At 40.4% G+C, this 66287-nt stretch overlaps 2 protein-coding genes and 1 long non-coding RNA gene across 6 annotated transcripts in view; 1 reads left to right on the top strand and 2 right to left on the bottom strand.

The window, feature by feature from the left end:
* Positions 1 to 5587: 5587 nt before the first annotated feature.
* CTR9 (CTR9 homolog, Paf1/RNA polymerase II complex component) lies at positions 5588 to 34721 on the bottom strand. Its single transcript, XM_044426133.1, has 25 exons — positions 34549 to 34721; positions 33304 to 33402; positions 32418 to 32657; positions 30581 to 30698; positions 29249 to 29338; positions 27770 to 27918; positions 26677 to 26784; positions 26023 to 26130; positions 25666 to 25902; positions 24123 to 24212; positions 23891 to 24019; positions 23598 to 23781; positions 20916 to 21004; positions 20007 to 20192; positions 17018 to 17105; positions 16764 to 16912; positions 13753 to 13869; positions 13488 to 13633; positions 12229 to 12300; positions 11570 to 11705; positions 10197 to 10340; positions 9073 to 9227; positions 8416 to 8512; positions 7718 to 7830; positions 5588 to 6776 (listed from the first exon to the last, which is right to left on the bottom strand). The coding sequence occupies exons 1-25, from the start codon at positions 34591 to 34593 to the stop codon at positions 6356 to 6358; spliced, it is 3510 nt and encodes a 1169-aa protein (XP_044282068.1). The 5' UTR covers positions 34594 to 34721; the 3' UTR covers positions 5588 to 6355.
* A 1412-nt stretch (positions 34722 to 36133) lies between these two features.
* On the bottom strand, positions 36134 to 37569 carry LOC123021411. Its single transcript, XR_006414307.1, has 2 exons — positions 37113 to 37569; positions 36134 to 36328 (listed from the first exon to the last, which is right to left on the bottom strand). It is a non-coding gene; the product is annotated as an uncharacterized LOC123021411 (long non-coding RNA).
* Positions 37570 to 60714: 23145 nt separating this feature from the next.
* The window catches only part of IRAG1 (inositol 1,4,5-triphosphate receptor associated 1), a 93822-nt gene continuing 88249 nt past the window's right edge, over positions 60715 to 66287 (top strand). For 2 of the 4 annotated variants that reach the window (XM_044426136.1, XM_044426135.1), the window contains exons 1-2: positions 60718 to 60737; positions 62301 to 62362. In XM_044426136.1, the coding sequence (XP_044282071.1) occupies positions 62339 to 62362 (24 nt within the window). In that variant the 5' untranslated portion in view covers positions 60718 to 60737; positions 62301 to 62338. Of the gene's footprint in view, positions 60738 to 62300; positions 62363 to 66287 lie in introns of all 4 variants that reach the window. The other 2 variants (XM_044426137.1, XM_044426134.1) reach the window with 2 other exon arrangements.

The raw sequence follows: 66287 nt of genomic DNA, 5'->3' as shown, positions 1-66287 counted from the left end.
GAGCCATTAAGGGTGTCTTGCCCCAAGGCCTGGAAAATTGAGAGCCAGCACCAGACCTTAGCTACTTTTGGTGACCCATATCCTGGAAACACAAACATGCAGAATGAGGTCTACATAAATCAACCATGTGCCAATACACAAGCTATCTGATCCTTATCCACAGTTCTGCTTTGTATGATTTCCACATGGTCTACGCTTATGAAGTCATCCAAAGATGGAGGGGAGAGCATTCTAGGCACAATAGGTTCACACAAAAAATCTTCCAGCCCACTCCCCTGCTCTCTCACACCTGCCTCTTTCTGAGGTCAGAAACTTGACTTGAAGGATGGGGGTTCTGGTGGATGGGGAAAGAAAGGGACTAGAGTGGTCAAGATGTGGCTTATCCCAAGCCTCTTGCAGTCTCTGTAAGATAGGCCAAAAAACACGTCTAACAAAATGTGCAGGGTGGAATGGGGAGGTGCTACTCTTCCAGTCCTGCACTGGGTGATTGGACATCTGCAGCTTCTGATCACTGAGGGCACCATCAACAGGACTGCACCCTAACATTTCACAGATGGGAAGACATAAGGCCTTCTAAACTCAAGGCCTTCTTTTGTCTGTATTCTTATAGTCCTGCAGACATTTTTTCAGTAATACGTTAAATTATGACAGGAAATGTATTGAATGGATCTCCTGAAATATAAGAGAATATCACAAGTGCACTTGCACAATGTAAGAAAAGTTAAGCAAAACATTTCTCATGAGATAAGAGAGATTATTATGAAAGGACCCTGAACAATCCAAGAATGAATCAACAAAAGGAGTTGACTTTTCTTGGAGTATTATTTATTTGCATTACAACAGAACAAAAGACAACCTATTACTAGACAATATACAAAGAGACAGAGTAATAGAAAAAGTCTGCCTCAAAGAAATGCAAGGCAAAGGAAGAAAATAGAAAGCTGAAATCTATTATACAGCTAGGATGGAAATTCTGTTCTCTTAGATCTGTCCTCTTGCCAGCATCCCTGCACACTTATAAAACCTAAAATTATTATTTATAAAAGACAAAGCTGCATTTTAAACACTTAGAAGCATGATGCTAGGATAAGTTTAAAAAGTGTGTTCTCAAGAATGAATGGTATTTTTACATCATCTCATTCAATTAAAGAAAGACAAGAGTTGGAAAGGCATATTTAGGCCATTGAATCCAACCCATTGCTCAGTGCAGGAATTCATTTTAAGCATTCCTGACAGATGGATGTCCAGTCTCTGCTTGAAAGTCTCCAGGGATGGAGAGTCCCCCACTTTCCTATGCAGCTGGTTCCATTGCTTGACTGCTCTGACCACTCTGAAGTTTTTCCTGGTGTTCACCTAAGCCCATTTGTTCATGTCCGTCATTCTTGGATCACAGAGAACAGCTTGTAGCCTCTTCCTTGTGACAAGGCTGTAGATATTTACAAAATGCTATCATAACCCTTCAGTTTTGAGACATGTCACCTAGCACAAATAGCTACACTGACCTTCCTTTTCCTCACAAGTTCTCCTTGCAGACGGTTGATATGGGCAACAGAGCCTCCTTGTATCACAGCGCTGGTTGGGCGAATCCGACATACAGGCCTCACTCCACAGTAGAGATTGGCATGATCCCCAAGAGAAATGGGAGGTTTTCCTGTGAGTCCATCAGGACTTGGTTTACTGCTAGAGAAGGATGCTGCTCCATTGGAATTGCTGCTACTGACAATGGAAATGCCTTTGACACCTGCTGCATTCTCCAGCAGAGATGGCCTTGTGGATTGATTGGTTCTCTGTGCGTCTCTCTGTGATGTCTTCTGTGGCATATTTGAGAAATGGTTCCTGAAAATCGATCTGCTGAAAGTCCAGAATCCAGCTGAACAGGAATTACCTTTTGCTTACCCAGGAAGACACATCCCTTTTTAATAGTTGGGAGACAATGACAATTGGAACAATAGTGTAAAAAACTCAAGAACTAAAGGACGCATCAGGCATCAATTATTAAACTGTTACTGGAGACCAGAGTTGAAAGGAACAGTAACAGAAGCTGCAGACCAGGGATGGGGAAAAGGCAAATGAAGGTTTTTGCTCAGAGGTGCCAGATGGCATAAGCAGAAAGAACTGGTGCTTTGAGCTTTTGGGTATACTCCTGTGTGCGGCTGGGTGGGGAATATTGAGCGCCAAATAACTTTTTTCTACATAGACTTGCTTAGGATTGCTTTCTCATTTGATTGGTTAATAGTAGGGTCCAATTTTCATCACTAGAGCTAGATGTGAAAGTTCAGTTTTGTGAGCCTATTTTGGTTCTGAAGTGCCACTGTAATTAAAAAAAGATGACCATTTTTAAAGGATAAATAGCTTTTATTGAATTGTAAGTTATCTTTCAGTACCCCCCAAAAAGGGCAATTATATATTGATTTTTTGGTCATTTTGACTAATCAGCTAAAATCCTTTAAATGAGTGGAGAGCCCTTAAAAAAACCGAAAATAACCATAATCACTATTTTTACAATGTTTTCACCCAATATCTACTGTCTTTGATAACTTGCTATGTTTAGCACCTTAAAAAGCCAGCACAGTTCATATGGTTGAAGAATACTTAATCTAGCAATTATTCTCTTTACTTCTCCTGGCTTAGCAATGGCCTCTTAGCAGGAACTCATACTTGCCTATATTTCAGATGGGAGCCTCAACAGAAGAGAAATCAACAAGAAGATCATAATCAAGATATTAGGCAATCCAACACTTTAAAAACATATTTCTTTAGCAAGGATTGCATATTGGTAATTAGCATCACGAGTTGGTATATTTCAGTGTGAACAAATGGGGAAAGTAGCAATTCAGCCTTTTAGGAATGAAACTCCTTCAGAAAAATGTCACTCTCACCCCAAGTGCACACCCTTTTCATTTTAAAACCAGGATAAAGAATGTGCAGCCCTCCAGATGTTGCTGGACTGCAGTTCCCAGCATCCCCCACAGCATGGCCAATGACCAGAGAGATGAGGGGTGTAGTTCAACAACATGAGCACCACCGTCTGTTGATAACTAGCATTCAGTTCTATAGTAATGAATTTTGGGAAAGTTGCAGTGCAAGCCAAATGGAGCCATGGCACAGTGGCAGGCCACCTGTTTGGCATGCATGCATGAAGGGTTCCAGCCCAAGTAGGAAAAGAGCCTGCCTCAGACCTTGGAGAGCTGCTGCCCATTAGAATCAACAATACCGAACTTGATGCACCAAGGGTCTCACTTGGTATTCGGCAGCTTCTTCTGTTCATAACCTGTCCGTCTTTTTCAGAGGTGCATCCAATGTGTGCTTCTGAAAGATGGCCTCCATTCCTTCCTGGTCACAAGCCATATTCCTAAGGATATAGTAAATCTATGCCTGCAATTTGAATATACCACTATTATATTTGAATCTATATTCAGTAGTATAGATTGTATTTGAATATATAAGCTATACTACTGAAATTTGCAAGTAGGGACCCACCTGATTGATTATGTCCCTAAAAACCCAAATGCCTACACCTAGTTAAGCTAGCATGCTGGGAAGCTAGACTCAAACCTCCTGCCCAACGTAACAAGTTAAAGGGATTTATCTTGGGGTAGAGAGAAGTCATGACCTCACCCCCATCTGCAATACTAAATCCCATGTTCAGGTCTGTCTTAGTGAGAAGTTGCTGCCAATATCTAACCAGAGAAAGGCTCCTGACTTTCCTAGAGCTACATGTAAATTACCAAGATCCATGCTTTACCCCAAAGCATTAATGCTCTTTTGTACAGATCTTAAATTCACTATTGACTATCCAGTATATTACAGTCTGCCGTTCCTTTTACTCATAAGCTTTACACAATAGTCATCCATTGTTTAGCAGGACAATGCAGCATGAAATGACACCACCTTCAAGAATGTCTTCCCCTTAGCAAATTAGCCTTACAGAAGATCAGACTAATTACATAAACATGTCCAAACTGGCTACACCATGTCGGGCAGCTACCAAAACATGCCAGTTCAGGGAGACTGGGGATAAAATCACAGTTGCTTCTAATGGAGCATTTATCAGTCTTTCCCTTGCCTGATTCCTTTACTCAGATCAGGTCTATGTTGCTATCACAGAACTGAATAATCATTTCATGAATCACAGAAGCAGAGTCAGATATTTAAAAACAGATTAGCTTTCCCACGGAAGTGTTATGCAAATTTTAGCACCTCCTTTGCAGTTAAGTGACTTAGAATATGTAGGTGGGGAGGTGGTGTGAGGTAACACCACAGTTCTTTTGAACAAATTGTGTTTTGTGTGGGTCAGTAGGACCACACATACACTCTACACACCCTCACATTAAATAACAGGTGCTAACATATATTTATTAAAGCTTATAGATGATTACTTTAGGAAAGATTCAACAGGAATTGCAAACTTAATGGAAGAAGAAATTCAGTTTCTTTAGTAAATCCAAACTTGTTCCCATGAGCAGGCTGAGAGAATTTTTTTCTTCTAAAACATTGATACTACCCACATTTGTGAGAATGCAAAATTTCTCATTGGTGTACTAAGCCCAATGCATAATATATTGGTTCAGTAAAGTTGTATAAACCATCTATGCAAGTAAGTCCAATTGAACTCAGTGGAACTTTGTTCTGAGTAGACATGCACGGGGGAGCATTACAAGTGTGGGGATTTAAAATACACCAAGTGACTGTTTCAATCTTAAAATTTAAACAGTTTTGCTAAAAGATTATAGTAACAATAGTACCTCAGAGGCTATTCAGTTACTTGGATTTTGGAGAAAATGAAAACACAGAGTTTCTTGAAATAGGTGGCCAATATACAATACATTATTAAACAGTAGCAAAGGAACTTCAGAAACAAATGAACATTGCTTTCTTTAGAGAGCCAATATGGTATATTGGTTCCAATGTTTGACTGGGTCTAGGGAGGCCCAGATTCCATTCTCCCTCAGCCATGAAGTGCAGTGGGTGACTTTGGGCCAGTCACTGACACTAAGACTAACCTATTTCATAGAACTGCTATTGAGTATAAAATGAAGAGGAGGCAGCCACCTCAAGGAAAACACACAATATGGATATAACAGACCAATGATGCCTATCAGGATGGGGACATACGATGGTAAAAGGGAGCAAGCTTTTCTCTCCTGCTTTGTCCACATACATGGTTCTCCATATAACTCACAGACTGAACAAAAAGTTTCTTCATCATTACTGCCATGACCCATAATTACAGGTTAAAAATGCAAGCTCCTAAACCTGATGACAGCTAGATTGGGACACTACTGTTCCTGCCAGAATTGCCCAATCTCAATAGGCCATCTGATTTGCACACTGAGGTATAGAAACATACCCTCAAGGCTTTTTTTCAAGTCTGTAGAAGTTTGCAGAGAACTTGAAATCAAACGTGGCAGATACAGAGTATGTTAAGCTCAGCAATTCAAGATTACTGGAATATGACCTTGTAACAAAGCAGTATTAAGGCTGCAATCCTAAACACACTTACCTGGAGCAAGTGCCATTAAACTCAATGGATTACCATGTAAAGGAGTACATGTAAAAGTTGTAGTAAAACAGAAAATTCTCAGCATATGGTAGCAACAGCTTTTATTCAATGCCATAGGCAGATCTTTCCACACCAAGAAAGGTTCTAATTTAAAAAAAATTATGCCAAGTCATAAATCTGCCATTTCTCTACATTCTTGCAGCATTATTTGCTATGTTTGCTTTCAATTTTAGGAATTTCTCTACAGTGCATATGTATTTTAACAGAACATAAAAATATATTTTATAAGAGCTACATAGCCAGGATAGCTTTGTAAACCCAAACATTTTTATGCCATTTGAGAAATTCTTGGAGTTCTACCAATATTCCTTTCCATATATATATATGTATGTGTGTGTGTGTGTGTGTGTGTCTGTGTATGTATGTATTAAAAACAAATACAACACACTAGGCAAGACAGCATGGGCTACACTCTTCCACCCAGTTAAATGTGCTTAAGTACTGTTTCAGGGAGTCTTAAGCAGGCATTACTGGATGCGGGATTACCAACTTATGTCACCTGGACAAAGCTTCATAAACTCCTATACAGCATTCTTGATCTCTCATGTACAGAGTTTATGTAAACATTGTATTCTAGAGGAGCACAGGGATCTAGGAAGTATATATTTCAGTAGAAAAATGTTATAGGAAATGTTTCAACTTTAATACTTTTTCCAAAAACATAGTTGTACAGTTTTTAAATCATGTTTTCAAATATAAAAGATGGATGCCTGTATCTTCCACTCACTCGCTCACAAGCCAAAATCTATTTACAAAGCAGTTTATATATAAAAAACAGGCAGTCACTGAAATCTAATCACTGTCATCTGATCCACCATAGGAGCCTCGTTCAGATCCCTCATTGTTGGATGCCTCTGGTTCAGACTCGTTACCTGAGCCCTGATTATCAGATACTCTGTCTGAATCAGCACTGCGTGAAGCTGGGCGGGATTCGTTCTCAGAACCACCCGAGTGGCTTCTCCCTGACTGCACAGACTGGCTTCTCCCTGACCGCACTGACTCGTTGTCAGACACTTCAGAATCGGACCGTCTCCTCTTCCTTGCTGATCCATCACTGTCTGAGTCCTCCTCTGAAGGGCGGGCGCTGGATCGCCTAGGACTGCCCCCCTCACTACCAGACTTGTTACTGTTATCAGAATCACTGTCTGACAGGATGCGCTTGTTGCGAGGGGCCTCTGCATCATCTGAATCACTGTTGCTGTTCCTGATGTTTCTGTTCAGGAATAGAACACAACAATTGAAACATCCCCACTGGTAAACATTAAACATTAACAGAAGGGACTTGTGCATTAAAAATGCCCCTGAAAGTCTGTGCTGTGGTAACAGGAACCTGTACCGAGAAAAGCTTAATTGTGCAACATGCAAAGGTTGCTTCTATATGTTTTGCATAATATATTTTTTCTATTATGCAAGGTTTATGACAGTCCTGCCAATTACAAATAACAAGGTGTTGAAAGTGTACCCCGCGAAAACCTTGCTGAGCCATTTTCTATAGTTCCCAAGATGTTACATGCAACCACCACCCGCCTTCTAGTGTATCTTTGCAAACATGCTAAACGTTCCCATTTTAAAAGAAAAGCTGAGAAATATGCAGAAAGCAGGATTGTGCAATTTATGGGTTTTCTATGCATCATGCAAAGACTCCAGATTAAACAATTTGTGAATAGGACAATTCACAGTTGTTTCATTTGAGATGAGGCTGTACCTCATTTCCTAAGCTTTGATCTAAGTAAGGGCTCACAATAAAAATATATCAAATATATTTGATATCACCAAACCTACTCTATGTATTTTTTTGTTTTACTTCACAGCATCTATATGAAGTAAAGCAAAGAGTAAGAGATCCAGTTGGGGAACCATAAGATTTATGCACTGATGTAGAACAAATTTTCAGATCCTCTGAAAGAGTCTAAAATGTTATGTAGAGTACAAAGTGTAACTATAAACACTGCAGATGGAAATCTTTGCAAGGATATAATGTAACAAAGTAGCCTGGGATGGAGTTGGGTGCATGCCTTTATATACAGTATAGGAGGGGACTATGAGCCTATCTTTATCTTTGAACCGGATAAGGAATCCCTATTTTCTGTGCTGCCAATTCTGCTTTTCACAATAATAAATGCCACTCTTTCCAGGGTGATAAAGACTACATACCCATCATCAGCAATTTTGAGTTTCTCTTCATCAGATGAGTCATCACTTGATGAAATGATTGCTTTAGATTTAATTTTCCCCTTCATTGAAGGAGGCAGGCGTTCTGGCTTAGCCTATAAAAGGGAAAATGTGTTCTAAGGTAATAAGGTAATAAAGAAACCTGGGCTTCCAGTTATTTTATGATTAAATGTTATATATTCCTGTAGCTGTGTACATGGGAAAAGTAAAACCCAACTATTAGTGTAACTGGGGAGCTACCTCTGTATCATCGACTTCTTGTAATTAGCTTACAGAGCTAACAAGTCAAGCATGAAAAAGTAATTTCAATCAGTGAATTCAAAAAACAGATCACTTCCATAACCTCAGACAATAAAGAGAAGATGAAAAAAATTCAGCAGACAGTGGCCAAATTCAGATGTAACCACTAATTATGCTTTAGCTCGCCCTTCCCAATTTGTCCCTTCTTTCCACTTGAAGAAAAGATCTTTGAAGCTCCTGTTCATGGCTGAGAAAAATGTAGTTTCCAGTTTTACCTGAATACCGGAAACTGTTGTGTATACAAACCACAGTCAAACAAACCTGAACATTAAGCTTAGCCAATATTTCCAGTGCTTCACAGAACAGCAAATCTTGCTGTTTTCAATACAATTCCATGAAAATGAAATACTAGCAACTAAAGTGCTTAAAACAATCCATACGTTTCTTCTCTTCTCAGTCTTGGCTGGGCGGCGTTTTTTAGGTCTGGGTGTGGTCTCATTTTCATCATCATCAGTACCGTCATCTGCCTTCTGGGCCCTTGGGAGAACACAAATACAGCAGAAATCAGAATCTTCTATCACACCTGAATCAAACTACTACTTTTGAAATAATCCTACACAGTTCCTTTTCATTTTTACAGAACAATGCTAAATATTTAGAAAGTATTTCTGAAATAGACAAACTGAGTGCCATATGGTTTGTATCAGGCTATGGTAGGGACATCAATTATACATTTCTATGTGGCCTAGCTCTTTAAGATAGCTTCTAAGACTCCATTAAGATTTGCAGTAAGTATTGTACCTGCACACTCATTATCTTAATCCTGGTTTACTGGCTGAAGTAGACACTCAAACATTGTTTTTCAACTATTTAATTCAGGTATACCAGACACCATGACTGAAATTTAAGCATTTTTTATGCCGAGCACTTCCATGTGCACACATCAAGACTTCTCTGGCTATCCAGCCACCATTAAAAGCTGATTTCATGCATTTAGCTATATTTGGGAAGTGATGCATGATTTGGGCAGCAGACAGGGCTGCATGATGCATCAATGCCCACCAAAGTGGTCTAATTGCACTAGAGTAAATACTCACCTTCGCCTCTTCTTCTTTTTCTTCTCTCCGTCTTCTTCCTCACCATCTTGTTCACTGCCACTGCCCTTCCTCCTCTTCTTTTTCCTTGACACTGGGAGATCTTCATCACTGTCATCATTGACAAACTCATCAAATTCCCCAGTTTTTTTGGAACGCTGTCAGAAAATCAGAAACCACACTTCACTCATAATTCTAACTGAAAACAATCCACAAAACAAGCAAACCATTTTAGGAGCCAGATTACTTCCAATGTAGAATACATTCAACTTGCAGAAAACTTAGAGCTTTAAGAAAGTTCTACCCTGCCCTTCAGCATAAACACAGTACACACTTAAAATAAAACTGGAGCAGAGTAAGGACTAAGGCTGTGAGATAAGAGATAAACTATTCTTGACAAAGACAGTAAATGAACATGCAGAGAGGTGCTGAGACTACTAGAGCCAGATCAAAAAGCCTGGTTATGTTCACTTCCTTGCCCTGGGGAGATTGAGGGGGGGTCAACATAACCCACAGAGTAGAGGACCTCCAATAATGCCCATGAAGGTCTCCATTAGCCACATTTTAAGAGCCATTTTGTGATGGTGCACACAGCAACTTATCAAATCCACAGATGTGTCCATGGGCTGAGAAAGGGTAGGAACCCTGCTACAGTGGATGCCTCCGCACAATGAACATGGAACAGAGTATATAGAGAAACAGTTACACTTGGAGAAGACATATCAGGTGATGTAATGAAAAAAGAAAATGGAGGAATTACTAGAAAATAACCATGCATACTTAATAGATAACAGAACAGCAGAGGAAATGAAAAACATGTCAGCATTTTTTCACCTGCTGAAGTTAAAATGAAAATTCCTCCCTGCACTTAAGTTCCTAAGAAATAAGGTTCCAAGATGAACTGAGCAAAAAGCTAGTCCAAGTGCCTATTAGAGAATGGCTTATTTATTAATTAATTTTATTTAAAACATTAATATGCCATCCTTCACTATCACGTTTCAAATCTGGCCCTTCAGTGTTGAAGTATGATGCTGCTTTTCCATAGCCTTTCTATAAAAATTAGTTGGAAGTTTGGAAGAGTGCCACCACATTTGCAGACATTAAAAAAAAAAAGTATTATTCTGTACCCGACCAGCTCCACCACGTTTTTTCTCTTTTGATCCTTCAACTTCCCCAGTGAACATCAAAATATTCTTGGTCTTCTCCACATACTGGGCTCTCTGCTCCAAAAGTTTCTTTTGCTCTTCCATTTCCCTGAGGCGCTTTTCTTCCTGGAAAAATAAAGGTAACTCTGCTAGTTTGCTTGAACTTACAATACTGGATGCAGATACAAAAGCATGAATTTAGTATCAAATTCTTCCTACTACTAAATAATTTTGCTTTAAAAAGGGCTGACCCTTGTTAAAAGTTCATCTGGGCCTCCTCAGGGTGCAAAGCCTAGCAATGTATTAGCTGGCTTTGATGCTCAGCTCCAAAATCAAACTACTAATTTACTAAAAGCTTAAAATTGATGCAATTCTTCCCATTTTGCTGCAAAATCTTATCATATCCATGCAAGATACTGCCTTTATACTCGAGGTTGCACACAGCAATCAAGACTAGAAGCCACTGGTAGCCTTGTCCTCCATAAGTTTATTCAATTCCCCTTTGAAGCCATCCAAATTGGTGGCCAACTGTACTTTTTGTGGCAATGAATTCTATATTTTAACTATGCTCTCTGTGAAGAAGTAGTTCCTTTTACCTGTCCTGAATCTCCCACCAATCAGCTTGGTGGGATGAACCCAGGTTCTAGTATTGTGGGAAAGGGAGAAAAATGTTTCCCACTCTACTTTCTCACACCCTGCATAATTCTGTACACTTCTATCATGCCTTTCTTCTGAAGCTAAACAATCTCAGCTGTTACAACCATTACTCATAGGATAGTCACTCCTTGAACATTTTGGTTGCCCTTCTCTGCACTTTTTCCAATTCAATACTGTCTTGTCCTGTGTACTGCACTGAGTGTTACATGTATGACTGTCTCCCAGATGAACAGAAGTTGTAGGTGTGTGCTCAGTGTATTGAGCTTCTGGCTCTCAGAGAACGAGTTTGTTCCCTTGGAGCGAAGGTTGCTGACCTGCAGGAGCAAAATGAGGCTGAGAGGTTAGCTGACGGGGCCTTCAGGGACCAAAGAGTGGAAACCCAATTTCTGGGTGACAGCTCCTCTGGTGTCATGGAAAACAGGGTCTTGGAGAAGAAGAGCATCAGTTCGAGGAAGGCAGAACAGATCTCTTAGAAGAAAGCTACTCCTTGGAAGCACTGATGATAAGCCTCCAGAGACAGATGGTTTGTGGTAGTGAGACATTCAACAAATACATAGCTTGGTTTTCACACTAATAGGGACACCACTGAAGCCTTATCCTTGATTTATATGCTGTGTTTTCTGTAGTTTAATGGCTATTATGTCAGCCACCTGAAGTAATCATAGTTCTGCTACAGTAGCAGAAGAAATGAAAAGTACCTGTTCTTTGAGTAACTTCTGGCGCAGCAGTTCCTTTTCTTGCTCTTGTTTGGCTCGCAGCTCCCGCTCTTCTTCATCCTGCTTGCGAGCCCGAGCCACGTGATACTGAGCTTGACTCAGCAGATCAGAGCATTGCCTAATGGGTTGGAGTTAAACAAAATGCAGAAGCAGAACATTGGGGGGAAACTGCTCCATGTCACTGGCCAAGAGAAAGTTTCTCTTATGCTTGGAAAACTGCCAACCTGTAGTAATTACTTCCCAGGAGTAATTACTACAGGTTGAATATCAAGACCATAATAGGCTTAAATTTAAAAAAAAAAATGCAGTTGGGGACTCGATTGTCACTTTCCCTGGAGTTACCCCTATTCAAATATCAAGGCTCCAATCCAGAGATTTGCATGCCATGGAGGGAACCCACATGCCGTTGCACATCCTTATCTCCAAGTCCATCAACAGATGGTTGGCCGCCATCATGGGAAGACAGCCTTGAATTCAACGCCCCCAACCAAAAAAGTTGGGATTTCAGCCACACCCATGTGTAGTTTGCCTACAACACTACTAAAGTAGCCCAAATCCTGTCACCTGTATATTATACGAAAGAAGCAAATGCATTCTGATTCTCGTAGGCACTAGTCATGTAGGGTGCATGCAATTCTTACCTGGCTTCAGTTGCAGCAAGTGCCAAATCAAATCTCATTTTATCTCCCACTTTACTCAAGTAACTGAAGTATCTGGATGGAAAGCAGAAAGCCCAAGATTAAGTTTTAAACAATTCAGATGTACCCTATCTTTTTCCATATATGTACTTAAGAAAATAAAAACAAGGTGCTATTAAAAGAAGAGGCTATTAAAAAGTACCATCCTAATCTCAATTCCATCTATAACTCACATATTGAAAGATACACATCCTCAGTTTTCACTCAAAGGAAAAGTGTCCCTGAAGTACATTGGTTTCAATTAATTTTTCATTATACATTCAACAGACAATTTTCTCTGGTTTTTAATGGACTGGGACTGCATGATGCACCCTGTTTTGCAGAAGACTGAATCATCTTGTAGCTGGCTCAGGAGAGGCCTTAAGAGATGTTGTCAAACCTGCTGAACAACTGTTTAATGAAAATCTCAAGCAATGAAACTATTGGAAGAGGAGGAAGATATCTGGCACTGGTGATCACGCTCACACCCGTAAATATTATAAAAAGCACTGAGGTACTATGAGAAGATGACATATAGAGAGAGACATTAAGTAAAAATAGACGCTTGCATCTTTTAAGGAAGCTTTCAGTGTAGAAGCAATATGGGTTATCAATTCTGAAGCCACAATTTGCTTCTTCTTGGACTAGCCTCTCTTCTAGAAATATTTTTTTCCATTGTGCAGAGGCAGACAGTTACCCTTAAAGACTAGAGGAGCTGGATAGCACTCCACAAACTGATCTTTCACTTCCGAGCTCCTAGGACTTTTAGGCTCTGTGGGAATGTTCATGACTGCAGCTTTTTTGCACTTAACCTGAATAACAGACCAATCAATTGCAGCTCTGGAGGATGAGAGCAACTAAAGGAAGCTATTAAAGCAAAAAGGCACACTCCTTTTCAACTTCCGGTAAGTATTACTTGATTCATTAATTTGCAGGGGAGGAGATAATTCTTTCTTTGTACTCCATTTCACACAACCCATTGGCAGAAGGATCTAAAAGCTATTGGCTTGTGGGAGTTACTTTTAGTCCAGAATGAAATGGATAGTTTCACATTCAAATGTTATTTAAAAGGCAGCGTTTGGGAGGTCTGAGAAGACTAGCCAACAGCAAGCACATCTATAAAGACGTACAAAAAATAAACTCTAAGGAACATAATCTTCCCAATACAACAATGCACAGTTCATGTACTCTACATGAATTAAACACAAAGTACATTTACTTGCCTGTGAGCTAGCTCCAGTTCTTTCACAGCATTTAGTACTTCTTTCAGATTACTTTTCTCATCTTTCAGAACAGAGGTAGCCAACCTCTGCAGCACCAGGGCAACATTGAACATTAGGACTGTATCACTGGGTGCCACATGTCTAGCCTGAGGATTCAAATTGAGCTTTAAATTAAATAGATATAAACCAGCCCCAGCTCTAAAATGCACAGGCGGAGGAGACAATAAATCCCCCGCACTAATAAACATAAAAAGCCAGTTTTTACCTTCAGCAGTGTCTGCTTACACTCCTGTAATTTGCCGCATTTGAAGAGAGCTCGGGCCAAATACAACAGTACCTCTGTGTTCTGGTGTTTATAGAATTTTCTAAGGCAATTTTCATACTGTAAGGTGGAAAAATTAAAAAAACAAACCAAAGTGTTTTGAAGTTGTTCAGAACTACTGTTTGGCTAAAAGTTAATGTTGCTTTATATTGGAAGCTGAGTTTAACAGTTTCAAAGAATCCCCACATTGCAATCCTGAGCAGGTTCACTCCTAAGGAAGTCCTTCTAACGTCAGTAGAACATGGGAAACAACCAAATGCAATGCTAGTCCAGCCTTGCAAACAAGCGCACAAATGAGACCCCTGCAGAATCCCCCCACCCCGAGCTGCTAAGGAACCAGTGTCCTGGAAAGGCTCCTCCTCTTCTACCAGCACTGAAAACACTATTAAATGCTTAGCGGACTAATCAAAAACTGCCTTCTTTCAGGCAGACTGCTGAAAGGCAATAAAACAAAGGGGAAGGCTTCCCTGCTTTCACAGCCAAGGCAGAAACACAACTGGACTGACAAAAGAGTGACAGGCCCCTTCTCCTTTACTTCCCTGGATTTAATTTCTGCTTATGTATGGCTGCCAGGAAAGCAATTAAGTACAAGACTGTGCTAAAGATGTCACATGCAGTTGTTTGAACCTTTTTCAACTTTGAAAGAGGAAAGATTTCTAAGAAAGCCTTTCCTCCCATGCTGCAATCCTAATGAACACCCCATCTATACTACCTGCTACTTAGCACAGCAAGGAAGCTCCCATTGCCACCAATAACTAATGAGCAATAAGCCATTAGGATGCCTAATTAGGAGTTTTGCAACTCTTCATTATACTGGAGAGCCAGACTCTTTATTATATGCAATAAGCAGGAGAATCTTCTGCATGTCTAGAAAATTTAAATACATTGTGCAATTTGAAACTCCTACTTCTTCCACAATGAAAGAAATTGAAAAGGGGTTGCTATACAAGTTTCAGAACAGAAGACAATATCCATGAGATGTAGGGCTGAAAAGCAACAGATGTACCCAATGTTTTGTGAATACTGGAAAGCAGTACTATTAATGGTTTACATTAAAATCAATTATTTTTGTTCCTTGTCATGAACAGATTAGGATGTAACTATTCCATCATTTCAATTACTGCTGAATTGTTAAATAAGTGACTTGCACCAAAACACAGTGTATCCTCCTTCCCCAAAAGAGTTTTCCAGTTCAGGGTTTCAGAGAGCCATTGCCTCCAAGCAGGAAATTCATTCCTCTCCTGTACCCTCACTCATTTTTTCTATCTCCAACATTGTATGGCTATTAAGCATGCTTAGTCCTTCTTTGGGCGAAGGTTTTGCTTTGGCCTCTATAAGTTATTTTTAAGGAGAGATTCGATGAACTTTTTAAAACTTTAAGGCTCCCTGTACCTTCCTCTACACTCCTCTTATTCCTCATAAAATGTCAACAGCCAAGTTCACTATTAGAAGGAGCAATATATTGTTTTATATGTGATGCATTCTAGACAGTGGCTTTTAAATGTTCTATCTTCAGGGAATCCTTTTCATTCCACATGAGGAACTCCTGTATATTTGTCATGGAAACTGCACGCAGGGGTGCTGCACAACCTACAGTCCAGACCTTTTGGACCTCACTGCTGCACCATGTAAAGTGGGAGTGTGGCAGACACTCTCTTGCAGCTGGACACCTCCAAGGAAGGTTGGGAGTTGTGGACAGACAGGAAAGCTATTATTCCTCCTCTTCTCAGTGATACTATTATAAGGAACTCAATGGTCCACTAGAAAACAGTCTGAAAGAACAATTTTATAGTATATGAAGAAAAGACATTAGAGATCCTTTTATCTAGTAAAAGGAAACTCTGACTCTGTACCTATTACAGCATGCTTTTTCCATCTATGCAGATTTTTGAAAGATTATAATACCAACTGACAGATGATGCCCATAATTCAATTCAGTAATAATACCAACTGACAGATGATGCCCATAATTCAATTCAGTAACACTTAAAACAGACATCATTAAAAAGTAGATCCAACACAGAGACAATTCTGAACATTGGTGGTACTGCACTCTTATTCTCTCTTCAGAAAGACCGAACTGGGTTATTTTTAACAACTTTTTGTCCAAATTTAAATAACTGCATGGAACTTGTAGTTCATTGTTGTTTCAAGAATGAAATATAATGTGTGTGTCTATATATTTAAACATCAAATTTCAAACTTCCAATTCAGACTTAATATTAGGGTTTTGTTTGCCCACTGTGTAATTGTGGCATTTTCTACACCAGGTTCTGGTGTGTTTATCAGGCTTCTTTGGGGAAATGTGTTGAATCCTTGCTTGTTTTCACCTGTAAGTTCCTGCTAAAACCTGGGGGAAAGGATAAAAAGAGCATGTTAAAAGGAAGTATACTGCTTCTAGCGAAGCTCCACCATGCTCATGTATTCTATTTTCAAACACTTTTAACTAAAATACCTGCAGTATTATATTCAGCACTGAAAAGCACCTCTAAGAAGTGGTCAAAATATTATTTTTGTAAGACTGAACAAGCTTTATTTAGGAGGTTTAGCCTGTGAGTTTGCCATGTAAATAAGAAACATATTAATTTCTTAGCTGTTTTTAAAAATGTTCTCTCTCTCCTGCTCCTTCCAGCAATTCTTTTATTAGAGAACTGTTTCCCCAATGCCCCATATGTGTATCTGACTTTTATAGGCTGTTATGAAATAAGATCTTGTTGAAATTGAGGCATTTCATGGCAGCTCTGAAAAAAAGTTCTTTGATTTTAGTAACTGCTACCTTCAGCAAGAATGCACTGCTTTTTCTTCCCAAATTGTAGATATTTCATAAAGTACTATCATAGTAAAAATAATAATAAAAACCCTTTCCTTTTTTATGGAAAAGCCTCTTGGCTTTACAGTTTTACTCTGGATTTTACAGGACAGCTGCCCTGAGTCATTCTATTTTTAAGGGTTACCATCTGTACTGCACTGATGTACTGCTTCTGCTCCACATAAATGTGTGCCAGATTGAGCCACACATCGCTGATATCTGCTGTTGCCTCTCTCACTTGAGCAAAAACGTCACGAGCCTCACGGAAATATCCTTTGTGTGCCAGTACAGCTCCTAAAAAGGAAAAGATGAAGGAGGACTTTCAGATGTACGCCCTACTTCAAAAACTGCACAGTGCTAGGAAGGCATCTGGACAAGAAATAGAAATCCAGTATTTACCAATGCCATTTGCTGCATACAAGTTCTTTGGGTCATTCCTGAGCACTTGCTTGTAAATGGCTAGTGCACGATCCTGGTGGCGTTTTTCCTAAAAACAAAAAAAACAAACAAAAAAAAACACTTATGAAAATGGGTATTTGCACGCTTTTAATCTAATTATGCTCTATTGTATTTCAATGTATTTTATTGTGTTGTAAGCCGCCCCGAGGCTTCGGCAAGGGGCGGCATAGAAATGTTATAATCATCATCATCATCATCATCATCATCAAATCAGATCTTTTTCTTCTTTTCCAAACACTTAAAAAGTGAGACAAATAAATTAAAAGAAGAAAAAAACACTACATCAATGCAATAGACCTAACAAAATAAAAGCCTAACACCCTCAGAAATAGGAGTTTGATCAAAAATGTATTCCAACCCTTGTGAAAAGGGAGCAAAGTTCTTCTAACTTCACTCAGGAAGGAGATTACAGTTTTAGAGCAGGCAAAGTACGAATTTTGTTGCCTCCTACTACTGTTCAATAGCCTGATGGGGGATTTGAGAGAGAGAGGATGAATTACTTCTTCACACTGTGCAGTTAAACTATGGAATTCTATACCACAAGATGTAGCAATGGTCACTTAATCAGGTGCCTTTAAAAGGGGGGGGGGAGGAAAAATGAATGAAGATGGCTGCTAATGGCTACTTAGCTTAATAGCTGTATAGTACCACTAATAGCAGAGGCAGCATGTCTGTGCATACCAGATGGGAAACACACATGTGAGAGCACCACTGCACTCATGTCCTGCTTGCAGGTCTTTCCAAGGTGGCTGGTTACCCACCACATGAAAAGAATGCAAGACTAGGCAGGCCTTTGGTTTGAGCCAGCAAGGCTCTTCATCTTCTCCTGTTCTTAAACTGTCAGCAAGGCAGGACAGATACTACAGCCTGCTGGTTACACCCTAGTTGGTGAGTAGGCTCATTTGGTCCAGGTATACAAAAGCATTGGTGCACAAAGGAAAACTAGATGCCCCACAATAGAGTGGGCAACTCGAACAGTGCTCAGGAATAGTCTTGCAAAGGAAGAAATTTAGATTATGAAGCACATAATCTCTACGTATATATCATGTCTATATATTCATGCCCAGAGTATGAGAAACAAACAGCACCAATGTGAACTCTTAATGCAGGAGGAGGAATATGATCTGATAGGTGTAACAGACACTTGGTGGAATGACTCTCACGACTAGAATTCAACAACTGGAAGATATAATTTGTTCAAGAACAGAAAGAACAGAAAGGGAGGTGGAGTTGCTCTATTTGTTAAAGATACATATCTCTGCACAAAAAACAGGAGGATGAGCTTAGTAACCCCACTGAGGGCATCTGAATTAAAATAAATGGGGTCAAGAATAAAAAGGACATGATGTTCAAAGTCTATTACAGCTCACTCAGTTCAGAAGATGAGGATGACACTTTTGAAAAGCAAATTTGCCAGTGTTTCAAGGAGCCATGATGTATCAGCAATGCAGGACTTGTATTTCTCTGATACCTGTTGAGACCAAATCCTGCCAAATATGGCCCCACAAGAAATTCCTGATTTGGGTTACTGATACATTCCTTCTACAGGAGGAAGGAACTAGAGGATCAGCTATCCTTGACTTGATTCTACCTAACAGGGAAGACCTAAAGGAGAAAGTAGCAGTTACGGGAATCTTGGTAATAAGTAATTGTGTGATACTTTATTTTAAAGAAAGCATAAGCCAAATACATTCCCTGCATTTTAGGAAAGCCAAGTTTAATAAACTCAAACTAATGGTAAGGAAGATCCCATGGCAAGCAGCTCTAATAAGAAAAGACTTCCACGATGGGTAGGAAGTTTTTAAGAAAGGAAATTCTAAAAGCACAATTACAAACAATTCTGACCAGAAAAAAAGGATGGAAAACAACAGACGGCAGACAGACAGCAATGTGGCTTCACAAAAAGCTTAGAGATGACCTGAAAACAAAAGGGATGCACTGGAAGGGAGGCTAGCTACAAAGGAAAAGTATAGGCAAGTGGCTGAGAGTTGGATGGCATCAGGAAGCCTCATGCTAAGAATACACTGAGGTTAGCAAGGGATGCTAAAGGAAACAAAAAAGCCTTCTTCACATACATGCGTAGTGAAAGAGCAAAGAAATGGTGGTTCAGGTACTCAATGAGGATGGCAAAATGATAATGGATAACAAATAAAAGGAAGATGTGCTCATTTTCTGCTTTGGCTTGGTCTTCTCCAAAAAGAAGGTAGATGACTCCCTGGCAAAGGTAAAGCACAAGCCGAAGGGGCAGGATTGCAGCTTGAGACAGTCAAATGGAAATGTTATAGATCACATGGATGAACGAGTCAACCATGTAGCTGCAAAAAAGACAAATGCTATCTGGGACTGTATTCACATGAATACTTCCAAATCATGTAAGGTACTAGTACCCTTTATTCAACTCCAGTTAGGCCTCATCTTGAGTACAGCATCTAGCTCCTGGACTCCACAGTTTTAAGAAAGAGGCAGACAGACTGGGAAAGGTTCAAAGGAGGGCAACAAAGATGAGTGGGGACTGGAAACAAAGCCCTATGAGAAGACACTAAAAGAGCAGGACACCTTTAATCTTAGGAAGGAAAGACTGAGCCAATATATGATAAAGCTCTTTAAGTACTTGAAAGACTGTCACACAAAGGAGGGTTAGGTTCTCTTCTCAATCATCCCTGTGTGCGGGACATGGAATATTGAACTCAGGTTGAAGGAAGTCAGTTTCTAGCTGAACATCAGGAAAATCTTCTGACCTTCTGACAATGGAATAATTTACTTAGGGAACTTGTAGGCTCTCCCACCCTGGAGTCATTCAGGATACAGCTGGCCACCCATTTGTTAAGGATGCTTTCACTTGAGTAAGCACAGGATTGGACCCAATAGGTCTTGCAGGCCAATTCCAACTGTACTATTTTATGATTCTATGAACACGTGCAGAATTTACCTTTTCTCTGTCTCTGGTGGGCTGGTGCAGAGTTTGTAACCACACGTTGCCCAGAGCCAACATAGAGTAGGTGTCATTCTGAGTTGATGGCTGTTTCAATATTCTTTCGAATTTCTTCTGTCCTGGACCCCACTCTTGTTTGGCCAAATGAAGATTACCAATTAGAGACCAAGCATCTGGATGGTCCTGAAATACATATCACAAGGTTCTATGACCCAGGCTATTTTGCAATGAACATTTAGTTCTAATTATCCTAATTATATTTCTAATTTCCACACTGAAAGCCAGTGTGGTGTGGTGGTTAAGAGCATGGGACTGGGACTCAGACAATCTGGGTTCTAGTCCCCACTCAGCCATAGAGCCAACTGGGTGACTTTGGGCCAGTCACAGACTCTCAGCCCAACCTACCTCACAGGGTTGTTGCTGTGGGGATGAGGAGGAGGAGGAGATGTAAGCTGCCTTGAGCCCTTTGTAGGAAAAAGGCAGGATATAAACCAATAAATAAGTAAATAAATAAATACAATCCTCTTGGTTTATGGACCAATAATTGTTCAAATGAGTTCTTCCCCACACGAAATAGCACTACTGAAATTCTGAGCAACTGAGATTTCTTTAAACTTCTACAACTCTTCCATACAGCCCAGACTTCATCTGATCTGTACAGGGAGAAAAACTCCAAAGCAGCTACCAATACTGATTGCTTATACATCCCTATTACTCATATAAAGAAGTATTATCAAGAAGTCACTTCCAGCAAAATGTGGAGGCTGAACTACAAAATATATATTCATAAAGTTATGCTGAACTATGGAGGAAAAAGAAAGTCATCAGTGAAATCTTGGTAGAAATTTTGATTGTTCTTTAATTCTATGAGCTACAACACTGCAAATCAAGCAAATTCTTACTAACCTGATTGATTTGAAGCGCTTCTTTAAACCAGTCAGAAGCTTCATAAAAGTTGCCTTTATCTCTAGCCATAGCTCCTAAACGTAGATAGCCTGGATATAGGAAACTATGTTTTAATAAATCAAATTCTGGTTACATAAAACAACGAGCCATAAAGGGCACAATCATATTACAATGATCAAAAGCTCCAAGCAGAGTCTCTATGATTATCCTACAGAGGGTGGGAGGAGCAGCAGAGGCATCTTCACTACCCCATCTTCCTACCCTGCATTTTTTCCCATCTACCTGAGGCATTTTGGGGTGGGAGGGTTGGCATGCCTACCAGAACATCCCCTTTCCCACCTCTCTGAGGTTACTTTCCCAACCTAAGAGAACAGGCACCATGGTGTGGAAAGAAACAACCTCAGAGTGTCAATTTAGTTAAAAGCTTCAATTGACACTCTGAGGTTGTTTCCAACTTTGGATTGCTCTCAGATTAGATACTCAGAAGATCTATCTGCGGCACTGGTGCCACTCTGTTGTTGTTAGTCGCGAACTCGTGTCCGACCCATCGTGACCCCATGGACAACACCTCTCCATGCCCTTCTGTCCTCCACCATCCCCTGGTGTCCACTTAAGCTCATGTTGACTGCTTCAGTGACTCCATCTAGCCACCTCATTCTCTGCCGTCTCCTCCTTCTTTTGCTGTCTATTGTTCCCAGCATTAGGGTCTTATCCAGGGAGTCCTATCTCCTCATTAGGTGGCCAAAGTATTTGAGTTTCATCTTCAATATCAGGCCTTCTAAAGAGCAGTCAGGGTTGATCTCCTCTAAGACTGACTGGTTTGATTGCCTTGCAGTCCAAGGGACTCACAGGAGTCTTCTCCAGCACAATTCAAAGGCCTCAATTCTTCGGTGCTCAGCCTTCCTTATGGTCCAACTTTCACAGCCATACATTGCAACTGGAAAACCATAGCCTTGACTATATGCACTTTTGTTGGCAGGGTGATACCTCTGCTTTTTAGCATGCTGTCTAGATTTGCCATAGCTTTCCTCCCAAGGAGCGTCTTTTAATTTTTTGGCTGCAGTCCCCGTCTGCAGTGATCTTGGAGCCCAGGAAAATAAAATCTGTCACTACCTCCATTTCTTTCCCATCTATTTGCCAGAAAGTGATAGGATTCCTTAAATCTACTTGTCACCTCTACTGTATATTCATCAGGGATATGATTTAGGTCATACCTGAGTGACCTAGTGCTTTTCCCTACTTTCTTCAATTTAAGCCTAAATTTTGCAACCAGAAGCTCATGATCTGAGCCACAGTCAGCTTCTGGTCATGTTCTTACTGACTGTATAGAGCTTCTCCATCTTTGGGTGCAGAGCACATACCCAATCTGATTTCTGTGTTGACCATCTGGTGATGTACATGTGTAGAGTCGTCTCTTAGGTTGTTGGAAAAGAGTGTTTGCTATGACCATCGTATTCTCTTGACAAAATTCTACCAGCCTGTGCCCTGCTTCATTTTGTACTCCAAGGCCAAACTTGCCTGTTATTCTGGTTATCTTTTCGCTTCCTACTTTAGCATTCCAATCTCCCATGATGATAAGGACATCATTTTTGGGTGTTAATTCTAGAAGGTGTTGTAGGCCTTCACAGGACCAGTCAACTTCGGCCTCTTCAGCACCAGTGGTTGGGGCATAGACTTGGGACTACTGTGATGTTGAATGGTTTGCCTCGGATTTGAATTGAGATCATTCTGTCATTTTGGAGATTGTATCCCAGTACTGCTTTTCCTACTCTTTTATCGACTATGAAGGCTACTCCATTTCTTCTGAGGGATTCTTGCCCACAGTAGTATACCTGATAGGGTGTGGGGCAATAGCAGAGTGGACCAATGTAACTGAGCAGTGAACTGCCCCCAGTTACTAGATGTATCATACAAAGAACTGTGTGGCTTGGAAGTAACAGCAGAAAAAAGGCTTATTGAGGGTAACACAGCATCCATCCTCAAATAACATACTTAGCAATAATAGAGAGCTCTTTTATTGGTACTGAACTGAGATGCACCATGGTAGGACTATCCTCCTATTATAATACAATTATACCAGCATAATTGCAATTGCTATAATAGGTTTATTCTTTTAAATTTAGTATTTGTAACATTTAATTTTAACTTTTGTTAACCACCCAGGCACACTTGGCTTTTGGATGGTATTTGGAGGAAATAATTAATAAATATTAATTAAGAAATTCTACCCAGGCATACTTGCAAAAACCAAGCCTGGCTCTAGATTGTGTGTGTGTAGTGTCAGTAATGTAAGTTTTGTCATCTTTCCTAATACATGTATCTACAGAGGCTTACAAAGTAACATCTTATATTTGTGATCACACCTCCATTTAAAGGAAGGAAAAAAATCAGTGGCTCTGATTTATATTGGTAGGATTTGAATAGTCTCCTAGCTTTATGAAGTACTGATGAAGTTAGTAAAAAACTTATTTTTAATTAGTGAACTTACGTTGTATGTGGTGTTTAGCAACTATTCCTACACAAAGGAAAACATCAGAAAGGCCATTTTAAGTATAAAGGATATGTATATGTTTACGCACAAACAGGATAGTTCAAATAAAGCTGAAAATGTGGAAGATTTTAAGAAATGTGGCAAAGCAGAGAGATCATGCATGCAGCCATTCATTATTAAAGATTTCTTACAGTCAACATAGTTTGGATGCTCTCTTAAGATGTTTTTGTACAATTTTTCTGCTTCATGGAATTCACACATTGCTTCATACAATCTGGCCAGGTTATAGGATGTCGTGACTGAGATCGCATTGTAGTAATGCTCATCATGCTCAGCTTCTGCTTTAGCACGATCCAGAGATGCCAAAAAGTATTTCTGAAGGCAAGTATGGAAAGTAAACACAAATAAATATAGTATTTGAATACACAATGTGTAGAGACCAAGTTATACACTTTTTATGCAGAAGCAGTAGTGCTTTTCATACCTTTGCTTCTCCTAAGTTTCCAAGTCTGAAGTGGAGGGCACCCACGTTATTCAAAATTTCTGGAGGGACATCAGCTTGCACCTTCTCCTGAAGAATTCGTGTTGCTGTACCATAAGCTGAAAGGGCACCCTGTGAAATGCAGAGGTCACATAGAAGAGATAGAGGAGAGGATCAGTGCTGGCCGTAACGGTTTGGCTTCAAGCAAGTGTGCTTTATGCATCTACTCTTATACCTGTATATCTGTCTGCTCTAGGATTTGTGCAAGCTCAATCCAGGCCTCTACATCATCTGGGTACTGTTCTGTAACCTTCTTCAAATGACCCTATAAAATACAACCATTATTAATGCATATTCATTTAAGTTGCCAAAAGACACAAAACAATAAAGATACAATTTACTTTAGATTTTTCAACTAAGTCAGTATCATACTTGAATCACCAGAGATATTTCCAAAAAAGCCACTACTTTCCAGATGTACAGACATTTAACTACTACCATTAAAAACAACTTGTTACTATGATAAATTATGAGGAATTATGAGGCAGCACAATGAACAAACATCTGTCAAATAATTGCAATACGTTACACCTTAAAAATGTTAATTTTGGGAATAGGCACGACTGTACAAAATCTGGTATTTCCTAACTTGTGAGCCAAGAAATCTTTCTTTCTTAAAAATGAGATGATTTTCCTTGATAAAGCTAATACTGCACTAATATTCAGAATTCAACAACTGCCATTAAAACTGTTCTAAAAATAAGCCCTTTTCAATGCAATGAAGCTAGACAGCATGAGCAAACATTTGCCCAATTATGATATTTCAAACAGCATACAATGTGAAATTCAAGTCTGTCCAAATGCTAGTGAAAAGAAAAAGTTGGTAGAATAGATTTCCTCTCACTCCTGCAGTCCAACACACACTTCCAAAATCTGCTCCAGATTGCTGGAGTGGAAAGGGAGCTAAGTCCCATTACACAGACATACATCTGCTGGAACACAAGATTAATGGCATCCAATGCCTTACAAGTGTAAGATTAAATGATGTACCCGGGAAGCACCTTGAGAGTAACAAGGGATGTTTCCCACTTGTGAATAAAAGCCACTGAAATGAAAACCAAGTCCCTCCAAGAGTGACTGAAACTTAGTGAGCATCCTATCTATGGAATGTGCTCCCCAGAGAGGTCCGCCTGGCACCGTCGTTGTTTTTCGGCGCCAGGCTAAGACCTTTTTATTTAAAACTTATTTTAATTGTTAAATTATTTGTATTTATAGGATTTTAAATTTTTAGCCAAGATGCACCAGAGGTTTTTTTTAAAAAAAATTTGTTATATTGTTATTTATTCATGTATTTTGTTTCCGTTGTGAGCCACCCTGAGGCTTCGTTGCAATGGAGGCAGCATAAAAATGTTTTAAATAAATAAATATTGCGTGAAATTCATTCAAGCCCTAGTAAATTCATTTATCTGAGCTTCTGGTGTGATCTCACTTTAAATTAAAAAGGGAAATTACCTATTGGTACTGCACAGAAATTACTTGAGAGATTAGAGATCACGGATTTTGTTTTTCACAGGATCAAATCTCTCAAAAAATAACCCACAGTTGTGGGGAAAAGGGTTAATGCATATTGAATAACCCTAATCAGCACAGAAGCATTACAGTTTTGTGCATGCGTATAATTACTCAGAAACAAGTCTAACTGAATTCAATGGGGCCTATTCCCAGCTAAATTACTAGAGGACTGCTGCTTAAGTCTAAAGAGCAATTGCAGATGGTACCTTCGCAATATCTCGTTTGTCTTGATCCTCTGAAGCAGCATAGAGGGATCCAAGAATCTTCATAGTCTCGTAATTGTTAGGGTATGCTTTCAAAACTTTTTCAAAACACTGTGATGCATTTTCTTTGTCTCCTCGGTAAATGTACATTTGTCCTAGTCCAAAAAATGGTAGCACAAAAGAAGAGGAAGCAAACTGTGTAGCTTGATAGTAGTACTGGAAAGCTTGATCATAATCTTCCTAATATAAGGTGGGAAGGGGAAGAAGCAAGGCAGTTAAAATGTCCATGTGCACCATCTAAGGTATTTCAAAAAATAGAAGTGCAAAGTAGAAAAGGGAAGCTTTAAATGCAGCTGGTACCTGAACATGAAAAGACCTGGCTAACTGGTAGCAACTCTCTGCCTGCATCGCTTCAACCTCTGTATTATGGAAAGCATGAAGGGCCAAGTGCTGGACCTTCCCATAATCCTATATGAAGAAAATGAAATTGTCATAATCATTTTTGTAAGATATACACAATCATGGTCTGGAACACCTAAGTATTTTGAAACCAAATCTTGCATTCTTGAAAAAGAACCAATTCACACATATAGTTCTTATACAGAGAAATTGTGTACAGTATGGAAAAACTGATTGTGAGAAGAGAAGTAGATTACAAATAGCCAAAATACTAATGTTTCTCCCTCTGGCTTATAATGTTTTCCCAAGTGACTGTGACACACACAAGCCCAAGGAACGCCTGTTTAGGAACTGCTGTAGCACCTGCCACTTGTGTGAACTGATGCCAATGTAAGGATAATTTTAAAAAATATACCAATTAAAAATAATAAATAGCTTCAAACAAGCCAGGACAACTTATTTTAAAAATGCACACCGAAGCATCATTTAAAATAATCCTAACTTCAGAATCCTGTTTTCTCTGATATGCATCTACACATAAAGCCTTATCCATATGAACTAACTGGAAAAAAACTGAGGAAGCAACATAAGCCAGAAATTCTGCAGTTGTCTTACCTTTTTGAAGAAGAAGTGATTAGCCAAGTGGTTTAACACCATTGGATTACTAGGATCAATTGTGTACGCTCTAGAAAGCAGCTGCACACCATTTTTGATTGAATCAGCCTGAAAATAACATTGACAGAAGGGTTGATCTGTGCATCTAGCTTGCTTTCTAGCTGTCCTTTCTATTGAGTAACAGCAAAACCAAGCCTTGTTCTAGCCTGCTTCCAAAGATGAAACAATAACTGCACTTCAGCTCCATTTCAGTTACACAGGAGGTAACAGTGAATATTCTAAAGGATGGGCCAGAAACCCCAGGAGTCCTGTGAATGTTTCAAGGCTGCCAATGGTCTTGTTTAGATGCAACACTATATATAGTTTAAAGAAACAGCCTGAGCAGGCCTTCTGAACTGTGAGAAGCATGGGAGCTTTTGCTCCTGTTTTTGATTAAATGCAGGTGAATGCATTAACTGAATCCAGATAAACCATAGCTAACTTTAACTATGCTTGAAATGACCCTTTTAAACCTATAGCTTAAGCTGGCTTGTTTCAACTAAACAAAGATGACTACAGTTTAGAGTTCAGACAACACAGTGAACTGCAGTTTATCTAAAATGGAAGCAAAAACATTCAACCTCTTCCAGAGAAGGGGAGAAGGTGAAAGTGATGAGCTCATTGATTTAATTAGCACTCTATTTCACTTTTATGCAATGTAAGGGCCAAATGCCAAACATGGTATTGACAAGCCTCCCTCCCTCCACCTAACCCTGTGGGGGGAAAAAACTGGAATGAATGGCTCACAGTGAGTTAGCAACACAGCAAGAGATGAAGTATTCTGATAATCCAAAAAATTATTTATTTTTATAAACATTTTTGCATACTGTCCACTCAGCCATGCTGGCTCTCTGAACAGTTTACGGAATATGGCCAGTATATTTTGAATTAGCTTTTCAAGGGCTCTATTACTATTCAAGATGAGAAAAACAATATATGAATTGCTAAAAAAAACCCTGATGTTTTAATTTCAACTGGCAAACTTTTCATGACTGCATTAGAAACTATCAACAAAGCACAGTTTTCATATATTACCATTTCAGGTCAAACCAACCTCTTTATTATTGAGTTCCAGAACAGCCAATCCAACTAAGGCTCCCACACATTTGGAATTGAGTTCCAGTGCCCTGCTGAATGCCAGGCGAGCTTTTTCCAACTTGTTCAGTTTTACAAAGCAATGGCCCATGCCCAGCCGAACTTCAGCTAATGGAAGGAAACAGCAAACAATTCCAAGATTTAGAACTCTCCCATTTACACTTTTACTTGCATCAGTAATGCAGGTTTATCATTTTCTATTTCTAGAAGTACTCAACATGTTTGAGGTCCTGTGTAATAGTTGTACAATAACTGCCCACAAATTTACAGCAAGTAAGGGTTAGTAGTTATCCTTAATTGCTTAAGATGTTGTGATGGTCAGGGGCACAAATGGCTTTTTAAAGCATATAGAAGGATTGAGAAAAGGGTGTATCATTGACTCCAAAATAACAATGATAACAATGAACTGTAGGAAAAGGATCTTCTTATCATACACTGCAAGTTAAGTTCTATAAGCAGATCACCAGCTGCTCCAGAGAACACAGTGTTCTTAAATAGATGGGTCATTCTCAAATTGTAATTGAAATTACAGATAGAGATGCCAGTGACATTCTTTGAGTTTGGACTTAGAAATAAGCTTCAGTGCTCATAAAAGCATCTCAAGAAAAAAAAAAGGCAAACAAGCTACAAACGTATTCTCTGGTCTGGACTAAGATCTGAGTCACGGAAGAATTCTTAGGTTCCCCTCACTCCATCAGTCCCAATCACCCTTCTCCATTCCTCAAAGCTGTTTACACATTCAGACAGAATACAAAAATAGTATCTTCTGAACATAATAAAAGATCTGAGAGGCAAAAGCATAACTCAGTGGCCCAGTGTATGTTTTGCATGCAGAAAGTCATGGAGGACAGATGTAACACTGAATGAGTTTTGATATTTATATGGAACCTCCAGGTTGCTCAGGAGTAACAAAATGGCGCCTGTCCGTGGAATCCCTAAAGGCACCTCTCAATGGACTAGAAATATTTTTTTATCTGAGCTAGTAGGTACCTTCTTATGTTTTTAGTTTTCATAGTTCTTGAGTAGCAAGGCTACAAAAGGTCCCAATCAGGTGATCTACTGCCATTAGAAACAGACAATATTGGCCTACACAGGTCAAAGATCTGACCAGATATGTGCGTGCAATTATTATCTGTTCTACTTGATGAATACAGGCAGTTCCAAAACATGCAGTCTGTAAACTGAACTTGATCTAACAAAGGAAACAGTGTCTTCACTTTACATTCACTCCAACTGGACCAAGTGCACTTTATTTAAAATATTCTTTCTTGGTATATAACTATTTTAACATAGCAATACGTGACATTTAGAATGAAATCAAGTTTACAGGAGACTCATTTTTAAAAGGCATACTATTATTCTGACTAGCTGAATTTAAGGGCATCATTTTTGGCCCCAACAGTCTAACATTGTCTTTAACAGGTATGATGCTTTTTACCTGGGCAGCCTGGGTTGGTTCGCAGTGCTTTTTTGTAATAGGCAAGTGCACCTCTGTAATCCTTCTTGTTGAATGAAATACATGCTTTACCTATGAAAGTTGATAAATATCTACTGAAATTTCATGGCAGACATCTAATCAACAGCATTTATTTCATGCAAGCATATTTAAGGGGTACAAAGTTACATTAAAAAGACTGACACTGCTCAACTAGTAAGTATTCTCAATATAATAGATGCAATTTGAAGAATATGTATTTTGAAAATAAATAGAAATGAAATAAAGAACAACAAATTAAGTCTCAACTAAAAGTATTTCCAGCTGAAGGATAATCTAATGGTATGAAAAAGGAAGTGGCTGTTTCCATCAGTTACTTTATATCTTTATTTCCCTTCAGCCAGCATAGTGCAGGCCTTCCTATACCAGGTAAGCAAACTCAACATTAGAAAGGAAAATTATTTCCTGGTTTTCTTAATTAAGAGACCAGCACAAGGAAATTTCCCCAGCCAAAACACAAAACACAGCCACAAGATCAGAAATAGAAGCATTTTCCTCCATTTTATCCTACCACCATCTGCACCTTCATCACCTTAAAATGATCTAGCAATTTGATCTGAGATTGAGAAGGGATGGTTGCAGAAAATGTCCACAGATCTTACATCCACATGTAACATCTAGACATACGATCTTGATAGCCACAGAAGCATATACAGGGTATTTGTTCATCAGCGTATCATTCAGAGCACAATTGAACATGTGTACACATACCCAACAACAACCTCAAGTACCTATCCCTCTCCCACTCCCTCACACTTAACAAAGTTAGGCACTTCTCCCATCTCTGATATTAAAATATCACCCAGATTTCTTTACTACAAACTTGCTTAATGCTTGAATTATAGAGCATATAATTATAGAACTTGAAGTAAGAGAACATACAGACACAAGAAGCCTTAATGAAGTCTACAAGCCTCCACCATAGCTAAACCTAAGGAAACCACCATAAAAGGTGAATAGTAGACCAGGGCCTTCTCTATACCCACCTCTTGAAATTCAAGCATTGAATTTAACTCTAAATTCTATTACTTAGCTAAGTATTGGTTTGTCTCACCACTTGTCAAATGTACTCAGGTTAGAATTTGACAAGCATGCAATGGGGTGGTGTGTCATACCAAAGGGAGGAAACTCTTTGTGCCTTCAATGTATCTTATAGATCATACTAAGAGGAGGTGGTCTCTGAGGTATATTAGACCTGAAGTTTTATAGGTTAAATACAGGCACATCAGGAAGGGGGTAACGAGAACCCTAAAATATATTTTATAACTGTCTCACCAAGAAGGGCTGGAATATTATTTGGAGACTGGTTGAGCACAAAATGAAATTGTGCATCAGCTTGATCCATTTTATCACCCTCCAGGAGACAGAAACAGGCTCTTCCCAATAAGTGGTTCTAGAAAAGCAAGAAGCAAAAGTCACACCAAGAAAGTGCTAGCTTTGTTCCACCTAACTCCATGCTCTATTTACACTGAGCTAGTTTACACTGATCTCTCAAGACAAAATCACAAACTTCAGGAAATTAACACATTCCCCAATTCCCCATCAATTCATGTGCCAACACCATGGGAGGTTCAGAGGGCAAATGCCTTTTCTGTGGTAGTCCCCCCACCCCATCTTTGGAACCAACCTCCCTGCTGTAGCCCACCTGACATCAAACTTGCCATCTTTTTGGCAGCAAGTCAAGACAATTCTTTATGCAGAAGTCTCTAAAGGTCTCCCATGGTTATCCAGGAGCCTGGGGAATTATCCAGGAATGTTGCTCCTTTGCAGGGTCTTTTTACTACATTTTAAAAGCTGTTTAAAATTTATTTTAAAATAGTTGTTTTTATGTTATTTGTATTGTATTATTTTACACATAGTGGTAAGCCACCCAGAAAGCTTCAGCTATGGGGCGGTATAGAAGTAAGAGAACATATAGACACAAGAAATAAATCATCATCATCATCATCTTTTCAGAGTTATGCAGTTACTTCCAACATCCCCATGCTCTTTTTTCTCTACAGCTATCTCCTCTCCATCCTCCATAGATACTTCTCAGAACCCTCACTCTGTGGATACCAGTTTTCAGCAAATTTCAGTTTTCTCTGCCACTGGACATAGAATTCTTCACCTCTATTACTGTATTGGGAACTTATGCCTTATACCAAGTCAGACTATAGGTCAGTCTAGCTGTCTAAACTGATTGGCAATGGCTCCCTCAAGTTTCAGAGAGGAGCTTTTGCAGCCCTAACTAGATACACCATGGATTGAACCAGGGGTCTTTTGCATGAACTCTACCACTGAATTGCAATCTACCGCTGCATTGTAGCCCTTCCCTTCACAAGTCTTATTTAACCTGGAATATTCCCAGCCATCCCTTCTCTGTTGCCTTCCTTCCTTTTCTCATCTCTGATTACACAAGAAGCCTAAGGGCAAGGCCTTTCTCATGTTTAGCTGTTGCACAGCAGCTATGTTCAACCTGGTGCCTTTCAGAGAATGGTGCTGCACTCCCATTATCCCCAGCCAAGATGGCCATTGGTCAGGCAAGAGGAGTGCTGCAGTTCAAAACATCTGAAAGACACTAGTTTGGGGAAGGCTGTTGTACAGCATCTAATGGCTGAGCATACTTTATAAAAAATGAGCACCACCACTACTTATACTGTCCAGGAATATGAAAAAATTGCTAGGAAAATGGTCAATTTATCCCGCAGCTAATTTTACCTTGATGTTTAAAAAGCTGGTAAGATGCCTACTGTGACTACTCAGCAATATTAGCCTTATTCCAGCAGCAATAATCGATATGCAGAAACAGATTTCTGCTTGCAGATCAACTGCTGAAAGTATATAACAAGTTGTTGCATGGATGAAAGCAAACTGCATCTAGCTAAAGTGCATTAGACTTTGGATCCCAACATGGCGGTCTGTTCAACTACAAGCAGAGGTTGGCCAAGTTTCTTTCTCTTGCATTTACCATTTCTTGAATTGAGCAAATAATCTTTTTAACCAAAATACAGACAAGAAAACAAACATATAATTTCTGTACAAGATACCAACATTACTTCAATGTACCAAATAGATTGTGGGTTCAACAAAGCAAACATATATATAGAATAGTTTCACAATTTGTTTTTACCTGATCATACATTATTATTTTGTCAGCCATAGTGTACAGCAGAGTCGCTTGTGTAATAAGCTCTTTCTTGTTGTCTTTATTCTTTTCTTTCCGAGCCTGCTGTACATAGTAGGCTGCTAAGGTGTCTAAACAAGTCATCTGATCTTTCTCATGGTCTCTATAATCCAGGTTTCCATCTATACGAGCAGCCTCCAGCAGTTTCACAAAATCTTCTGTTTTGCCTTGTTTGTAATATTCCAACTAGAAAGGGAGAATGCAAAATCAATTGTAAAATATTTCTGCATTGCACTACTAGCAAACAGTTTGCCAGCTTAGTGGCTGATGTTAGATGAAGAATATTGCAGCCATTCCATTAAAAATACAAACATAAAAATACCATAAGCTACAGAATGTACTGCAACATTATCAGTTAAAGCAGGGCTGCATAACTGGTTTCTTGTGTGGGGCCAGCTACCATATCCACCATGAACTGGTTGTTATTGGGAGTCATGGCTTTGCCCCCTGACATCACCCCTTTTTTCTTGCATTAATTGTTCACATATTGTTATCTCCACCGTTATCTGTAAACAGGTTTATAGCCCATAACAGTTCTTGTCAAGTTGGCCCACAGAACTGTTTCAGGATTAAAGACGTAATCGCAGAATGAGAGACTCAGAAAGAGTCCTCAGAGTTTACCTAGTCCAAATCCCTGCTCATTCTTAGGCATAATCACTGGAGAATAAGTACCATTGAATTCAATAAATTTCTATGAAATGAAATACCTGGATCTCATCAGAGCTTCAGTAGGAAGCTCCCCGGGAACCCTATGTATATTACCTTAGTTCCATGATAGGAAAACGAGTAGAAAGAAATGAAACAAAATACAATGAACTGGTAATACACTGACCGCGAGAGCAATCCATATGTGCAGCTGAGTATGTTCTTGTTTCAGAATGCTTATAACTTCATCCCCCTCCGGTAACTGATCGAAGTCAAGCTCAATGACCTGAAAAAAGTAAATATCAGTAATGTATAAATTTATAACCCACTAAAGACAAATTGTATGAACTATTATGTCACATACTACAGTAATCTTGCATCTTCAGGTGAGAGTTCAGTCACAGTTCAGGGAACATTAGATTCCCTGAAAAATACCCTACATGGAAGAATTTCCTGCATGGATAAATGCGGAAAAATCAAACATCCATGCAGCCCTCATATGTGATGGATTGCATGTATAACATGTATTTTCTTATTTTTAAATGATTTAAATGTGATCTCTTTCATCTTGTGTTACATGCATCTGTAGATACATGTCTGTATGCAAAGGGGAAAATCTGGACAAGTTATTTAAATCACAGGAATAGAAAACATTTATTCAGAGCTTTGGCTGTTGGACTGCATAGAAATATGATTAAATATATATATAAAACTATCTTCCATATGCTGTCCAACTCCAAGATGCACAGACACACTTGTGGACTCCAGAAAATAAATGCAGACAAGCAAAAGGACACATGATCAGCAGCATCTTACCTTCTGTGTACACATGAAAAGGAGAACAGTTAATATCAAGATAAGAGACTCAAGATCCAAGCATATTATAAGTGGGTAAAGTGAGTAATCAGGATCAGAATTATTTTGTGAAAAACATACCTTGTATGGAAATGCTAAGCCTTAATACTGGCAATGAGAATATTTAAGAAGAATCAGAAACGGCCTTCTCTAGCCCGCTCCTCTCCAGATGTGTTGGAATACAACTCCCAGGGGTGGCTAAGGATGCTAGGAATTGCAGTCCAAGTCTTGGAAGACAGCAGGTGGAGAAAGCCGGCTTAGACGTAGGCTTCCCGAACCAGATGTTTTGGAGTTCGACTCCCATCAGCCCCAGTCAGTATGGCCAGCGGTAAGAAACACTGGAGGCTGTAGTCCAAAACAACATCTGAGGGGCGCCAATAAGGGGAAGGCGGAGAGAGAGGAGGGGTAGGCATATCGGGCTAGTAGCCTGGCCATTCGGGGAGAATTTGCTCCATCTCCTCCGAGAAGGCGACAGAGGCGCCGGTAAACTTCCCTCTCCCCAAACTACGCGGCTCCCTCGAAGTCAACAGGAGTAGGGGCAAGCGACGAGAGCCATCCCGCCCCCCAGCGCGCCCACCTCGTCAGTGTCCCGGAGGGGGATCTCGATCGAGCCCCGAGACATGGTGGCGGCGGTGCTTCCGCGGGGACCGCCTCAAGCCAGCGGCTTCACGCGACGCGACGCGACGCCTCGCCTCCGCTCCGGCCGACCAGCTCCGCAGCGCTCCCTCGGCGACAGCAGCGGTCCTCTGCCTTCGCGCAGCCGCCTTCGCGCCTCGACCTCGGAAGTGCTTGCAATGGGAGGGGACAGCAAGTGGAGCGAAGGGAAGAGGACCGCCCTCCCCCTCCCCTGCCCCCCTCCCCCCGGTCTTTGTTGCCATGCCGCTCCTCGCCCTTCCTGCGGGGGGCAGCCGGCCCTGAGAGGGGCGCGGCGCTGGGGGGCGGCTAAGGGCGCTCCCTCTTCCGCGGCAATAGCGGCGGGTAAAAGCCCGTTCAACGGAGAGGCAGAAATCTGCAACGCTTCAGACATAATGCGCACCTGTTTACGTGCATGCACAGGCTCTCTCTCTAAATAGGCCCACATGTATATTCCCCTGTTTAATAAAACAAAAAGTGGGACGGTTTCCCCGAGTTTAGTAAATTATCAAGAAGAACAGTCTAAAGCAGCCTACTTCCTGAAGTACTAGTTTACATATTGTGGGCAGCTTTTGACATCAGTATGGTTAAAAAAAGGACCTGCTTTAAGTCTAAAAGTGCAGACAAGCACTCTGTAAATACATACTGATTAGGAGGTTTGATGTGACTTGCCCAATGGATGAAAAGTGGCTTGGCCAAGGGAAAATAACATGCCCAGGATTTGCAGGTGGGGCTCTCTCCTTGCCTTGGCTTCTTTTTCTTTACAGCAAGAAGTGAGGAAGTTTTGGCCTTCCAAATACTGTTGGACTCCAAGTCCCATCCCTTCATTCACCAGTGGTCAGGTTCTCCCAACTCTGCTTTAGAAAAATGTGAGAGAGGTCCTAACCATGAGGAGTGTTACAATTGCAGCAATATTCCATTTTTTTCTGTTGAATGTTGGATTGTATGTGATTGTAGGGCTGACTAGACGATTGCACCATAATGCAGTTGATTTTCATTCTTTGTTCAATATATTTATCTAACACGTTTATGAGATTAATTCAATATAAACTTTCAGTCAAAAGGTAGTGAAAAATGATAGCAGTTTTAACATGGCTAGAACAGTTTGAATATAGGATACTTTGGCTTATACTAAGATCAGGAAAAAAAACTGGCCTGGCTTGCTGCTCTACCTTTCATGCGGTATGTATGGGAACAAGCAGGTGATATTTCCACAGCCTGGAAATAACTGATGGCTGCACATCAAGCCGGTGTTAGGAATGCAGATGTAACAGCTGCTTGAGAAGTCAAGTGCTTCGGGTGATACCTTTGAACTGCTAAGACATTTGGTGATCAGAGATGCTTAAAGAAGCCTAATACAAACAACACACTAATCAGAACATCCTTGGTAGCAAATCCATGTCAGCTGAGAATGGGAAAAGCACTTGCATTTGCATCTACATGTAAGCCTTTGTTTGGAACTTTACATTCTATCATTCATACTATTAATACTGTCCTTAACAAAAGGACAAAAGTTAAACACCCTCAAATTATTACTATATTTTCAACTTTTATTTAAAACATGTGACATTTTAAATTATGGGACAGGTGCTAAAAGATAGGACAGTTCCTAACTATAGATGCACAATCTAACACCTGAAGGAAAAATGGGATGGAAGGGAAGACGCAAGCAAGCATATCAGGAGTGACTCTTCCTCAGCCTGATGGGTAGGTTGGTCATCTTCCTGAAAGATAAAATAATTTTGACTAATTGGTCTTATGAACTATTACCCATGTGCTTTTGATGACAATGGGATGAGAAAGGGATTTAATAATGTGAAAGTCCTCCCATAATTGCTATTTTACTGCATATGTAAGATCAGAGTGTTTTGTGTTCATGAGAATCATACCACTTTCAAGTGAGGCAATAAAGAAGGGAGAAAGAAGAACCATCTTAATGGTCAGTTTGTTTAAGACCCATAACTCAAGTCTAAGTTTTTGTTTTCTGTTTTTGCTTATGATCCCTATGCTGGTTTAGAATGAAATCTCACCATTCTAGTTAAGTGAGCTATTTTATTCTGCCTGTATGAAACTAAAGCGAGTCATAACAAATAGCAGCAGCTAATATGTTTCTTCACAACAGCAAATATAATGCAATATCCTACATGGGCATATTGTAACTGTAGAAAATGCATTGTGTTGGAAGTGTAGTCCTTTAGAAACAGTACTTTCATTATGTGTCCTTTAGAAATAGTACTTTTAACAAGAATGTACACATACAAATAGTTTTAAGCAAAATGATTCCTTTTATGGATTTCCCTGGTTTTTTTCTTTGCTAGACTGAGTCTCTATGTTTTAAGTATCAGAAGTACTTTGAATGTTACAAAGTGTAACTAGCTGCTAATTATTATTTTTATGAATATATTATGAATATTTTTCAAAGAATTTGTTCTTGTTACCTGATAAAGGGAAATTAGAAAATTCTAATGAACCACATGACCATAGCATAGTTAAACAACTGCATCATACCTGTTATTCAAATTTCAATCATTGTTCTTGCTGGTGTAGCTTACTGTGTCATCAGAACCGGATGGCATGTCTTGTTTGTGGAGACAGCAACCCTCACACAATCCAACAATAGCCCATGGTCCAGACAAAATGGCAAGCTGTGTAAAGCACAGGTAATTAAGAAAATCCTGTCTGTGTGGAACTGGGATTCAAGGCACAGAAATTATGTCACCATGGTTTATTTCACTCACTGCAATTATGCAAACCTGTCCTTGGAGTCAGTAGTTGACTGTAGTAAGCATGAATTACAGGTCAGGTATCTCTTCACAAGGTATGTTGTTATAAGCTAAGAATGTAATGGTTCTGCTGAAGCCTTAATGTTTGGAACTTGAAAATCTCCAGTTTTACTTCATCTTACCTTTATCTGGGTACTTCCAGATGACACTTTTATCATGAAACTACCCTACCTCATTCATATAACATTTTGGATTGCATTGGTTTTATCCAAACAACTGGTTTCCATTTGTAACCCCCCTGTATTTTTCCATTGCTCCTGCCACCCCCACAAAAAATACATTAAGGATGAAATTGTGAAACAGCTGCACAGTTGTTTTTTATAGCATTCAAAGCATCAGTCCAGAAGCACCCATGAAGGGTAAGAAGGGAATTCCCCATATTATTTCCAGCCCTTCACAAGTCTATCTGACCTATCATATGTTCATCTGCCCAATATCTTGCTGCCTATGTTAAAACCAAACTTCTTTGAAGAGGCAGAAGAGTAACACTGAGGTGTTCTCAATGGCACTATTGACCTGCTTTGGTCACAGAATTCTACAAGAATTCCAGGCAAAATCTTCCTCTTGTAACCTGCCCAGGTTTTCCCACTATGTCTTCTATATTTTTTTCTTATGTAAAATCCATTAAGTTAAAAAGATGCAACTGTCCTATTATAATGCCTTCTGGCCAGTAGCACTAAGACTGCTCTGTCTGGAAACACTTCGAGACACCTGTGGAAATTGCACTGGTCCGTAATTCTTCTTTAAAAAAGCCTTCTGTAGCAAGAATAATGGAAGAGTCACTAGGAAAACTTGGAAGGATTTACAAATGGATGGCAACCCTGAGTAGGTTCTTACAACATGATAAACCACTGAGTAGGTTCATACAACATGATAATCCATGGTGGGTTGCTTGGTCATGCAGATCCAGACTGATTTCCTCCAGGCGGCCTGTAGGTGGCCAACAAGCCCTACAAGTGCTCCTGCAACAACCCACCCCAAATAAGGATTTTTCTACCTAAGACGAGTAATCCAAACCCAGATGACCAAAGCGAATAAAGGGATTTGCTGCTTTTTCCATGGGTCTCACTAGCCACCAACAACAATCCTTGCTGCTTTTCCATAGGGCTACTGGATGAATACTAGCTCCCCGCCTCCCGATGCCTAATTGGCACCTGGGTGTAACTGGCATTGGCTGCCACCATCCCCTGTTGTCATTAGCCATTTTGGGTTCAGCACTTTTGTTGGGTTCAGCACTTTTGATTTTCTTTTGTTTGTGGGGTGGGGTAGAGAGAGATCACAAAAGCAGGCTGTCCAGCTACAAGCAGCCCTACAAGTGCTCCAGTGACACATTGGAGGAGCTGCTCTAAATATTATTTTCTTACCATTTTTGCACAAAAACTTTGTGTGCCTTCCTGTCTTACTTCAGCAGTACAGGTCTTCCTGCATCACATTATAGCTCCTGAATCTACACCTGACCCATCTTGGATCCAGTTCGTACCATATCTTGCTGCATCATGCTATATATTGTTTTTTTTTTTTTTTTGCCTTGCCTTGCCTTGTCTCACCTTTCTATCTGCCTTGTTTTCTACCCCTACTGCTGTTCCTTAATTCCACCAGGTTACCCTGCATACTTGCTCCCTGCTTTGTTGTCTTCTTGGTTTTCAAGCATTGCTTGTTTATAGCTATGTCCTTGTCTTGTCATTATACATATTCCTCATTCCCGACTTCAGCCTGTTTGCTCGACTACAGGCTTGCTTCCGACTTCACTGTCAGTCTCTGGACAGTGTTTGGACTTGACCCTTCATCAAGTTCTTCTGCCCTGGTCCTGCTACATCTGGCTTCACTTCTGCCACCCAGACCCTGAATGATGATATTGGAGGGGAATTTCAATTCCCTTTATGGTAGGTCCTCAGCTTTCCCACTCCCTTAGTTTCCACCAGGGTGCCTGCATTATGGTTTTCCTGGGGCTCTAGGTGCTCATGCAAGTGCATTCCACCCCTTTTCCTATGGAAAAGAGAAGTTTTGATGTACAGACATGTCCCAGTCCAAAATCACCCATTTCCCGCTCAAAACCTTATTTTGAAGTGGACCTAGAGTTTTGATAATTATCTGTCAAAACCCCTTTTCCCTTGAAAAAAGGCAGGAGGTACACATTTGTACTTTCTTAAGCAGGTGGGGATAAAGGGCAAAATATATACCCTATTGGGAAAAGGGGGGGGGGGTGAAGATCTTGTTGTGTATGAGATTTTAAATCTACCAACCCTGCTTTTCTCAGCTAAATATCGCCTGTACTTTTGGTTTATCTTGACAGCTCACCTTCTGCCCCTTGGCAACAGGCAACCCCTGAATATTGCTCCAGCTGAGGCTTCAGATCCCAGCAGTAGCTCAACAGTGAAGGTTTGCAGTTGCAGAAACACAGCTAAGCGTTTTTAAAAAATGAATAATTGTTAGCATAATTGTTCTTGTGCTCAGGAAGCCTCTCCAGCTTGTCACTGGAGAACTCTGAAGGAACTGCTCATAGCTTTCAAAAAAAGAATTGCAAACACAGGTTTGATCTCCAGAAAAGGGAATGAAACTGCAGCAATCCCAAAACAGCTCATTGCAGGGAAAGGGGGAATAACTTGTTCCTCTTGCAGTACTTCTGGAATATTCTTGCAAGTGGGGGAGGGTTCACAGTAGGTTGTTTGCATGACAACCAACCTACCTTGGCCTATTGACAGGTTGAGTTGTCCTGATGTGAAAACACATCTGTTGGGAGTATCCCCCACCATAAAAAATGAATGAACTCTGTGTTAAACATGTATTGTGAAAATAGTCCACATCTGTTGCAGTCATTCATATAACCAGTGTGGTGATTACTATTGTATAATCATAGATCTTTTAATTAGCACTAAAACTCTTTTATGACTATAGCTATCATTGCTTTATGTTTTCATTTAATACTGCTGGATTAAAAATATTATTCTATAATGCTAACCTTTATTTATTTTATTATTTATTTATTTAAAATATTTATATGCCGTCCTATTCGCAAAAAAGCCTCAGGACGACTTACAATGTCAAAAATAACATAAACGACATAAATAACATAAATAAAATTTCCAACCCACACTGGCTGCAATTAAAAACAAAAAAAAGACAATAATAAAATTTATTAAAATACCGCTGGAATAAAAAGGTCTTAACCCGGCACCAAAAAACAAATAACGATGGCGCCAGGCAGACCTCTCTGGGGAGCACATTCCATAGATGGGGTGCCACCTCAGAGAAAGCCCTTCTCCGGGTACTTTGCCTCCTAATATCTTTCATGGAGGGTTCCCAGAGGAGAGCCTCTGCTGCCGACCTCAAGGGTTGGGAGGGCAAATATGGAAGAAGGCATTCCTTCAGGTATCCAGTCCCAAGCCGTTAAGGGCTTCATAGGTAATAACCAGCACCTTGAATTGAGCCCGGACTTCAATGGGAAGCCAGTGAAACTGGAAAAGGACTGGGGTTATGTGAGAATAACGCCCAGTCCCTGTCAGCAACCTGGCTGCTCTGTTTTGCACCGTCTGAAGTATACAGACTGTCTTCAGGGGCAGCCCCACGTAGAGCACGTTACAGAAATCCAAACGGGAAGTAACCAATGCATGTGTCACTGTTGCTAGGCTGTCTTCTTCCAAGTAGGGATGCAGCTGATGGATTAGCCAAAGCTGAAGGAAAGTGCTTCTCGCCACTGCAATCACTTGAGCTTCCAAGGACAGCTCTGGGTCGAGGAGCACTCCCAAGCTGCAGACCCTGTCCTTTAGAGGGAGTGCAACCCCATCCAGGGCAAGGTCCAGGCTACCTACCCAGGAGTTCGATCCACCCACCAACAGGACTTCTGTCTTGTCTGGATTAAGTTTCAGTTTATTGGCCCTCATCCAGCCCATTACCTCAGCCAGGCACCTGTTCAGTATAGCCACTGCCTCACCTGGATCGGTTGAAAAAGAGAGGTAGAGCTGGCTGTCATCAGCATACTAATGGTTCCGCAACCCAAACCTCCTGATGACCTCTCCCAGCAGTTTCATGTAGATGTTAAATAGCAAGGGGGACAAGATGGAACCCTGCGGTACTCCATGGCATAGCTGCCTTGGCGCAGAGCCAAAGTTCCTCAGCACCACCTTCTGGAATCAGCTGTCAAGGTAGGATCGGAACCACTGCCAAGCAGTGCCTCCTACTCCCAATCCTGAGGGCCTATCCAGAAGGATACCATGGTCAATGGTATCGAAAGCCGCTGAGAGGTCCAGGAGGACCAACAGGGATGCATTCTCCCTGTCTCTCTCCCTGCACAGGTCATTGTACAGCGTGGCCAAGGCAGATTCAGTACCAAACCCGGATCTGAAGCCGGACTGAAATGGGTCCAAATAATCAGTTTCATCGAAGAGTGCTTGGAGTTGTTCCGCCACCACCCGTTCCAACACCTTGTCCAAAAAGGGATGTTGGCCACCGGTCTATAATTGGCAGCCATCTCTGGATCCAGGGACGCCTTCTTTAGGACAGGCCTGAATACCGCCTCCTTTAAAGGAGTGGGCACCCGGCCATCCCTCAGAGAGGCATTAATAACCTCCAGGACCCCGTGTTTGGCTTTGGTCAGCAGCCACGATGGGCAAGGGTCAAGTAAGCAGGTGGTGGGACGTATCCGTCCAAGCACCTTATCCATATCATCAGGCCCCTTAATCCATATCATCAAGCCTAGGAACTGAAATTCATCCAATAACACCTGGCCAGATGGAGTCATTGGCATCTCCCATAAAGGATCTGAATTACTTGTGGAGTCCATCTCATGACAAATCTGAGCAATTTTCTCCTTAAAGTGCTGGGCAAAGTCATCACAGCAGGCCATCAAAGGTGGTACAGGATCTTTTTTAGGGCCAGGATGAATCAGCCCATGTATCACTCGAAAGAGCTTCGCTGGACAGCACTGTGAGGAGGCAATGGAAGTGGAGAAGAATTTCTTCTTCGCCGCTCCCACCACCACAGCATAGGCTCTATAATGAGCTCGTAGGCATGTTCGGTCAGATTCATCCCATGATTTCCTCCACCTACGCTCTAGACGTCTCCCAACCTGCTTCATCGCCCATAATTCAGATGTGTACCATGGGGATGAACGGGCTCTGCCGAGCAGGAGAGGACGCTTGGGAGCAATCGTGTCAATAGCCCTGGTCATTTCCCCATTCCATAGTTCAACCAGAGCCTCAACAGGAGCACCAGACTTGTCAACTGGAAACTCCCCCAGGGCCTTCAGGAATCCATCCGGATCCATCCGGCTCCGAGGGCAGACCAACACAATAGAGTCTGCACCCTTACAGAGGGAAAGCCGGCATCGAGCTCAAACCTCACGAGGAAGTGATCTGACCATGACAAGGGAGTCAGACACAAATTCCTCACCCTCAGATCACCCTCTTCCTGCCCCATTGAGAAAACAAGGTCCAGCGTGTGTCCATGTTCATGGGTCGGGCCTATGACGTTGAGACAGCCCCATGGCCATCATGGAGGCCATGAAGTCCTGAGCCACCCCGGTCAGAACAGTCTCGGCATGGAGATTGAAGTCCCCCAGGAGGGGGAAAGAAACACCTTTCTGGTCTATTAGTGAAGTATTTTTCCTAATTCAACACCTCTAATTTATACTTTCAATCCAAACCAAACATTAAATATGTTTTTTCTGATACTTCAGTGATAGTAGTGGGAAATCACACTTAAGTGAATAAGCACTTAGCCAATTCATAATTGGGTCACTTTTTAATGGGTCACTCCAAGTTTGTTTTTCCTCAGTGACCTGGAACTTCCCCACCACTGATATGGATGCAACACAGGAAAATGAACATGGGGGAAAAGAGCAATAATCCTAGTTGGGTGAAAATCCAGTTGCAATTCATCTGCAAGCCTGTGGTTGAATAACTGACTTATTAGAGCAAAGAGGCAACTGTCTGGAAGCAGCTCATGTTTACATGCTGCAGTCCTTTTGTTTCCAGCTGTGGAGGCTTAGTTTTCAGTGTGCAAAACATTCACATTCCTAATATAGGTACATAAATGTTGTGGCTTCAACTGTGGATGTGCCAAGCGTTGTCAATCTGGTTCTCTAGTCAAGTTCTAAAATGTTTACTTCAGATTACAACACATATTTCAGTAGGGCCAGTTAATATTACAAAATCTTGTTTCAGAAGCTACTATTGTAGTATGTTAAGCTCTAAGCCCTGTAAGGTTAAGGTTAAGTACTGAGGGAGCTAATGAGTCCTGGGTTTTAAGTTCCATTCCTTCCTTGGTTTTGACAGATTATGCAACCACTGGCTTTGGTACAATTGTAAATTCATACCTTTTTCTGGGGCATGGCTGGTAGAGAGCTTGTTCTTAGGCATATGATCTCTTGCAAACAGTGCCTTGTCCTTTAAAAAGAGCCTGTCCCTCAGGTTATATTACCTTTTCCTGCAATTTTGGTTTTAGGAAAAGTCAGTTCTACAATTGAAGCATCTGTAGCTAACAACATGTCCCTGTCTGCTGATTGCTCCGAAGATGATTTAATCAACATTACCTTTGAAGTTTGCAACACCAAAGAAACAGGTACATTTGATACCACATCCGATCTTTGACCCTGAAGGCAGTTGGGTGTGGAGAACTGTGTGGGTGCTAGTGAAAGTTTGCAAATGGGAAGCCATTTAGTGGAATGTTTGTACAAATTATGAAAATCTAGGTCGCTATTCACTGTATCTGGCTGCTGCTTCTCCCCTCCCTTTTCTTACAGGAGCAGTACCTGCATCTGTTTTTATCAAATATTTAGAAGATGTGACTGGGCATAGCTGTGAGAACAGCAAACTTCTCTTGCTCTACAACATGCTGGATCCTGACAGGCAAAACATTCTGGTTGGCAGAGAAACATTTCATGATACAATGAAGAAATGGATCACCATATGCTGTCAAGACTGGTAAATGAAGCTACTTTTTACTCTGCCCTGTGGGCTGACCGTTCTGACTGAGGTAGATTGGCAAGGCTCCTGGTGACAATCCCAAGGCACTGCCTACATTTTTCTGAAGTTGTGCCATGTGACAGAGCGCCTACTTTTCCTACCCTGTTCCTCTGTCCCATTGCTGGTCCCAAAGGTGAGCAGTAGGACCAGAGGAGGAACCAGGTTAACAAAAGTTGGACTTTGCTTTCTACTGCCTCAGCACTTTTAAAGTGTGCAAGTACCACCTCTGAGTTCTGCCACAGTGGCCATAGTCCCTCCACATGACTGGCAGTATGGATTATAAAGCACTCTGGTGTCTTAGTTCTGTGTTTGTGTAGTAATGCTAACAAGGATTGGAAAGTTGCAGAGGAGACGTTTTTGCCTTTCTTTGCCTCAATATTTTGCTCTGAAAATGCCACTGTTCTGACTAGCTTGTTTAACCTTACAATTTTGTTTAAACTCTGTCTTCATGTTTAAGCAGTAGACGTGTGTTTATGAGAAACAGCAAGAATGGCTTTCCCAGGGTGTTCTTCTGCCAGGGTTTGGCAGGCTTGTCTTGTGACATCATTTATTTTCAAAAGCAAGCCCCAGCCATTAGGACTCCTATTGTTCTAGCATTATGTGATCTGCTAAGGACATTTTTTGGCCCGTGAAGGAAATACCAGAGTTAGGGAGACCAATAGGGGGTGGATGGTATATTGTATAGTGACTGGAATGCTGAAAACTAGCACTCTTTGGTGCTGTTTTGGCCTCTGCTGTTGAATTCATGCATGTCATTGCCTAACTCACAAACATAATACATGCATATTTTGGATGGGTTGCCTAGCAAGGTGAACAGAGGGATAGCTTCCCTCCCTCATGGCCCAGTCCTATGCATGCTCACTTGGAAGTAAGCTGCACTGGCAGCTATGCTTCATGGGATGTTCACCTGTGATTTGCTACTGGATATATCTCTTTACTATAAATAGCAGCTACTGCCCTCATCTGGTTTCCTTTCAACTAGTTTGAAAGGAAAGAATGTATGTAACATCCTTACATCTAGCTTTCCTAGAGTTTAGCAGGGTTTGCTCTCCAGTAAGTGTATAAAGGAATGCAAGACCTAATTAGCAGATCTAGATATGTTAAAACAAAAATAAAACATGCAACAGATGTTGCAAATCTGCTTTGGACTTTTCATCTAATCAATTAAGCCTCCTATGAAACATGGCAAGAAAGCACAGTTGCAGAATGTATAGCTAAAGTGTTTGTTCTCCTCCAAGCGGAACACAGCCTTCTCTTCTGGTGAATTACTAGTTGGCACAGAAACCAGGATGAGAATGAAGCAAAACATCCATCTTTGATATGCTTTATTTCAATATTATAAGGCTTTGGGAACCAATGCCTTCAATGGAATGTTGTTCACCATTACTCTGATATACCTTTTATTTAATTGGAAATGAAAATATTTATATTTCAGGTAAGAAAGATAAGAGAATGATCTGTTTGGTCTTCATCCCCACTCCATTCGTAGAGATGTCTGCTTATTGGGGATGCAGTTCCTAGATCAGAAGAAGGCAACGGACAGTCTGTATCAGACAGCATTGCCTCCTCCTGCACTGTCAATTTGGGGTGACAGAGAAAATAGTTAGTTTTGGCACTATGGACCATTATAAGGTTAAAATTTAACTTGCAGACAGGCTTAACTTAACATCTGTAGCACTGCAGATGAGTTTGCAGCTGAATTTGGTCATCAAACTGCTGATTTCTGTTTTTTTAAATCAGGCTGCACCTTGAACTCTGTAGGATCCCATGGAAAGTAGCTCAGAAGGGGTGGTGTCCAGAGGATGAAAAGGTCTCCCAGACCTTCCACAGTTGCCCAACCCTGATCCAGATCACAGTCAATGTCACTAAGCCCTTGGGTACAGTCTTGTTGCAGTATATTTTACTGCAACGTCTCTAGAATTTTTCTCTGAACTGTTTCCCTTATGTCTGGCATAATGAACTAATTAACATAATTTCCATAAAAGAAATGTGCAGAGGCTTGGGAGATCAGCAAATCAGGCTTACCATTATAAAATGCCTTCAGGTAGTATGTGATCTCTCTCTCTTTTAATCTAGCATTTCAGAAACCGAGGCTGACAAGTGCAGAAATGCCTCCAATGGAAACTTGCAGTACAATGGTGAGTACTGTAAAACAGAGCTACAGCTGTGCATAATTACTCACAAATTTTGGAGTTCATGCTACAAGAACCAGGCCAGTGAGGATTCCTCACCCTGCCTACTGCCCCACCAACAGTATGGGGTCATTGTGCTAGGTCCTGAGATTAGACTTGTTGGCCACCTTGGACATATGTGCTCAAATCACACAGGGGATGCAGTAACCTATAACCTAGCAAAGGACAGCTGTCCTTACAATTGTAATCAATGTAAAGACCATTACTCAGAACCATTTTGGTGTAGTGTGCAGAAGAGAAGACACAGGCAATTCTTACTGGGGAGTAAGTCCCATTGAATTCAATGGAAATGTCTTTTGAGTTGACAGATGCAGAATTGCGCTGTGAGTTGCAGCCCAATGTACCTTACAGGACTGTTAAGGGGATAAAATGCAATAAAACTCCCTCTGTATTTTCTTGAAGAGTTCATGGAATGTACATGTAGTGATGTGTTGGATTTTTATTTATTTAATGAAAATTAGATACAATTAGATCAAATGCCTTAATTGTGCCTGTTACATTGTGATGACTTTATTTTTTGTATTTGCTTTTAAAGTGCTTCTTAGAATTTTCTATAACAAATTTAGATCAACCAATACTTCCAGTACATTTTTAGTATGCGTTGTCAATAACATTTAATGGGATACCATCTTTTCTCACACAGGTGTGATGTCATTCTTATCTGATGAAGATGCTGAGATATTTGAAGGAAGAGCTGAAGAATCTGAACTGTGTGTTTCCAGGTAATATTAAGAACATTAACGGAATTCCTCCTATGATCCCCCACCTCCCTAAGGAGGTTAAGGGGAAGCTGCTAGGAGGAGGGCCCTTCCTGTGGTGGCACCCCAGCTGCAGAACGCTCTACTGTTAGAGCTTCATTAGGCACCTACCTTGCTGAGCTTTAGGTACCTAACCAAAACTTTCCTTTTCCTGCACACCTATGCCACCACTTAGATTATTTATATGAATTTGCCCTGGTTTAAATATATTAAGTTTTATTTTTACTTGACTCCTTATATGTGATTTTATCCTGTTTATTATGATATTTTAATTGTATCATTTCATTTATGCTACTTATTGGTATTTTTATTGTAATGGCTGCCCAGAAAGCGTGATGCCAATGAGTGACTTCCAGACAAATTCAATGATGATGATGATGATGATGATGATGATGATGATGATGAAACTTAAGGGTTTCTTCCATTATGTGTGTTGCACTGAACTGGTCTTTCACATCAGTTTTGTGTTTATCTTTTCCACGCTTTAAAAAAATAAATGATTCAGAGAGCAGGAAGTAATATTAATTGCAAAGATTGGGACAAGCTTTTATCAGTGTGATGTTGCATTTTCTGAAAATGTTTTGTACTTGTAGCCCCAGTAGTTCCTGTGGGAACTCACAGCTGGATTGGGGCCATCAAGTGTATATTAAGCTACTGCATTAGCTGTTAATAGCTTGCAAACCTCTAAAAAGTTTTAGACTGAGAAAAATCTGTCTAATGCTGAGAAATTACATGCTGTTTTATTAAGGGCTTTTGACTTAATCAGCAGTGTTGAAGATTTAAAATACATGAATCAGAAAATGTCTGAGCAACTACTGGAGATGCAGAAAGTAATGGAGGTGTCTGAGGAAACCTATCTGCAATTGACAGATGATATTGTGGAGCTGAGAGGCAGACTAACAAGGTATTATTTTTGGTGTGTGTTTTCTGATTTACAGGATGAGATGTGCAAAATTCCACAAAAGGATCAATCTTGTGGCCCTATTTTGTGGCTCCTATATTGTTGAATACTTTGGATTCCCAGAACTGAGGCCAAAACAGCATTCCACCATCCAAGTGGGGAATCTCCAGTCTATGCCCACAGTCTATGCCCCACAGCTGATGTGGGAAGAATCACCCCAGCTGCCTCTTCAAGACTTAGAACATGACCTAGGAGAGGAAGAAAAGGGGGCCTTTCATGGGGAAGGGAGGAGTCAGGAAGGCCAGGTTATAAACTATGCTGGGGCTTCTCCCCCTTCCCTCTCTCTCCAGAATTCCTCTTCTTTTTCTGTACTTTTTTGCACAGGCAAAAAAGTGAAAATGCCAGGTGCAAAGACTGGGAGGCAAAGGTCAGGTCCAGCATTCCTCCTTCCCTGCATAAGAGCAGTCCCCAAATTTGGAGCCTTATGCTTACTGTCATGGCAATAGGATTGCTCCCTGATATATTAAAATTCATGAGTGTATTATTTTAAGACAAGGCATTGGAATTTAGTGGTGGAGAAAGCAGGGTTCAGTCCTTCACAGGTTTTTAAACATATGCTGGTATAGTTTAAAACTCCGAGTAATACTGCTGCAGTGCTTCCAGATGGGGTTTTATTGTGCATTCACCTTGCTTCATTCATGGAATTTTATGGATGGTCCAAATTACAACATCTTCCACTTGCAACCCTCCCATAACCTCTTTCCTCACCTCTTTCCATAAAATAGCTTTCAAGGAAGAAGAGAGGGAATAGCTGCGCAGTCTGTTCATTGGTAGCGTTAGTAGCCTTGCCATCTGGAAACACCTCAGGTTATTTTTACTTATCTCATTTCTACTCCGATTGTATAAGTAGGCAGAAGCAAAGTTCTGTTTGCAACTACTCCTATGCAACCACTCCTATTTGTATATTCAAATATTTATCCCACTGAATTCAAGGAGATTTCCAGCATGCATAGGATTAAAGGCTTTTCTAAATAAGGCTTTTCAGCCACCACTTTCTCAAAGCCTCTACTTTTGGATTTTTTTGTGGGATTTCGATTACACATGGTTTCTTCTTTTTAGACATGTTTCTTCTTCTGGGAACATGACAGTGACATGCAAAGCACCTGGAAAGTACAGTGGGTGAGGAATCATGAACACACAACAAATACCTTCTGTAGAAAGTCTCTTAGTATTACTACTATCTAAATGTTGAAGTCATTTCCCCCTGCTTCTATCTTCTGCCTCTTTTAGCCTTCCAGATAGGGATCTCCTAGCACTAGCACTTAGAAGACATTGTGCAACCTTTCTGCCTTTTTCTCCCTAAGGAATTTTCTATGGTATAAAAACAGATATAAGAAGTAGTGGGAAAACCCAGGAGTGTTACACGTGGAAAGCAACTTCTTCCCCATTCCCCATAAAATTTGGTGAACAAGGCAGGGTGATACTGTCATAAAATATCACCTGGAAGCATGCTCCATTGTTATGTTATTTTTTAAAAAGATTCTACTTAAGTATCTCTAACTTTTTGTTTTGTAGTATGCAGAAACCTCTAAGAAACTTTGAACACATATACAATGAACTTGAAGACACTAAGAGTAAAATGGCAAACTTGCATGAAGAGAATCATGTGATCTGTGAATGCCTCACAAGTCTGGTATTTAAGAGCCCATTTTTATGAGTACCGCTTTGAGAAAATTTGACCCCCAACTGCCTGTAATTTGACTTTTAAAAATCTTCCTGCTAATTATTGAAACAAATTACCATTTAAAAAACCCTTTGTGGACACAATTTTCACTAGTCTTCAGGCACGATCCTCACCCTACTGCAAGGTATAAATTTAGTATGTGTTTGCTTTCAGGCATGCGTCACATGCAGGTACTCTCTGACCCAAGATCTGGAACTCCCTGCCAATAGCTTCCAGCTGAGTTTGCATTTGGTAGCAAACCTGGGTTTGCTGCCATCTGTGTAATATCTAAAATTATTGTTGATGAAATGAAATTTAATTTCATTTACTCTTTCTTCCCCCATGCCACTGCATCTCTGCAAGCAGATGTTGGCTTGCACTTAGTTGGGACACTAAGAGTGATTTGTTGGTGCTATTGTTTTTTTGTGTAAGAGCAGCCTTTGATTGAAGCATCAATATGAACCCTGATGCAAATTATGCCGCAATAGAACCAAGCTCCAGCCAACCAGACTGCAGGCAGGATTCTCAGGCGCCTGAACCAGCACTGTGGCCTTCCCTGCGCCTTCTTGCACAGAGCCCAGCCACCATGAATGGCATTCCAGGCCCTTTCTCTGACCCAAGTGTTCCTCACACAGGATGTCATAAGTGTGCAACCACCAAAGGCAGCCTATAGTGCAGGGATGCACTAAAAGTAGATTTCCTGCTGTTTTAGGCTTTAGCTTTCAGACTTTCTGATTCTCGGCCCTGCTGGCAGGAGCTTCTGGGTGTTGGAGGTTCAACTTCTGGAGCTCAACCTTCCACCCACTCTGTTCTAGTATAGAAGAGATACATGGGCCTTAATGCAATTGCTTTGGGGCCACCAAGAGAGTAAAGCAAGATACCAGCAAACAGCAAATTCTAGGCTGTCATTGTGAGACTGTTGGAGGAAGAGAGATATGTTCCTTAGTGATGTATAGTTCTCTAATATCTCTCTTTCTGTCTGTGGAAAGTGGGGATAGAAGGAAGAGGTTTTTGATCTTTTTTTCCCATAGACCCTGGCCATGATTTACTGTATTGGATTATTTTAGGATAACCCTAAAATAGCAAAAGGTTTGAACTCTAAGAGCAAGTCATTCTGGTGGGAAAGTCCAACTAGCAAGGAGTAGAATGGCTTGAAATGGACTAGACATCCCAAGATGTAGTAAGTGGTGGATGCAACCTTTGTATAGGACCAAGTTTATAGGTGTCCCTGATATATATAAGAAACCTTTATAATCTAGAAAATGTTGGGGAGAGATAAGCCACCTAAATTCACATGTATCCTTTTTATTCAATGAGGTGGGGGATTCAGGGGAGAGGCAGCTCAAGTGAGCAGAAGTGGAAGGGCACCCTGAGGCTCTAACTCCTAGCCTACAGTCCTATATATACTTATATACTTACTGGGGTGCAAGCCCCATTCAGCTTGATGGGATTTCCTGTTAAATAGACAACCATATCTACTCAGAAGCAAGGTAAGTGTATACAGAATTGCAGCCTGACTTAGTTTTCCATCTTTACTAATACATTTTCCTGAACTTTCTCATTTCTTATTATAGAAAAAGGGGGTTGAGTCCCTCACTGTGAAACTTACTTCACTAGAAGAGGTATGTCCAAGATTCATCTTTTTAATAGAACAGGCTTCTGAAGATATAATCTTCACTTGATCATGACATGAAGAGTGGAGAGTAATAAAATACAACTATGCAAGAAGTGTCAGACATACTCCTGCTCCAGGAGAGCCTAGTGGAAGGAACAAAGTTTTGTGCCCCCTTATACCATAATTCTCTGTGGCAGTGTAATGGTTAAGCATGATGGACTGGGATTCAGGAGACCTGGGTTCTAGTTCTCAATGAGTCATGAATCTCACTGGGTGACTTAGGGCCAGTCACTCACTCTGCCTAGCCTGCCTCACAAAGTTGTTTTTGTGAAGATAAAGTGGGGAGAAGAACCTTGTAAGCCACGTTGGGTTCTTTGCAAGTGGAAGAAAAGTGAAGTATACATGTAATAAATATAAATTTCAACATTTCTTTTCTCCTGTTTCAAAAGAAAAAGGGGGATTGCCTTTAGTTTGGCTTCCCTCAACATTCTGTATGCCTTTGGGGCTCAAGATACTTCATATGTATGCATTCTTTAAAAAGATCTTCTGTTCATTTTGTTTCGTGAAGGAAAAATCTGCTTGGCTTGAAGTAGTTTGCAGGTGAGGTCAGATGGCTCTTTGTCTGTTGCAGTTTTAGGTTCCTCCTATGTAAATTCTATAGAGTCTAACTGAATGTAACTCATGTGTCATAAATGAGATTTCTAGAGTGTAACATGGACCTTATCCTGGGAAATCACTCCCCCCGCCCACAATTTTTGTTAGAGACAGTAAATTCATTTTCATTCCTCCTGTGTTGTGTCATATGTGGACATTTGAATATCCTTTGTATCCTGAACATTTAACATTTCCCTGTGGTAACTGGCATTAATCTGTCTCTCTGGTATTAGAAGACTAACTCCCATAAAGAGAGCAGTATGTATGAAGCTGTTTCCCCGCATCAGTGGGACCACTTTCAGAAATTCTTGCAGGAACTAATGTCACAGAAGGACAACATTTTTCAAGCCCTGATGGAAGAGATTGTAAGTAGTTCTGTTCTGGCGGCCAGATAGGGATTACCAAATGTTTATGCTAGCACTTCATTTGTGGAAATTGCCAAGCAGTTAAATAAACTCTCTCACACAAGCCCGTGTGCATGCAAACATACATATATACTCCCCACTCTCTCCTCTGGCTATCTAGCCTTTAAGCTTAGATGCCCACAATTCTTCATTCACCTCTTATCTTAAAAGGCTGGATTAATAAATGGATGACCAAATATAGCAAGTATGCATTGCCTTGGATGTCTCTACTAAATCAAGATTTGTCCTTGCTCCCTTGGAAAAAAAAATAAAGCTAACAATGACTTTTTAATGCTGTATTTGTGCAAACTGTTAATAGGAGCTGTGTCAGAAGAGGGCAGTATTCAGTTACACAGAAAATGGTTCATGTGCCTTTTATTTACCAACTTCTAAAGGCTTTAACTATACAGTGTAGTAATGTGTACTTTGTGTAATACTTAATTAAACCAAGTCTGCAATTAGTTTCACAGTTACCCATTACATTTGATAGGCTATAGTGGTAGGATTCTCTGTTGATCTGTTTTTTTGTCCATATTCTGATCTTTCTAGGAGCAGAAAAAGAAAATGGGTCACTTGTTGATAATTGCATTACAGACATTGGCCAACTTATGCCCATTTGTTGAAACCTGGAAGAAACTTCTAAAGAGATTAGAAACATCTCTGGAAGGTCCACAGCGTTTGGCAAAATCGGCTTGGTATGTTTGTTTTTCCTATGGTCACAGAGGTTGCATTCTTACGCATATTTAGTTTCAATTTAAATCCTGCTGACATTCATGGGACTTGCTTCTGAGTAAATATGATTGGGCTGCAAATCTTTTGCAAATCACAATGCAGTTCTGTAAGTGATGACATTATCTATGTGCTCAGATAAGATCTGCAAATATAATTCTGAGACCAGCATGTATGGCCAGAATATCTTCTTGAGAGTGATGGGAAACTGTCACTTTGAGGTGGAGAAACCGGCTGTGTGAGTCTACCTGACATGTAATAGAAAGTAAGAAGAATAGATGCCTTATGTTCATCTCTCCTTTGCCTTTGCTCATCAAAACTTGAACTTTTGTTCTGTTCTAGTTAAGTATCTAGTAGTAACCAGGCATTGATTATTGTTATGTGCCATCAATTCATCTCTGCCTTATGGCAACCCTATGAATGAATGCCCCCAAAATGTCCTGTAGTTGATAGCCTCATTTTAGCTCTTGTAAAGTCAAGGCTGTGGCTCCCTTTATGGAAACGACCCTCTTATGGTGATGGGGGCGGGGAAAAGTCCTGAAGGGTGGCTACTGAGCAGCGGTGGTAGCCGATGGCAAAGCTGACAGAGGATCTTTCATGGACAGCAATGTTCAAGCTAGCTTGGTTAGTACTGCACAGAAGAAGGCAATGGTAAACCACTTCTGCATCTCCTTACCTTGGCAACCCTATGATGAAACAGTCCAGAATAAGGCAAGAGTTAGTGGCAGACCATGAGGTGCCTACATTAGAAGGCATGTGACCATCTACTGGGGAAGAGCAAAGGACAAGTGTGAAGAGTGTTGTCACTAATGATGCAAGTAGATCAAAAGAGAATTCTAGTGGCTGACATGCACAGGGGCAAAAGGAAAGTTTGATGCTGCACAACTGTTGGAATATGAAATGTAAAAAGCATGGATCCAGGCAAACTAGAAACTGTGAAGCAAGAAGTTGAATGTTTAAACATTGCAATATGTGGTGAGAGTAAACGAAAATGAAGTGGAGTGAGACATTTTCAGTCAGACCAGCACAAAGTGATTTATTCTGTAAATGACAAACTCAAAAGCAACAGAGTGGCTCTAATGCTGAGGCAAGATGTAGAACAAGCAGTGAGGGGCTACAATGCAAAATCAAATCTCTATCAGAATTTGTGGAAAACCTATGAACATAACCATTATTTATGTCTGTACTCCAACAACAGTTGAAGAAAGAGAACATGAACTTCTTTGCAGGTGTCCAAGAGGAAATTGATAACACACCAAAAGGAAGACATGCAGATCATCAAGAGGACTGGAATGCAAAAGCAGGAAAAGAAGCAGAATCCAATGTTGTAGGAGAATCTGGACCAGGGATCAGAAGTGAAGGAGAATTACTCATCAAATTCTGTGAAGCCAAAATCTCTTTATTGCATGTATCTACTTCAGGCAACTAATCAGATGACTGTACTCAGAGACATCACCCGATTGCCATCTAGAAATCAACTGAATTACATAATTGGAAGCAAGAGATGGAGAAGTCATGTTCTCACTGCCAAGACAAGACTGGGAGCAGATTGCAGGAGTGACAATGAACTGCTAACAGAAAAAATCAGAGTACAGCTGACAAAGATCATTAGCAGAAGCATAATGCCAAAATACAACTTCAATAACATTCCTGAGAAAGTTAAAGGCCATATAAAAACAAATATGCATTACTGAACTCAGTTGACCATGAGTTAGAAGATCTGTGGAAAGAAACCAGAGACATAATTTAGGGAAAAAGGTGAAAAGACATTTCCCATAGCAATACAATAGAAAAGGCATAGCTGAATGACAGAAAATTTGCCCAGTTAACAAGGACATGCAAGAAGCACAAGATGACAATAGGTCAGAATCTTGAATGCAACTTTTCAGCAACTATCATGCAGCAACAGAAGAACTATTACAATGATCAGTGCAAAGAAATAGAAGAGAGCAATAAAAGACAAAGAGACCTTTTCCAGAAGATCTAAGAAATCAGAGGAATTCAAAACTATTAGGAATACTGAGAAACCAACAGGGAACATTCTATCCAACGAAAGTAAAATAAGGAGAAGGTGGGAGCAATATATGGAAGAAATATACAAAAGAGATGAAAGTATGACATATTCCTTCAAAAAAGAATGCTGTGAGGAAGACCATCAATATTAGAAAGTGAAGTGAAAGAACTGTTCCAAGCAGCAGAGACTAAATTGGTCCAAATCCTAAAAAGAATATGCCCAAAAGTCTGGAAAGTAAAACAAGTACCCTCTGACTGGAAATGTTCGATATACATTCTGAAAGGGAAGAGGCATTCAAGATTATATTGCATATATATGTTGGCTACTGGAGCACACTAAAGAATTTCAAAAGAAAATCAGTTTATGATTTATAGACCACAGCAATGCTTTTGATGGTGTAGATCAGTGGTTTTCAACCAAGGGTCCGCAGAACGGCCGGTCTGTGAAAGAGCATCTAGCTCACCAGGACCAATGCAGGCTAGCTGTGCTCTGGCTGCCGATTCCCCGCCTCTTCCTCAGCCAAAGAGGAAGCTCAGTCAGTGCTAGCTGAGAGCCCATCGCTCCTGGTCACCCTCTGGATGAGGCCCCAAAGGCCTTTCCCTTTTTCTGGGAAGGGAGATGCTGAGGTGGAGATGTGCTGAGGGTTTTTCTCAGCCAGTCTGGGCTGGTGTGTAAGGGGATTTGAGTGGGTGGAGTTCACTGTATTTCTGTATTTAACATTATAAGTAGTATTGTATTAAGCAACTTTGTTTAATTTTGTATTGCTCTGCTGTTAATATTGCATTTGTATTTGCTATGAGCATAGTATTGCATTTATGTTCATTTTGTATTTTGTTATTATAAAGTTTTGATCAAGTATTCTTGAAAAGGAGCAACAGCAGATTTTTCAGGAGCCTTATTTGAATTACATATTGCTCTCTAAAAATTTCAGTTGCATTTGATTACATTTAATTTCAATATTTTATTCTTTTATTAGCATTTTTACTGCTTGGTTTCTGGTTATTTTAGAGAATTTTCTCTTTTTTTGTACTATATTTAAAAACTAATACACAAAATACTATGTGTATGTATATGTATATATATGTGTGTGTGTGTGTGTGTATAATGCTTTTTGTTTCTGCCTCAGTGGTCCCCAAAATGATTTTCCTATTTTTGCCGGTCCCCAGCTGTAAAAAAACCCCACTGGTGTAGATCACAAGAGGCTATGAATGGTCCTAAAACAAACAATGCTGTGGCTCAGCATTTGATTGTCCTGATGTGTATATTCTGTATTGTAGACAAAAATCTACTCTTAGGACAGAATATGGAAAAATAGAATGGTTTCCTATAGGCAAAGGCATCATACAAAGGTGTATTTCATCTTACTATCCATTCAATTCATACACAGAATATATCATAAAGTAAGCTGGATTAGGATGAGAGGAAGCAGGAGTGAACATTGGTAGAAGGTACATCACTAATGTAAGATATGCAGATTCCATATTGAATTGAAACGAACTCATGATGAAAGGGAAAGTGCAAAAGCAGGATTGTAGCTGGACATTAAGGAAGCAAAAATCATTAGTACAGCTGAATTTACTGTCAACAAAATGAACTGAAATTGTGAAAGATTGTATGTATCTTAGGTCCAGTCATCAGTTCAAACAGAGACTGCAGCCAAGAAATTAGAAAAAAACTGAAACTAGAAAGGGGAGCAGTGAAGGAACTAGGACAGATCAAGAGTCAAGACATTTCACTGGCAATCAAGGCCAAGATCATCCACAGTATTTATTGCCAGTCACTATGTATGGGTGTGAAAGTTGCACAGTGAAGAAAGCTGCCAGGAGAAAAAAAAATGATGCATCAAAAAGATGGTAGTGGAGGAGAACATTGCAAATACCTCAGACTGACAGACGAATAAGTGGGCTGTAGATCAAATCAAGCCAGAACATTCCCTGGAGATGCATAAATGACAAAAAATGAAGCTGTTGTACTTCATGAGAAGCAAAACTCACTGGAGAAAGCAGTAATGCTAGGGAAAGTAGAAGGCAAAAGAAGAGGAAGGACAGCTATGAGATGTACTGATTCCTTAAAGGAAGGCACAAATCATGAGTTTACAAGAATTGGGCAAGCCGGTCTAGAACAGCACATTTTAGACAGCATTCATCCATATGGTCACCATAAGTTGGAAACAACAGCATACAACAAGAAAAACATTAAGCATATATAGAGGATATTGTAATGTACCATGCATTAGCCTGTTCTTGAAGGTCATTTCCTTTCCTTCCTTTCCTTTCCTTAGGTTGCAGTTGTAACAGAAAATGCTGCTTTTGTTTCGTGGCAATAAGGGATAGTTGGAGCATATTATATTTCTGCTTCATTCATCACAATGAACTGTATTAATTTGGAGTTAAAGAGCATAGACAACTTTCAGTGTAAAACAGTAAAAAGTTTCCCATGTAGCCATCTGAGAGGAATGGTTTAATTTGGAGTCCTGCACTGAGCAGGGGGTTGGATCTGATGGCCACCTTGGCCCCTTCCAGCTCTACTATTTTATGATCCTAATAAAATCAAGAGAACACCATTCTAAATACCAGTCATCAGTTTACAGATAGGGGCATACCAAATATTTGTAGAATAAGTGTTTTCCACATGTGAAAAAAACTTTTAATGGAGCTCAAAACATTCTATTAAAATTCCCTGCCAAAATACAACCCTTTGAACTGGCTTTTTGTTGAATTGGATGCTCTTTGATACCAAATTTTGTTGTTCAGATTAGTCTTCTTTCTAGAAACGCTGAATTTTTCACAGCCAGATATAGCTATGTGATGCTAACTGGTTTTAGGAAAAAGACCAAGTTTTGAGCAGGACTGATTGTGGGACTGCAAAGTAGCCTTCTCTCTGGGAGTACTGCCACCTAAATGACATGTATCAGGGAGGAATATTTTTGATCCCACAGAGCTGCACCCTAGCCAAAACTGAGCTTCTTTTGCAAGGGGAAATGTTAATGAAAAGTACCTCCCAACATTTTGGCATAGCCCAACACAGAGATATTCTTGATAGCTGTCCCCAAGCCATAATTTGTCCATGTCTGAATGTCTTCCAGAGGAAGTATGATGACTCTCCAATTTGGCTAGTATTTAATCAGCTTCATTTGTACAGATGCATCCATTACTAATCCAGACTGAACTGATGGAATACAAATTTACATAAAACAATATATTTATGCAGAATATCTTAGGGAAAACATGGGCAAGCTAAATTTAAGTAAACCTGAGAGGAAGCCAGAATTTTTACCAGGGGAGGGGGCTATTGTTCTGATTTAGCCAAAATTACATTGAGTTGAGTTTTTCTGTCATAAAGGGTAGCTATCATTCAAAGAACTTTGGAATTTTTATTTGTTAGCAAAGAACGTAAACTTTCAGTAAGTAACAAAAATAGGAAGGGGAAAGGACACTAACAATAGCACAGAGATATTCCTGCCATCCAGGAACATCTAATCTATGTATACATTTCAGTTTCTTGAGAAAGATTGTGTCATTATCTGAGTTATGCTTAGTGTTTAGAAACTTGGATCTTTCTTGAACAATGTGCAAACTTAAAATTGGAAAGAAATCCTTGTTCTAAATATAACCAGGAGGTGGGTTTATGAAACCAAGTTGAATGGAGGTGATAGTGCACAGAATGAAAAGGGCACATTTTAAAGTCATCCAGATTTTGTTTTCCTCAGAGTGAAATGCAAGTATTAGGGCCAAAGTTGAGGAAGTTTTACATAGCTCCAAATCTAGAACTCTGCGTGAAAAGATTTTGCAAAACTGGGCCTTCTTTTTCACTGCACAGTTTGGTGTTCTGAGTTGAAATGCATGCATGGAGTTGTTCATAATATACCAATGAATGAGGAGTCACTTCCATGCCAAAGAGATCCACAAGCCCATTGGCACTTCTGTAATCAAAGAATTTCTAGAGCAGGATAGCACTCTGCTACAAGGTTTTTTAACAACATGTGTTAAACTGTGTGGCAATTAATGAAATAAGGCAATTCTATATGAACAAAAGTTAGGCAGTTGGAACGTTCAATTAAATGCTCATAAGGAACTTTGGCTGTTAGTCTTAATTTCTTCCCTTTCTCTTTTATAGCTTTAATGGTGACATTCATGAAGCAGAAGTATTAACTGAAACAAGTAAATGTGTGGAAAAAAGGACACTTGAAGCAGAAATTCAAGCTTCCTCTGACTATGTAATGAATCATGATAATTGCTGCTTTGTGAGGGCAAACATGGATACTTCCAAAGACAACACTGCAGCTAATTTAAAGAAAACATTTTTGCAAAATGAAGATGCTGCTTCATTAAACAGCAAGATGCTAACAGAAACTGATCAAATGTTGGTACTATGTCAGACCTGGAAAACATTATTAGAAAAGAAAAAAGGTTGGCATCTAGAAGAAAGTTTGGAAGCCATGCTGGAAATTTCTGAGACTCTGGCAAAAGACAAAAATGCTGTGCTAGATGAAAGAAAGGAACTACATAAGCAGGTTTTAGAGTATACAAGTCAGTCTGACCAAAAAAAAGGAAACCTGGTTCCTGCAGAAAAAATGAAAGAATTGGTTTTTAGAATTCTGAAAGATTTCTATGAAAGAATATCAGAATGCCATGCAACAAACCTATATGTTCAACAGGTTATTAAAGCACTTCTTCTGCGGATTTCTGAAGGTGAAGACAGCTTTATGTTTCAGAAATATGCAAAAGATCATTTTAAAATGGGGGAATGCACACTAAGCTTCACACAGGTAATGCATCAAGTACAAATGTTTCATTTGAAACTTGATATCCATTAAGGTTGTGATCTGAAAAAAACCCTTTATCTATGTTTACTGTCAGACCAATATTCTCAATTTGCATCATCTTCATAGCATTCAACAGTTAGGATGTGGGAAGGACAAATTGGTTAGTTTAATTTTACAAATTGGGAAAGCAGCCTGTTAGTTGTGCTTGCTTCTGCTGGGCATGGCAGCCTTTCCCAACCTGCAAAAGCCCAGTTTGAGATTAATACAGAACACAGAGTTAATTTAATAGATGGCACCAATAGGTCTCTGTTTAGACTAAAAGTAGGGTTGTTTTTTCAACTTTTTTTTTTGAAAAAAAAAAGGGTTGTTTTAGGGTTGTTTTTACAACTTTTTCTTTCTTTTTTAGTTGGGCTTCTCCTTTCCATAGGATATAAATCCCACCATCTCTGCTAGGAGTTTTAATATTCATAACCAAAAATATGTGTGTTCAGTCTGCAGAATCAAAGAACTGTGAGGACTTCAGCTGTGAGGATATTAGAAGCATAACATTTGCTGGAATGGAAAATAAGCTATCCCATTGTTTTTCAATGGCTCAGCAATGCTCAACACATCAAGAGGATGATAAAGTGGATGGTAGGAGAAAACATTCCCCAGAAAAAAACTAAAAGATGGTGTCATTCCCTCCACCCCAACACACAACACATTGGATCTGGCTAGTCAGGCTGTGTAGTGCAGCAGGGATACTCTCCCCCCATGTGATATCTTTCTTTACTAAGGAAGCATGGATCAGTCAAGCGGAAAGCTATCTGACTTCCCCATCAAAGATTGTTTCACTAAGGTCTCTTTCAAATTGCAAGGCTTTTTTGCATTCACCTGGAAAGTTATATGCATTTGTTATGCATTTTTAGTGTTTGTATGTTTGTGTGCATTTTTCAGTTGTGCACCTTTTTCCTCATTAGCTGAAGGGTGATTGCATGCATTTTTAATGTACCTTTTAAAAATATTTTCCAAATATATGCATTTTGGAGGGGGGCTGATTTGTGCAGATTTCTGGTGGCAAATTGTGCTAAGTCCACGTTTTGTTGCAGAAGGTACAAAGTAAATAAATTCTGGTCTTAAGCCAGTTACAATATTTAGGGAATTGTAGCACTATGAGTGCTACAATTGTCTGTGTTCTCTGAAAACTAGCAGATAGGGTTCCTTTGGAGAAGCCAATGCATTTCAAGCATTGTAATATTCATTTATATTGTCTTGTAGATGGTCCATTCTGTGTGCACCAAAGCATAATGACTTCTGAGATTTTCCTTGAAAGTGGTGTTGTACAGGGAGCAACTGTTAAGGCACCTGGAGACTAGCCAAGATTTGATTGACTGCATGCTTCCTGTGACACACCAAGTGTTACTGGCTTCCATGCTTATCAGCTCACTTGCTAACAGCTCACTAACTAACAGTCCAATTCCTTTCCTAGCAACTAATGCACAGACCTAGAACTTGCCTGGTTTTCTCTTGTTTTTCCCTGCTGCTGTTTCTTTTTCGCCCTGTCTTGGTCCACTGTCTTCCATCTCCTCACCTGTTCTGCTCCCTCACTCTGTCAAACTGGATGGATTCTGGAGCCCTGTTTCTTGCCACTCAGCTTGCTAGGCATTCTTCCCTCTTCACCCCGTTGTTTTGCCTGCAGCATTTGGTTAAGACTGTGTCCCATTTCCATGTATTTTTTATTCCCCTACCAGCCAAACTATCTTGCCCTTTCTGCATCTTCACCTGTGACCAATAGTTTGCTACTGACTCATCGCATTAGCTCTACCAATTTCCAATGGGCAGCTGCTTGGCATTTTCACCTATTATATTGGGTGTCAACTGGCGTATTCAGTATCACCAGTTTTCTTAGGATATGTGAATGCAGCAGCTCCATGGACAGCACTCTTGATTATGTAAATATCAGTTGTTGAGTAGGAAGATAATTAAAACTGTTGCTAGGTACCATCAGATTGGATGGGTTATAGTTGCCAGGCTATTGTTGCCTAAGCAGGAGAAAGGTAAATGCCAAATCTATACATTTGTACGCATCACAGGCAAGGCTAGCATGGCAGTGGCACTGTTTCTACAAAGTTTCCTTGTTTTTAGCATTTATCATGCAGTTCAAATATATTGCTTAACATCTCTAATTGCATTGTTCTGTTCTCTTGGTATGAGCAGATGACAAATACTCTGTGCAAGAAGAACTCGCATTCGATATGAAAAATGGAAAAGCCAGTAAGGTAAGAAACAGATTGTGAAAACCTTTGGGGATTTTATGTTTGAAATTAATCTAAACATACTCGTGTAAGCAAATACGAAGTCTCCAAATTTTCCAGGAAGGAACAATCTGCATCTGCAGGGTTACTTGCAGGGTTACTTATAACTTCATATTGCAACCATTTATTAGTATAGTAATTTTTGCTATATCTTAGAGAATTTCTTATTGTTGACAGTTAAGAGAAAGGTTCAGTCATACCCTGAGCTGCAAGCAACAATTTAACAACAGCAAGAAAACTGTACTGAAGTCTTCCATTGCATTCTTGTAGTGAAAGCCTATATTCTGCTATAGCTCATCAGTGCCCCCTTGCACATCTGGCATATAGGCAGCATGTCAGGAAGACTAAACAGGCCAGATGTTAACATTAGTTCCCCAATAAGCATTTGCACTATAAGCTCTCTCTTGCATGGACCAGGTTTAGCCAACATGCCATGGCCCATTATGGGTTGTGAACATGGGTTCTACAGTGGGTTCTACAGTGAACATGGCACCAGGATACATATCCAGCTCCAACTTGGACGGTGTGACATTATGCAAACCCAGCAAGAGTGGGTAATGTGAGGGTTGTTTAACTTTTATACAACCCACGTTCATCTGTGACAACCCCCGGATAAGAATTGCATATTCAAAATGGTGCCTACTGCACACAGTGCAGCTTCTTTGTGGGTTAAAAAAACATGGTGGCTGTTTTGTCTTGTGAACAGCCCCTATACATTTGGCCAATTGGAACCAGTCTGGTCTTTTGTAATTCAAGAGCCTTTAACGAGCGTAAGGAGATTACAGCCATGATGTATGTTTCTGATTTTCTGTCTATAGTACTGATATTTGAAATAGAGAGAATTCCACTGATGGACAAAATAGTCTCTACAAAGAAACTAACTTCACTGATCTCAAATTCCCATAACTCAGTGAAGTCTTCCTGAACAATCTCTAATCAAGATTCACTGGGTTCAAGATTCCTTTCCTCCTTCCCTCCCTCTTTACACACACATAGATCATCTACTCTGTAATAAACCCTATAAATTCTCTAACAAGTTCCTGTTCAAAGAATTAAAAAGGACTAGCTTAGAATTACTTTATTGATTGTTCTATTCAGAATTTTTCTTTGTGGTTCCCTTTGATCATTCTTCCTTTTTATAAACTTCTTTTTTATATCTAGATACTTGTCTGCATTTTGTTTAAAAGGAAATGTCTCATTAAAACAGATGCATAGTCAAAGCAAAGCCTTTGTGTTCTTAGGATTTTCACTTGTTCCCCACCCTGCTGCTCATGCTGCTGGGTTGTCGTCGTCTTGTTTCCAACAGCAGGATTTGAAGTGCTTAGAACTTCCAAGAGGCTAGATAGACAAGGGTGTGTCAGGATTCATGGCAGGCCATCATAATTACTTTTTGGGTAATTATGTCAAGAAGGGTTCTGTCAACAGGGAAAGCCATTCCTGCCACAAATGTACATGCACTACCAGATCCGTTACAAATTCCTGACAGGTGATAGGATGAGTTTTTGAAGAGTTGTATGAGACATTCCAAATGAGAAAAATGCCCTGAATCAAATGCCTGCAAGTGTTTTGAAATTGGAATACACACAGGATGTGTGCATGTGTCTCTCTTGTATTTGGTCAGGGCTGAAAAGTAGCAAAGATGCAAGTGGGGGATGGACTGATTGTGATCCAGCTTGCTGAACTCTGCTTCAGATTCCAGTGATGAATGTGAAAGAGTGAGGTAGACTTCAGGAACATTTCCAGTAGAGCATTTAGTGTTGTAGCGCCCACCCTTTGGGATGCTTTACCGCTGGTGTTAGAGAGGGCCCCAGTTTTCTGATGTTGGCATGCTTCTTAAAACTCCTCTCTTCACATAAGCTTTTCCTGAAGGGACACTGGCAGATTGGAATAGATCTATAGGGATATCACTTGTGCAGAGCATAACGATTGCATTCTCTTAAAACTCAGGGTCAGAAATCACTACAACTGACAGAGCTTGCAGAAACTTTAGTGTGTTGAAAAAACGTGCCTCTGAGATTTTGACAGTTGGTAGCTATTTGGAACAGCTGTTGACACAATGGTGGCACGGCAAGGAGCTTGATTTTTCAGTGCAAAGGGAATTTATCATTCTTCCGGAGTGGAACAGATCTTTTTATCCTGCTCTCGACAGTTTTGGGAAGTAGCCAAGCATCACTCATTGGGATATGCACTGTTGCCAAGGAAAGCTGAAGGAGGAACTTTGGGAAGGAGACACAGCAGCCCCAACAAGCAGTAGAAACCACCCCAAAACTCAAAAGGACCACCCCACAACGCAGACTACAAATCCCAAGAGCCTAGCACTATAGTTCCTGCTAGGGATGTGTGAGGAATCTGTTTGGGGGTGGAAATCTGTCAGATTCCCTGGGCTTGGCTCCCTGGATTCCAGTCTGCCTTGCAGTGGCCAGAGGCTGAGTTCCTGGTGAGCACTCCCAGCATTTGCAGCTGCGCTCACCAGGAATTGCCTCCCCCATTTTCAGCAGCAGGCAGAGAAGTTGTTGGTTGCTGTGAATGGCATCTGCCAGGCACCATTTGCTTGTACTTCTGCATCTGCCTCTGGCAGCATGGGAGGATGGGGAAGGTTGCCAGTTGATCAACTGGGGGTCCATGAGCATCTGTGGACTTCCTCTTGGCTCAACTCATGTTGCAGGACTGGGCTGAGCATAAGTTAGCAGATTTTGAAGGAATGGATTTCAAAAGGGTTTATTCTAACCCTAGTTCCTGCAAATAGACCTAAAGCACAGACAGGTGAGGTTGTTTGTTTTCACTGTGGAAGAAGGGACATCATAAAATGGCACCTAATGACAGAAAGGTAACCAGATTCCTTCTCAGTATCCAGTTCTTCCTTCTGCACCTGGTAATCCCAGTACAATTCTAGCCTCCCAGCAGCCAGGTTTTTACCCTCAACCTGCCTTGGTGTGTGCTAGTCTCATTGATCCCAAGGCTGCTCTAGCCAGTCATCAGGTAGAATCTATTCTCAATAGAGAAATGCAAAGAGACACCAGTGCAGGCATAACCAGTGCCCATAAAGATTTATTTCCTCCAATCTTGCAAACACCAGGAGAAACCTGGCTTTTAAGGGTGCAAACTTCATGCTACCTCTTACAAAAATTAGACTAAGCTAGCCTATCAAAGCTGGGAAGGGACTTAAAGTAGGTGTCCACAAGGAGCTGCAAATGTCATTCCTCATTGCTAACGATCTGGTGCAGCATGTGACTTTGCTTGCTATTATCATTCACGTTTTATCTTGAACAATGGCAATAGTTTTTTTCACAATGGATATTCCTGTGTGGTACCAGCACAGACCATTCCAGTGGTCATCTTGCAGAGCAGCAGAGTGTATTGGACTGCACCCTTGGCCTTCCATGCATTCCTGAACTGTAAGCAGTACATGCAGCAATAACAGAGGAAGACAGTTGGCAAGTGTGTATAAGGGAATTAATCTATTCATTCCCCCCCCTACACACACACACACACTTTGCTGCCTCTGTGCAGTGGAGTGAGGGGTTGCTCCTGAAGCAGAAAAAGGTGGTATGGAGGATTGCTTGAGGTGTTACAGTTTGGCTCCCCCCGCCCCTCCATTCCACAATTCTGTGGTTTTGCAGGATTGAATTTTATCCCTTTTCCATGCAGTGGGCTGCTCATTTGGCTCCAGCTACTGTGACCTTCAGTTCTCCCCCACCCCAATGTTAGTTGCCTATGTTCTAGCTAAGTAGCCAACACTGGTGGTTTGCTGAAATAACTAATGGGTAGGAAATGACTAACCATGACTAACCATGTGGGAGACAGGTGTATGCGGGAAATAATATATAGTGGAAACCTTCATGTTTGGGAGCCATTAAAATTGTTGTTAGTCGCGAAGTCGTGTCCAACA

The sequence above is a fragment of the Varanus komodoensis genome, unplaced genomic scaffold (assembly GCF_004798865.1).
Source record: "Varanus komodoensis strain SLA01 unplaced genomic scaffold, ASM479886v1 scaffold16, whole genome shotgun sequence".
Taxonomy (NCBI): domain Eukaryota; kingdom Metazoa; phylum Chordata; class Lepidosauria; order Squamata; family Varanidae; genus Varanus; species Varanus komodoensis.
Note: the sequence above shows the minus strand (reverse complement) of the source record. Positions and strands in the feature narration are given on the sequence as shown.

Bases quoted from the DNA above. Each gene is read 5' to 3' on its own strand.
- CTR9 (XM_044426133.1), bottom strand. From the start codon at position 34,593: ATGTCTCGGGGCTCGATCGAGATCCCCCTCCGGGACACTGACGAG. The intron at 29,339-30,580 runs GTGAGACAGTTA...CAACTTTCATAG, and splicing joins TAATATTCCAGCCCTTCTTG to GTAAAGCATGTATTTCATTC. The intron at 13,870-16,763 runs GTAACCCTTAAA...TCCACCTTACAG, and splicing joins ACATCAGTGCAGTACAGATG to TATGAAAATTGCCTTAGAAA.